At 30.3% G+C, this 72,089-nt stretch overlaps 2 protein-coding genes and 1 non-coding gene across 3 annotated transcripts; 2 read left to right on the top strand and 1 right to left on the bottom strand.

The window, feature by feature from the left end:
* Positions 1 to 661: 661 nt before the first annotated feature.
* On the bottom strand, positions 662 to 16,549 carry LOC107451531 (uncharacterized). Its single transcript, XM_016067663.5, has 4 exons — positions 16,327 to 16,549; positions 5,891 to 6,188; positions 4,257 to 4,556; positions 662 to 2,431 (listed from the first exon to the last, which is right to left on the bottom strand). The coding sequence occupies exons 1-4, from the start codon at positions 16,342 to 16,344 to the stop codon at positions 1,899 to 1,901; spliced, it is 1,149 nt and encodes a 382-aa protein (XP_015923149.3). The 5' UTR covers positions 16,345 to 16,549; the 3' UTR covers positions 662 to 1,898.
* A 2,095-nt stretch (positions 16,550 to 18,644) lies between these two features.
* On the top strand, positions 18,645 to 24,214 carry LOC107450809 (uncharacterized). The gene is made up of 3 exons (XR_015435404.1): positions 18,645 to 18,800; positions 21,037 to 21,180; positions 23,943 to 24,214. It is a non-coding gene; the product is annotated as an uncharacterized LOC107450809 (transcript).
* A 3,263-nt stretch (positions 24,215 to 27,477) lies between these two features.
* Positions 27,478 to 30,777, top strand: LOC107451526 (uncharacterized). The gene is made up of 2 exons (XM_087167500.1): positions 27,478 to 28,033; positions 30,490 to 30,777. The coding sequence occupies exons 1-2, from the start codon at positions 27,493 to 27,495 to the stop codon at positions 30,561 to 30,563; spliced, it is 615 nt and encodes a 204-aa protein (XP_087023626.1). The 5' UTR covers positions 27,478 to 27,492; the 3' UTR covers positions 30,564 to 30,777.
* Positions 30,778 to 72,089: the final 41,312 nt, after the last annotated feature.

The raw sequence follows: 72,089 nt of genomic DNA on the forward strand, positions 1-72,089 counted from the left end.
GTAGTGTTGTTTCAGTTAATTGCTAATTGTTTTTGTTTTCTTCAAACGAAGAATGAGTATTCAGCTAGTATAAAATAAAGAATTAGATAAGTTAGTCTCATTAATTGTCTCGATTCTACGACAATCAAATAAGCAACACTATGAGTGCCTAAACAGAGAATTCTTCTCAGATGTCATCATTTACTTAGTGATGTTAGTTTGTAGTATTGAAGCATTTGTATGCAGAGGCATACAGCATTTTTATTCATACAACTTTTATTATCATATTTTTAACTTTATGCAAAGTTAGAGGAACATCCACAAAAATATAATCGCAATTCTGTTTTTAGAATGTAATCGCAATTCAGTTATAATTTCGTAGTTTCCACTAATAATGTGGGAAGTACAATTCTATCATAGAGTAATAAATTAATTGCTTTATATGCAATGAGTATATGCTTTGTCTTTCATGTTTTTTTGTGGAATAGTAATTATACTTGCTGTTTTAATTCTAGTCTAATGCTTATATGATTTTAAAATGCCAATCATTTAAAAATAAATTTCCTCTAAATTTTAACAAATTGATGAAAATCGATGCTTAACATTCTTATACCAGTTAGAGTTGAAATAATATATAAAATTATTTTTTGAATCTCAACCACACAAAGAAATTCAAAATAACTGCGCACGCACTTTTTTATTAACCTTTTAACAATTTTCATGCATGACATTATGCAAATAAATTACAGAGATCACAGAATAACATATAACAATATATACACAAACACTCACAGTAATGACGTTGAAATGTCCTTTTCAAAAACACTAATGAAATGTTTTTAAGGCGAAATGGATCACAGAGATTTATATTCTTTCTTTCCTATATTTTAATCATAGAGAATGACAGGAAGCATTCTTTGTTCATAAGCTTTTAGAAAAAAGTTCAAATTATATAAAAATATGAATGTTTTGAGTCTATTTTAAGGAATGTTTCTTTTGTTTCAAACTGTTTCGAAATTTATACGAGGAAGTAATAACCTATAAATTCAGTCCCTTGTGACTTTTTAAAAATTGATATCAATATTAAAGACATGCATTGAAATATTTTTAATTTAAATTAAGAAAATTGCTGAACTGCTTAGTTAAATTATACTTTGTGAAAATTAAGGCTCATTTTAAAATTACGCTCAATTATATTCTTAACTCTATATGTTACCATGTTAATGTATATTACCATGACTATAAAAAATTATTGTGAATTCGTAATTTAAAAAAGTATTATTTTTCAATATAATGATTTAAATGATGAACTGCATTATTAAAATATTCATTCAAATTTTATAATTTTTTTTTATAAATCAAATTTTCTCAGACAGTTAAAATTCGTTCAAACAACTGTAAATTTTTAAGTCCTTTCTTCTGAAATTTGGCAACCAAAAAATTTGAAATATTAAAAGCTATTACCGGAATCGAACACATTTAAAAACTCTTGACTGTAAATAGCTTTGATATATAACATAATTTGGCAATTAATATAACTTTGACCATAATTTGGCAATTAAAAGGTAAATTATTTAAATATAATTTTCGTTTGGATTGATTTCTTTTCTTTAAAAAAAATACAATATATTGCCAGAAAGTCAATAAAAATTAATACTTTTCTTAAAAGCATTTTAATCATGAAGAAATAGTTTGATATGGTAAAGTTTAATTATCCTCTGAAGAGGTTTAATATCGTGGAACCATTCTGAGTTGTAGAGAAGGAACAAATGTAACTAATGCATAAAATATATAGGAAGGAGATGCAATGTATAAATAAGAAGTAGCTCGTAGCTGCTTTTGTCCTGTATCAGAGTCATGTGCAACTTAAAGATGAAGTAGGTATGGTCAGAGGGGGTGAAGTGAATTACAGTTTGCTTTTAACCTCTGCGGAAATACACATGTCGACCGTCACCATGATGATCATAGCCAGACGCGTATGCACCTTGACCATCTCCTTGTCCACCATAATAAGCATGACCACCATCATAACCCCCGAGTGCCTTGTGCCCGGTGTGAACGTGGTGATGTCCCTTAGCTGCTTCTCGGTGTTCTTTGTGTTGATGCGCTGCATCATGTTCTCCGTCATGGTAAACTTTGTGTCCTGCTTTGTGGTGTCCTTCAGCGTGAGCTTGTTCGTGGTGCTTTCCTCCATTGTGTTTGAAAGCATCCCCGGCAGCGTGATGATGTCCTCCCTTCTTGTATCCACCTTCGTGGTGACTATCATGACCTGCTTTTCCAAATTTGTGAAAGTCATGGCCGTGTTTGTTTTCGTCAAAATGTCCTTTGTTTGCTTGGTGCTTCAGCTGTTTTCCTCCGTGATGACTGTAGTCCTTGTGCTCATCGTGGTATTTCTTTTTGTGGTCAGTCTCTCGGTGCTCATCATGGAATGTTTTGTGCTCCCCATATTCCTCTGTAGAAATAAATGCAAAATTAAATAAATGTTAAAGAAAATGAAACAATTTAAAATTAGTTTTTAATAAAATACAGATGAATAAAAGGCCTCTGTTCGCTGCTCGTCAATTTTTCCCAAAACTGTGGGAGAGTTGTTAGTTTTCGAAAAAAAAAATATTAAACAATCACCAAGTTTAAATACTTAATATTTCGTATTTCGTCATTCTTTTCATTAGTTTTGATTTCAGAAATTTTCCTTGTGAACAGAGTAGTTCTTTTTACGACGACGAGAATGAATTGCTTGTGAAAGCTAAAATGTCTTATAAAATTGATCCTGAATTTCATTACGCTGTCATAAAGCAGGTCTCGTAAGTTTGAAGAAGTTATAATTATTGTTATTTTTTTTGTTGCGTTTTTAAGAGAATAACTCGATGAACTTAGCTCGTCTTGATAAGAAATGCATTAAAAATGAATTAGATATTTTTAATCCAATGAAAAACGTAATAAAATCAAAGAAGTATAAACAGTGTCAGTAATAATTATTTTAATATCTGCATTGCTTAGTCACTTGAATGTAAAAAAAAAGAAAAATGTTTTGAAAGCAAACAAATGTGGCATAACAGAGAGAGTTGCCTAACTGTGATTCTAAAATTTGTCTTATTTTTTTTTTTTAATCAAATAAGACATTAAGCAATCTACATAATTTATTGCCATAAAGATTTCTTTGTCCAATCAGAGCTGATTCTGTAATAAAAATATTTTTTACTAACTCTGAAATATGTTCTAAACGTCAAATTCTTTCATGGATTCAATTATTCAAATTTTTTTTTTGTTAAAATATGATATAATTTACTTTTATAAAAATGGAATGTTTTAGACATTTTCGCATTCTGTAAGCGTGTTTACCTATTACGTTGAAAAATAACTTTCCAACCTTAATTTACTAGCATCGTCAATTATGCAGCTTTATGCATTAATACAGCCATAAGGAATTTAACCTTTCAATAAAATCTAAACGAATGTAAACAATTAAATTCATTTATGTTTTGAACTTTGTGCGCAACAATTTATTTTAAATAGTTTTATGGTAAATTGTATATTTTCATGTTTAAGCCGAGGTCGTTGTGTCTGTAAGGGGAATGGGTACCGGTGGATCCATCCTGCCAACAAGAAAAATACCGAAAATGTAACAGAAATAATAAAGGTTTTCTGAAAATAAATATTTGAATCCTATTCACAGTACTTGCAGAAAAATGTCAGTAATAGAGGGAATTGTTAGTGAAATTAATTTCGTTTTCGTTTATTGGCACGCGTCTTGCACATTATTTGTAAGAAAGGTCTCCAACCAACACGGATGATTTATAAAACACATTTCTGTGCTTTTCTTTGGCTTAGATAAGAATTTTGAATGTAGTCACGGTTTTAAGTAATGGCTCTTTATCTGAACAATGGTATACATCACAAGTTTTCAGATAGTTAATTAATAATAATATAATTTCTGTTTTCCAAATATTAGTAAATAAATTTTCAAAATTGATAATTGTTTTTTGAATAACATTTTTATATTAAAGTACATTATATGTTCCAAACAAATTACGTACCTTATTTGATTAGTTTTAAAAACTATATAGTAATTTTTTGATTCAGAATTTAGTACGAAATAATATTTAATTCCATTTGTTAAATATAGGAATATTTATGCTGTTTATCGATCAGGCTTATGATATTTGAGGTGATAAGAATTAATGCAATAAACGAATTAGGATTTTTTTAAATAAATAACTTTATAGAGAGAAATGTAATAAAGTTGGTTTTGATACTTTATAATACAAAGAATGTAGTACCTTTATGGTAGACATTTTTAAATCCATGGCTTTTGTGACCTTTGTCTTTTATAAACTCAGTACCAAGCTTTCCCCCTGCTGCACCATGGCTTCCATGCTTGCTGCTTTCCTCTATGCCTTCTACATGCTGACCTTTCTCTAATTTACCTTTGTGATCGCTGCCATGTTTGTCATAAACCTCGCCTTCTTTCTTGAAACTGTGATGACCACCTTCATCTAAGTGGTCTTCATGGTCTTCGTGTCCTTCCTTTTGGTCTGCACCATGGGCTCCATGCTCATCTTTGTATTTTCGATAGCCTCCTATTAAAAAACAACAACTTTTTAATACAGCTTAATAAACTCATTTATACAGGTATATTTTGTAGGAAAAAGAAATAATGAATACAGTGAGACTGATAATGAAAAGTGATAATGCTTACTGATATAATTTAAGTTTACAATACTTTATAAGATTTGGTTCTAATAAATGATAATTTTCATTTACAATTGTTCTTTTATGAATGATAATTTTTAAGACGTTTGCTGACAATGATCTAACACATCACATTGTTATAATAAAGTAAAAGAACTTATTTTTATGTGAGTAAAAGCTGATTGCTCTAAATATTTTAGCACTGAGAAAACAGCAAAATTTATAAAAATTATTTTTGACAGTGACTGAAACTTTCAACATTTTCTGTAATGGTTTTGGCGCTTATTGTTTTTCCTAAATAAGTTCACGAATCCATAGCATTGCAATATATTTTTGGTTACGAATGGCAATTTATCACACGACAACTTACTTGCAGGTAATCACAAGGTTGTGTTTAATCACGTGGTTGTGCATGGCGTGTTAACATTACTGCTTTGAAGCTTAGGTTTATTATCTCACTGAATTATTTTTTGTATTGGATACTTGCAATCTACATCACGCGTGTGCGTCGAACCTGATTCACTGAGTCACGTGCGATGTCGATTGTCGGTATCTAATTTCGGTATCGAAATGGAATATCACCTTATTATACCTTTTGTTTCAAGAGCTAAAACGTTTTCTGTGTTGGAACTTACAGGACCTTCTGTATCGCATTCTGGAGATTACAATTGGCTTTTATAATTGTTTTTTAAACAGGAATATCACCAATAGTTCTTTTTCTTATTTTGCTGAAAAAGCTAAAATATTTGGGAACGTACTGAAAGTTATCACAAGAGTTTCAAAAACTCGAGAACATGTTTGTGTAATATTAAAAGCCTAACTGATACATTATCTAAACAATTGATTGTAGGTACATTAACAGTTTTCATTAAATATGTAATTCTAAAGCTTAATTTTAAAGCTCAAAAATTAAAAATTAAACATCTGGTTTGTGTTTATAGTATTGAAGTAGTAAAAAAGCATATTTCAAGTTATTAGAGGCATTACTTGCAGTAAGAAAAAAAAAATTCATTAAAATGTACTTACTATCTGATATATTTACATGGAATTTTGTTCCACGTCTGAGATGTTGAGAAACAGAATAAGGACAGGGCGACCGTAATAATTTCCCACACATCTTTGGAAAACAAAAGCAACAATAAATGACGTAACAAAACGTGTAGCATCTAGGTGGGTATGTATTTTTATTACTTATCATATGATTACAAATCTAATGTTTTACCTTGATCGTGATGTTCATGATGTCCATGTGCACCGTGAGCCTTATGTGCTTTCTCGTGTCCTGCTTTGCCTTCATACGCATCTGCATGCTCATAGCTGTGCTCATAGTCTTTCCCTTTTCCACCTATGTATCTCCCAAGATGAGCACCACCTTCTGGTACAAGATCTTCTTCTTCAGCATCTAACTCTTCGCCTTCGTCTTCTTCATCTACTTTCTCTACTACTTCTTTTTTTGCCGCTGCTTTCTTTGGTGGGGCAGATGTGGCAAAAGCAATCAGAGCAAGGCAGCATAAGATGACCTACAGATATTTAAAATAAATCTATAAACTTTGAACTTTGTTTCTGTCTTGAATTACTAAAAAGTACATAAAGTAAAAATATAAACGCATAAACTCTAGTCTGACACTCTAGACAAATCTGGTAGTTTCATACGCGCTTTGAAAGATTGAACCCTTCCTTTATAACTATTGAAGAACTATCTATTCCATAGTGAATCTATAATCTGTTGTAGACAAGCTTCTCTTTCACAAAATTTAAACAAAGTAGGAAAGATCGAAGTGGTTTTCTAGATATCACAGCATATCGAGTGGCACTTAAAAATGATGAATTGAATTATTACGCAGTTGATTACTATCACTAACTTCTCCAGTTATGTAATTGTAGTTAAAGGCGAAATTTTTTTGATCAATATGTAACGTATCAGAGTGCTGATATTATTTATAACTATGCAAAGATGCTTATAAGCATCTTTCTTAAGAAATCCTACTTAGCGATATATACCATCATGCACCTAAATTTAGTCGTATCTTTAAATCTAATAATTTAAAAGATTAGCTCACGTTTCTTTAAATCTAATTTTTTTTAAAAATGTGAGTCATAATTATTTTGAAATATAACGAAATGATATCGAAAATGTAAACTTAAATTCCCCAAAACAATTTTTGCTAAATTAATTACATGCATAAATGGTATGAAATATTTGGTTGTGGTAATAAAGCCTTAGTTTAACTATGAAAACATTAAACTGTGATAATTAAAACAGCAAAAAATATATGACAAATGTCAATATTGAAGATAAAATGAATTTTAAGACTGTTTTTTACAACAGCTGCGTTTGTCACGGATATTATTTTATTCGATGTGTACAGCAAGAAAAATTGTGGCAAAATTACCGTACTCGTATGTTAGAGACATGTCCGGTAAAAAAATTCATAATTCTGGGAATTAAACCAAAATGTTCAGTATTGAAACCATTCATTTCTCAGTCACTCAGTCAATTTCGGTAATGGTTTATCGGAATTTCTTGCTTTCAAAATTATAGTTCTAGTTACATTTAATAAAAATACAAAACTGAAAAGTAGCAACCGAATGAATGATTTTCATACCGTGTTCTAAGGTATTACGATAAAATTACCAAATAGACCTTCAGAACTATTATTTATTTTTACCATTGATTTAGATCAGATCGTCGCCATCAGCTCATTCTGCAGCTTTAGCGCAACATAGATAATTTACTATATGCTACTACAAAAGACACACAACACAAGTTTGAGAAAAAAACTGTAAAATATACATGAGTGTTATAGCGGGATTCGATCCCACTACGTTCACACTGCAGAGCAGTTAGCAATACCGCAACCAAGGTTGTGGAGTCTCCATTTTACATAGTTTTTGGTGAAAAGGCAAGACTGCTTGACCATGGAGTCTCCTGCATAAGTGGGTGTATGGTTGTGTAAAAGTAAATAAATGAATATTATTAAATAGATGAATCTAGGGTTGCTGTGGAATTCGAACTCGCTACCTCCATGCTTTCATTGTAGGATGTTAGGACAGTCTAATGTAATTTAAGTTCCTGAATGATTCAGACTTGTCCAGGCATTTGTATAAGAAATGAAAGCAACTAAAAATAAAGTTAACAAGTGTTTATTAAATAAAATAGCACTTACCAAACTGAACATTTTTGTGTTTTCTCAAATTATAATAGCTCCGTTAAAATTACCAAATTTTACCACATTTAATATCAAACAACGTGGCAATAAAACCATATTTTATTTTTAATTTTACCATAAGTCACTACCAAAGCGATTGGGTAAATATTTCCGCACTTTTTGGTGTTCCTGCATGGCCAGAAAACATGGCAAATATAGCAATATTCAGGTAGTTTTGACCATAAATTTTTTCTCAGTGCGTTTCATTGTGAATTTACGCAAAATTGACTTACAGAATTTCTTTTCTTATTTCTTAGAAACGTCAAATTTAATAATATTGCGTTATAAAAATTAAGGAACCCATCTAATTCAATATCAATAATTTGCTAAAATTTATACGAAGGTACTGAAAATGTTATTTTATAAAATTTTTTTTGTTTCAAATAGGTGTTTCATTGTTTGAAGAATATAAATTATTATGTGTTTAAGATAACGATTCTATAAAATAAAAAAAAATAGATCTTAAAGAAAAATTTCAACTTTCACTAAGAACGAAATGCGAAATGTCAAATAAAAATCCTTATTTAAGAATGTGTTAGTTATACTTAAAACGCTAAATGAAAATATAAATTAAAAAAAAAAATCCATAAACCTCAACATCCTTTTCCTTTTGCGACTGCCAACATTATTCTGATAGTTTTAAAGTTTTTTTTTTTTCGAATTCTTTTCCGGCATTTGTGTACATAGAACTAAATGTTGTAATCAACAAATTAGGCTACTGTAACTAATCCCAGCAGTAGATTAGGCGAAAAACGTGACTAGAAAGATGATCAGTTGAGCGAAGACTCGCATTTTTAAAAAATAAAAATAATAAATAACTTTTTAACTTCTATTTTGTTGCAGGAAGTTTTTTTGTTTCCCGAAGTAAGAAAATCGCTTAAAATGATACTATTTATTTAATACGATATTAAAACATCGTAAAAAAAAATATGGATTTGGAATCGGACTTTTGGAATATATATATATATATATATATATATATATATATATATATATATATATATATATATATATATATATATATATATATATATATATATATATATATATATATATATATATATATATATATATATATATATATATATATATATATATATATATATATATATATATATGTATATATATATATATATATATATTTAAATCTAACTATGTGTGTGAGTGTGTGCGTAGAAAATACGGTAAGATAAATAAGGACAAGAAAAAAAACATAGAATGTTAAAAATATAAAAAAACAAACACTAAAAATCAAACAAAATTAAAAAAAAAAAAAAGTAACGAAGCAATATAATCTTGCCACCACCAGCTCACAGGATTATATCCTCAAAAATCGCGTTTTCTAATAACTCTATTATCATGCAGCCATTTTCATGAAATTTTTATTATTTTTCTTTTTACTCTCCTCTTTAAAATTGTTCTAATTTTTTATTCCTTCCCTCATTTTCTTTTCATTTTTATTTTATAATGGGTCCTATTTATTTCCAGGTTATATGCAGTTAATACAACTTATTAAATCTTGAATCTTAAATTTTTATTTAAACTTTCTCTTTTTCTTTGTTTCAGGTTAATAGTAAAGGAATTACTAAATGCAAACACCACCAAATCTTCCCTACCTTTCGGGAAAGGTTCCAATTAAAATTTTATATGTTTAAGGTTTCAGAACATTTCAAATTTTCATGATCAAACGGGTTGGAAATAAGGGGTAAATTCATTATTTGCACCTCGACTTAAGCATGAACTTGTTTCCCGCCACGAGGAATAGTTATAGTTAAATAATTTTCCGTTCTACATTTCTTTCATTAAAATCTTATAATTGACATCAAAATACTTCGGATCGATAAGAAAATGTTAACAGAATTTTCCCAGTCTTCATTTTTATAATGTTGTCTGATCAACAATTGGATCCTAGTAATCAATAGTGTATCGCTTCTTAAAACCTAACGTTTTTGCAAGTACTTGACACAGCATGCACTAAAGCCCTGGAATTCCTAGCTACGTATCCAGGGCTCTACCTCACATTCAGGGCCGGCTTATGCATGTCGCGGCCCCTAGGCAATGCTCGTTTCGCCACCCCCTACCGTCTTCTAACTTCCTAATATATTTTTTCGCAAACACAACACTTTATTCATAATTACGCTGTTTTTTACTACATAGGTATGTTATCACATTATTCAATAAAAATATTGAATCAAACGAAAAGAATATAAGTAATTAATATATGCATTTAAAAAAAAATCATACAATAAGCTTAAATATTAACTCTTCTAACTTTTTTTGTTACAAAATCGTTCAAGACATCCTGAAAGTTAACCTTTTCCAATACATCATTTTCAATTGCCATTATGGCCAATGAATTTAAACGGTTTTGAGACATAGTTGAACGAAGACAGTTTTTAATTAATTTCAATTTGGAAAAGTTTCGTTCACTAGTGGCGTTTGTAATCATTAGACTTCTATATATTTGCAAAGCTGTCATTACATTCGGGAAAGTTGATTGTGCCATGTTACCAATAATCAGTTTGTAAGACTCTTCGGCAGGCACAATTTTTTTTCCGGCGTCTTCTAATTGCAAGATGAAGTATTTATACTGCACCATTTCGTCTATAAACTCAGGCTCAATGTCCTCGAAATAATGTTCCTTAAACTTTGCGCAAGCCTGTCTAATTTCAGCGTCGGATTTTGTCGAGAAATCTGTTAGAAACCCAAACAGATCATTTAACGAGATCATTCAAACAGATCGACGAAAGAACCAGTACTGCCAACCTTATTTTTACATACTTAGCTTGGCCATAGAATATACACGCCATAGAATATATAGAATATATGGTAGGTACCAGAACAGGAAGTGTGCATTCACAACGTAGAATTTTGCGCGTTTTTCAAGCGTGTTGTGTTAAAAAAGCTGCTCTTGCTGTATAGTCATCTGATTAGTCGGCGTTAAAATTACCGCGATAAAATTGCTTGCGATTATATTACTGCGTTATATATGAACTAACTACGATAATATTAATATCTAATTTGGAATGCGTTCAGAAATGTACTAAAATAGCGTCGAAGTAATGTACAGAGCAAGACAATCGTCATTGAAATTTCGAATTAAATTTTTACTGTTTAAGAAACATTGTCAATTTTTTTCTCTGTAGCACAGGGCCCCTGAACATGGCGGGGCCCCTAGGCAGTTGCCTACAGTGCCTAATGGATAAAACGGCCCTGCTCACACTACCAATAAAAATGTGAATAGCCTGAACTTGAATGTATTGAAGGATGAAAAAAGGTTATTCCGACGGATTCATTGTTAATCGGCGACAAAACACGTGTCAGGATTCCTGGTCAGGCAAAGTGAAATTTGATAATACAACGTCCATTGTTGGTGATTGGTTATAATTTTTTTTCGACAACAATAACGTGCAAGTACAACAACAATTCTTTTCGTTCTTGCAGCATTCAAGTCTTCGAGTTTGGTGGTGGCACGTATTGCAGTTCATATTAAAAAACTGCACTCAAAGTTCTCCGTTCACTACCACAGCATTGTCTGCAGGTTCAACGGTGTGAGGTAATAACACGTGAGATAACACGTTATCTCACACCCTTGAACCTTTTGACCACACTAATAGTTAGTCGTGAAAGCAATATTCTAACCAAGTACAATAAATATTTTAAGTACACTGTTTAACTAGAGAACTACCACATCTTTAATATGTAATCATTTTAAGGGATTCCAGTTATATAATGTAAATTTATTATTTTATTAAGAACTTCCACCATTGTTTCGCAATCAATTTTGTTTCTGTAAGCAGATAGTCACTTTTAAAACGGAATATTATTCAATTAAAAGATCAGAATTTTTTCCCCCTTGTATTAATACAGATTTAGTTTTACAGATTAAGCTTCCGATTCGTTTGAGATAAAATTTAATTAAAGCTAATTGGGGGAGGGGGTAAGCATCTGTTTGTTGTATAATGTTCAACAGATGTACAGGGTATTCAGAACTGTAATTTCGAAATTTCTCTTACCAAAAAGGCTTACTATTTTGAATACATGAAACAGTCGATTAGTACTTAATCAGTTTAATTACTCTCACTGCTTATTATATTATATTATAAAGACTCTTTCTCTGTAAGGACATTTAATGCAGGACAATTTGAAAGACACATAAATATTCTCCCTTTTATTATGCACATATAATTTAAAAATAACAAAAGTAACAACAAAGCTAGTGCAAATCTACATATTTAAATGAATATCAAATGATTATTGCTTTATTAACTCATATAGGTTCATAAAGCTACAATCCTTTCATATTCATTCGAATCTTTTGAGTTACTTTTAAATCATTTTCTTTTGATATATTAAATAGTTATAGCTTTATTATCTAATAGCCAATGCTGTATTAATTATGATTTTATTTCCAATACGAAAAACAGTCATTCGTTTATTATAGATTTATGTAGTAATGAAAACAATTAAGTGAACAACTGAATTCATTGAAGGTTGTTAGTGTTTTGAAAATCAATTCATTATTTTTAAAATACATTTTTCTTAAAATAATAAAGAAAAATGTTTCTATTTTAATACTAAATATACTAATTAATTAAATATATACTAATTTCAAATTTATCGCTTAGGTTCGTTTTTCTTTTAATAAGTGCAATATTAATTATACTGTATTAATGTGCTGTATTAATTATGATTTTATTTCCAATACGAAAAACAGTCATTCGTTTATTAGAGATTTATGTAGTAATGAAAACAATTAAGTGAACAACTGAATTCATTGAAGATTGTTAGTGTTTTGAAAATCAATTCATTATTTTTAAAATACATTTTTCTTAAAATAATAAAGAAAAATGTTTCTTAGGTTCTTAGGTTCGTTTTTCTTTTAATAAGTGCAATATTAATTATGCTGTATTAATGTGCTGTATTAATTATGATTTTATTTCCAACACGAAAAACAGTCATTCGTTTATTATAGATTTATGTAGTAATGAAAACAATTAAGTGAACAACTGAATTCATTAAAGGTTGTAAGTGTTTTGAAAATCAATTCATTATTTTTAAAATACATTTTTCTTAAAATAATAAAGAAAAATGTTTCTATTTTAATACTAAATATACTAATTAATTAAATATATACTAATTTTAAATTTATCGCTTAGGTTCGTTTTTCTTTTAATAAGTGCAATAAATTCTACATTAAAAACTTCTTAAAAGGTGACTGACTGAATTAATACGGAAGTAACTAAAAGAGGTACAAGCAGTCGACTTAAAAACGACATAAAGGGAAAGAAAAATCACATGATTTTTCCGTTTGTCTCTTAGACGTACTTCTTTTAAAATTTCTTTTAGGAAAGTATACTATATAATTAGAAATTACCTAGGAAAAAGTTTCCATTAAAAACAAAATGAAAACATCTTAAATGAGTGATTTAAAAATATGTTTAAAATATAATTCATTTATATATTTTTCTCACAAACGGCGATAAAGAAAGTCTTCATTTCTTTCGAGTTGGCAACAAGGAATTGAAATATCAAGCGTGCGATGAGCATATAAGTCTACAAATTTCTGAATAAAAATTCTGATCTGTCATGGATAACGAAAAGACAAAACAAACGGAGTGATAGGTTGTAAAAAAAAAACGAAAGGTTAAAAACAAATAATTCATACCAACAAAAAGCTTCTACATTATGTTTTTATTGCACTTATTCTGATTCAAAAATAATTTTATTCATTGTTATTGTTTTTCATTGAAAAATGAGTGTCAGTCTTGCTGTTACGCTTTAAAAAAAAAGTAAAAAAAAAAAAAAAAAAATTCGTTCTGGAAGAGTAAGAAATCATTGATCATTTATAAAAGATGTATTTAAAAATGTGTAAGAGATGAGCGTCAAAAAATGCTGTTTTTTTTTTAAAGTAAAATTATTGTTTTGTTTCCGCAAATTTTTCTATTGCAAGTCATTTACTTCAATTTAAAATTTTTAATTTTAATTACTTAGTATTGACTACAAATATAAATTTTTTTAAACAGGAATTAATTTTTAAAATTCTAAAAATTTATTTAATTTTGTAATATTTTAGAACAGACTTAAAATAGATTTAACTTGGTAGCGAGCAAAGCGATCAACCTTCGGGGGGGTAGGGGAACGTTAGCTAAAGAGGATGAAAACACTAGTTGATATAAATAGGTTGAATAATGTAATTATAAGACATATTGTTGTGAGTATGAAGATTTAGAGAAGAGTTTGTATGGCGGTTTTATTGTAGAATATTTAGAAATATTTCTTTAGTATAAAAAAGTTATAATTTTATTCCGTGCTTACACCGACATTGATTAGTCATTATAGCGTATTCTTAATGTGAACTACTTCTTAACATTTGGAATTCATAATATAATTTTTTTTTATATATGCTTAGTTATCCTTTCTTTTTAAGCATTTAAAAGATAAAAGACTATTAGTTTACCTGAATTTAGAAGATATTGTGAATAAATAATGTTAAAATTTGTGATGGTATAATTAATAGAAAAGGTATACTTCTTATAAACGTTAAAATAATAAAATCCCCATTACAAATTATGTAATATTTAAAAATTTCTATATGGGAGGTTTTTTTTTAAAATTGTAAGCTTACTATATGAACTTTTTGAAAAAAGCATGTATGTACTATTTTTCGTAAATCTTACATATTTCAAAAAAGAATTTTACTGTCGAAATTCGATTTAAAAATATCTTGTTAATTATTACTATATTCCTAAAAGTAATAAAATCAAATCTTTTAAATATTAAAATATTTTTTAACTGCTGTTTAATTAAAAGGTTATAAATTATAGGTTCTTTTATAAACTGTAAATATTTAAAAAAAAATGAGATTTGGAATTTTTTATTATTCATCCATTTCTAAACAAATGCTTTGTGAAAAAATATTTTAGCAGAGTATTTTTTTTTGTTTAAAAATTTCCACCACTTCTTTGCTGATGTATTAGCTTATTTTTAATAAAAGTAAAATTTTAAGCACGAATTACTAATTTGTAGAAATGTTTAAAATAATAAAAAGCCGCTTTATTGTTTTTGAGTAATTGTAAATTAGAAAGTGTAAGCATATTTTTAGAAATAAGTAACGACGCAGTAATTTTCTTTTTTCAAACTTATTATTATTGCTTAGTACTTAATTCCAAATTATGAATCTTGATTCTCAATTCTCAATAATTATGCCACATGAAATTACTATTGCTTTAGTTTTCAATAAAATATGAAACATAGTAAAATTTTAATTCTCATTATTTTCTATAACTAAAATTTTAAAAAAAAGTTTTTGTTGCTTTAAAATTTAATTAAAATTGTTTCTTTTTTAAATTTAATACTTTAAGACGTTTAACTTCTTCGATAAATCCCCCATTAGTGTGAAACGCATATTATCAAGATAATAACTTTTACATCATTCAAATGTTAGCTAGAAAATAATATTTTTCGTAATGTAGGAAAAAAAAACGTATTCTTTTAATTATAGATTCTTTCATAAGAAATCATTAAAAAGGGTTAAAAGATACTGTTGAAAAAGTACTGCTGTGAGAAATTTATATGTTTATTTATATGAATGAGAAATTTATATGAATTATGATGAGTATTCCTCATTGTTTAATTTCGAATTAAGAGAAAATCAGGTAAAATTAATTTAGTTAAAGAACACCGTGCATTTACTTGCGTTTGTATTTATAGTTATAATAAATAAGTAAACTGAATAAATCTTTCATATTTGGTAAACTTTACAGATAAAATTATTTTTTAAGCTTTATTTTATGATTTTTAGGAGACGCAAGTTAATATTTATAAGAAATACCGTTTTCTTAGAACACTGTGTTTTGAAATTTTCCAATGAATTATGAAACAATTCTATTGTATTATCAAATAGTTATATATGATATATTTCTGTATTCGATTCGAGAAAAGGTATCCAAATGATCTTAAACATAAAATGCTAGAAGCTTTTACATTTTAACTATAACAAAAACACATTTTAGCTTTTATATTTTAACAATGTCAACAACACATTTTTTCAAACAATATTACCGGAAGAAATATTTTTTTAAAATCAAATTATCAACTAAACTATTAAAAAGCCAAACAATGATCTCTTTTCTACTTTTTATTTAAAGGGCAAAAAGATATGAGGATTAAATTGGTCACAGGAATTATTAATTGTGTAAACAATATGATTTAATTTGGAAGTTAAAAGTCGAAACTTACCAACAAAATTTACTGTTTTTGGCATTTTAAACCAAAAACAGAAGTCAGGAAAAAAACTATTACAAAGCACAATTAATGGTCCTATCTTCAAAGTTCTCATAAAATGTCAGAAAGTCAATGGTTATTCTACTAGATGAAATAATTTTACTTGACAAAACAAATTAATAATGACATAATATTAACTTAGCAGTTTAAAGTCGTCACTTACCAGCAGTGTTTTTGCCATTTTTCACTGGAATATAGAAGTCGCGAGCTGTCAAAAAAAGCCCAACAGAAACTGCTGGCTGGAATTATTCTAAAAACTCAACAGAACAAGAGATGAAAACGAAAAAAAAAAGTGTAAAATCCTGAGCTTCGGTTGCTAATTTGATTTCCTTTGTGCTGCTATGGTATGAATACTGGTTGAACCGGTGTCGACCATGCTTAAATAAGCGAACCACTCTTGCGTGAATAAAAACCTGACGACCGACCTTTTCGAGTTCTTTAAAGACCACGTGTTTCCCGATTCAGTAGTCAACTTGATTAAACTAATTTGCGTGTCGCCTGGGTAAAAAGGGAGCGAAACTGGGAATACCCCCAAAAAAAGTGGAACACTTTAATAAAACAACTTTCACTTGAAAAATAAAAATGATCGCGGAAGAGTGAAGCGAGAGTTATTCCTCAAGGTTAATAATTCATAATTTTACTTCCGACAAAACATAGTTTTAGGATTAAAATATAATTGAGATATTTCCCTAATTATTGATAACCACTATCTGTTTGAGTGAAGTATTTCATATTGTAGCTGGTATAATAGTTTTATTCAATTTTTTCTGATGCCAACTTTCAGGCCATATTTTTGTTTTATAATTCCATCTTCAATTTGTTTCATTCATCAGATAAATCCGAAATAGTTATTTTTCAAATAAATTTTAAAATGGGTTATTTTTAATAATTATTAAATTCACAATTTTGAATAAGATAAAAATGTAATAAATGAAAACAAATTTAGGAAAATAACTCTGAGGAAAAACTATATAAATTTCATCAGAAACTTATTTGCACAAATGAAACCAATGCACAAATGCATGTTTTTTTTTCTAACGTACTAGAGCAATAGGAGTTCCCCTTGAATTGACTTATTTATAAAGCAATTTAAAGAAAGATGTTGCTTTATATTTTAGCTAAAACATTTTATTTGAATAAGTGCAGTTTTTTAAATATTTTGGAAAATGAGTGAGTTTCATTGTGGGCCATTTGACACCAGAATCAAAAGTCACGATTTGGCTAATAAAAAATTATTTATTTAGAAATTAAACAAAAGTTCATTTCTTGAAATATTAAGGGTGCATTTTAAATAATTAATGCTTTTTTAAAAAAAAAAATATCTGAAAATTTTAAAGTTTCTTAAAAATATTAATAATTTTCTGTCGAATAAAAAATTTGTGTTTAATTTTTTAAGAATAATTTTATATTTATTGTTTTTATATTGATTATTTTGATATTGATTATTTTTATATTGGTTATTTCCATATTTTATTTTTTCCAAACTAACTTAATCGTTTTTACTTATCTAGGATCAGAAATAAACTATCAAAGTGACATTAATCCTGAAATCTGAAAAAGAATAATCGCAGCCAATCGCTGCTTCAATGGTTCAAGATCATTATTGAAATCTCACTTAATAAAAAGAAAGGCGAAGATTTTACTTTATAATGTATTAATCAAGTCAGTTTTGACTTATGCTTCAGAGACATGGACTTTAACAAAAAGGGAAGAAAAGTTATTAGCAACCTTCGAAAGGAAGGTTCTACGAACCATCTTTGGTGCTATCCTCGATAACAGCAACTATTCCGAGGAAGGCCCGGGCTCACAAAGGGCTGTCGCGCCAATGCTGCTGCTGATGATGAACTTAATCGCAGATAAATCATCTTATCTAAGCGCAAGTTGATTTAAGATTACAGCGTTGTCGTATCTTCATAGTTTTAATTCCAACTCAGAAGGTTCGGAAACTTTTTAATTATTATTCTAGGGAAATCGAAGAAGGCTGCGAACTTCTTATAAAAAAGTAACTCTTATATGAGTTCGAGAAGAAAATCACTGAAATCTCCCATGGTTAACCAATGGGCAAATTCCATTCCTATTTATGATTTAACGTTGCTGATCTTTTGTGTTAAGAAGAGGGCACTGGAAACAGTGAACGACTATAGCTCAATCAATTAACGCCTGTATTCAAGCCTGGATGACTTTGATCAAAATGGAGTACTCCGTCCCCTGAGCTCTCCTTGCCTAATTAAATGATTCAATTAACAAAAAAATTATTATGATGATTTTATCTGGCGGCAGCTGTATGAAACAATTAATAACATACATCACACTAGGCATTTAAAAGGTGTGTTCTTGTAGTTTCGAAAGCATAAAATAAATAATTATTAAATACATTTTAAAATAAAAATCAACTGACTATGAAGAAAGCGCATTAAACACATTCGAAAAGCATACTCACAAATTTTCTGAATCAATATAATACATATTTTGTTTAAGATTGCATTAACTAAGTGATGCAACTGTAACAGGTGTTTGTTACAGATATAAAAGCTAGAAAATATTCTCAAAGGATTAAATTCATTAAACGCATCATGAATCCTCTGCTAAAATTCTTGTTGATGTCTTTGGGCATTTTATCGTGTCTTGCAAACATTGGTAAGAGTTAATTTAGTTTTCTTTTGAATTAGTTAATTTTCAGTTTTTCCTTTTATATAATAATAATATTTATAGCAATAATGTGTATAATAATAGATAATAATAATAATAATAATATATTTAATAATAGCAGTTAGATACAATGAATTGAAAGTAAATAAAGTAACATAAAAAGGACACGTAATATCACTAACAAATAGTTAATTGATAGTTTGTATTGAATGCAGAATTTAATGATGGTATATGTGGGAGAAATGGTCATTACAGAAACTTAAACGATCTTACATTCTCAATGGAACGACATTAATAGTGCTGTAAACTAAGACGTAAAAAATGCGGTGGTTTTTCTCCTAATAGACCTTTATAGGTTTGACTTTGCTTGCAAAAGTAGGAAGTATGTAATTATATAGATTTATTTGCTTTACTGATTAATCGCAAATATATAGAAGTTAATATTTCGTTAATTTCGAATTTACTTAACTCTAATAATTATACATATCTTCATATTTTTGCTTCAACAAAGTTCTTGAATTCGCCAAAATTAGTTTTATTAGGTGTGAGAGCGCCACACTTAAACGATATCACGTTTTCAGAAAAAACTAATAGTGCTAAAAAAAACTGATTGAAAAATGAAAAGATATACAGTGATGGTATTTCCCTGAGAAGAGCTAATCAAATTGGTAATATGCAATTAAGTGAATTAATTAATCAATGGTATGAGATGCAGAATTCATTTCTTCGTTAATTTCGTATTTAAAGTACTCTTGTAATTACATTTTTCTACATATATATGTTTCATCGAAGTTCTTGTACTTGTAATAATGCTCCCGATTTTTTTTTATCGCAGATAATTTTCAGAATTTTTTTGCATGCGTGCATTATACCTTGCGTTTATCGTACGTTTATTCTGTGCGAATTACATAAAGGAATAATATAAATGGAAATTTGACAAGTACATCGAAGTGTCCAAGTAATGCAGTTATTTTTTTAAGCAAAATGATTTAAACGTTGAATTGGGAAACATTTTTAAGTTAATCCTCATTCGTTTTTATACCATACGTTACTTAGCACTTCAAGTTTTCGACCTGTACACTCTTAAATTGTAGCATTGTTCAGTTTATGATTTCATATTTCAGAAGCAATCAATGTTGAAAAGGAATATGTTACAAATCTGCATTTTCGAGAAAAAAAAGTGTGTAAAAATCAAATATTGATATCAAATACCGAGTAATTTTCTAGACTGCCTGAAGAAGAGAATCCAACAATTTGGAAGCAATTAAGACAATCTCTCCACATTTGACACAGTTTTTTTGGTTTTTCCAGAAATCAAAAATTTGTAACATACTCAACATTGACAGCTTTAATTGTAATTTTATTTGTATTTCATAGTTGTTACTTTTTCTTTTGAGTAAACCTTTTTGTTTGATGCTTTTTTAAAGTTTCAATTTTTCGAGAAAAAAAATGTGTATTTATATTTAACGTTATGAAATAAACTGGACAACTATTGGGAAAATCCTAATCGAAATGCTATAATTTTATTTGAAAAAGTTGAAAAATTTGTATACTCTTAAATCACTAATATGTCAAAAAAAGAAGAAAAATCAAAATTTAAATTTATGAAAGATTAAAAAGAAATTTTGTAATTGTTTTTACCAAATACTAACTTGCTGAATACAGCATTTTAATATACGTCATTGCTAAAATATTGTATGCAGTAGACAAAAATAAACACTCCCGGTTTTTTTGACTATTGGTACCTTGAATCATAAAAAATGGCTGCCACCTTACTATATAAGTTGATAAATTGAACATGGTTTTCATTTGAATAAATAACCACATTATCAAGTTTAGGAATAAACTTAAGCATCAAGTAATCAAGTGGAGGTCTGATTTGCACTATAATGTGGATTAATTTGGTACCGCATTAAAGTTGTAGCTAATTCAAACGTTATTATCTGTTTTAGTGTCGGACTTAGCTACAAAAAAGCTACATTTACAAAAATATAGGTATAAAGCGCTCCAAAAAAAAAGAAATTTAATTTTTAAGCAATTAAAGTTGAAAAATAGTTCTTATGAATTTATTTTTCAATTTTACAACTATTTTCAAAAAGGCACTGATGGGTTAAGAATCGTTTCAAAAGTATCAATGCTTAAAGTGACATTTAATTCATCGTATATGGAGGGAAAAAATCAAAGGAACATTTAGGAGTAAATCGTTTTTCTACGTTCATTTCAGGAATGACTTTAGACACTGGTGACTTATTAGGTGGAGTATTGGGAGGTGGAGGATCATCTGGAGTCGGTGGCTTATTGGGTGGATTATTGGGCTGAGGAAATTCAGGAGGAAATAATCCATTTACTGGAAAGAATGTAAAATGCGGTAAGTATGATTTCTGTAGAGAAAATATAGTCTTAATCTGGTGATTAAGGAAAAAATGGGCAACGTTAACAATTTTCCAAAAATTTAACAAATAAAAGATAATCAGTAAACGTGCCTAAATGGTAGTATGTGCATTTGTTTTGAATTGTACACGAAGAAATTTAAATTATGTAGCAAACAAACAGAGACATAAAGATATTAAGGAAGGTCTACAATTTGCTCGTTTCACCCATACTATTTAGAACTTAGCTAAGATTTAGAAGATGGGTACCCTCACGGTTAAAGGTAAACTGTTCAAAATCTAGGACCCCAGCACACCATTCATGGGCGTTAAATTGGTGTTAGTTCCACTTTTTTTTAATCCTACTGTTATTTGAATTCGCGATCGCAACACTCGAATACGCCATCTGGGAAGAGACCGGTTTCATGCCTTTAGCCCTTCTCCCTTCCCTCTCTTCCTCTTTTCAGTTGTATAGGAATGTACTACGATAATTTCCCTTTTCTTAATATTTTTCCTTTTTATTTAATAAAAATATTTTTTTAAATTTCTATGATACTTTTCTTAAGAACTATGTTTAATGTAGTTTTCAGTTCCATACAGTTTTTCAAGTTAAAAGATTTTAATCTATGTGAAAATCAAGAGAGAAACTAACGTGCTTCCTTCCTCTAGGACTTTCCACACGCTAATGGGGAAAGCATGTGAAGTGTTGCCATAGGAAAAGAGTTCTGCTCTACGCCACCTGCAGCCCATTTCGATCGCCAATATAAGTAAATATTTCCTCCAATAACCTTTTTACGGAGAATTTTAAGTAGTTCTCCACTTTTATTCATATACCGATGTGCCATGTAGTAATTGATTTATGGTATGGAATCAGTAAAAATGTGAGATTTATGCAGTAGAAAATCGGAGGATTTAAAAGGGGTTTTATAAAGCCTCTTAAATGTTTAAGGCTGATTTGTGATTTTAGGGTAAGTGTTAATAAGTATGACTATTAACTAATTAGAGATGCATGCACTTCATTTAGTCTCACTAAGGGCTCAGAATATACGCAAATTGTCTCACTCCCTTTCTCTTTTATAGGTATAATTTCCTTTAATATTTCCTTCGACTCAAAACTGTGAGCCCTTTGATTACTTTTAGGCTGAGCGCTAGCAACTTTTCTTTATTGCAACGTGACCTAGCACATTTTGCACTAGCTTTTGACCACAAACAAATTGCGCTTATTAACTTTCTACATTCCAATTGCCACGTGAATCTTCAAAGATCTCAGCGTTAGCGGGATTGTCTCTTATCACGTGGTGATTAGTAATAGAAAGCTAGAACTCGCAATTTGTGTGTGGTAAAAAACAGGGGCAATACGTAACGCGCAAGATAAAAGTTCCTAGCGCGCAGCCTTATTGTATTTGACTGTCTTCAATAACAATATTTCTTCCTCACTCCATATATCCACATCCGGGATGATATAATAAGAGCAGCCTTTCTAATCTAGATGATTCCAACGAAGAGAACTAATCAAGCACTTATTGACTTATCAGCAGACCTCTGTTTTGTTCTCACACACAAGCAACCTCTACACACGAGATTCGCACTCTTTGATTCAAAGAGCAAATTGAAAGATAAGGCGTTCCACATAATAAATTGCCATAAATCCATCAAATTTTTCCTTCCTTTCCCTCTATCGTCTGCGTGTTTTTCTCCCTCCATCTTTTGGTATCCACTCCACCAAGCCGTTTTATACTTAAAATCAAAATTAATAACACCTATTAAATACTGCCGGAAAAAAATCTGGTGGTATTCGTCAGATGCCTTTAAGGTTGCCCACACGCAAGCTCTTTGTTCCTCAGTGAAACAACATACCCCACCAAAACAAATTGGAAGAAATGTTATATTCCAGGAAAACAAATTGAAAGAAAAGGCTTTCTACATTCTAATTCTTCATAAATTTATCAATTCTTATCTTCCTCTCTGCGGACCCTACGGTTGTTATCCACATCGTCTGAGCTCTTATCTCTGAGAAACCTTTTCTTTCAATTTGTTCCCCTGGAATATAACATTTCTTTCAATTTGTTTTTGTGGGGTATGTTGTTTCACTGAGGAATGAAAAACTTGTGAGCGGGATATCTCAGATTTGTGAGTGAGCAGCCTAATAACGCTAGGAACTTTTCTCCATTTATTAATTAGAGGTAAGATTAGTTGAAGTTTGTAACTACAAGTTGGTTGTGGTTGCCCCCTTTTTACATGGTAAGCGTTACAATGTAAGCAATATGAACTGACAGGTTGCTGAAAAATTAGAAATCAAGAAGCCTTATATTTCAAATTGTTTTCATGATGGCGATATTCAGGCATCAGGCTCATCGCACTGATCAGTATGACTGAAAAGTTAGTTATGATTCAGAATGACGAACAGTTTACAGCACAACGTGCCACTTAGTTCTCACTTTTTTCATGAACTTGAACTTTCATTAATCAACTTGAAGGTTCGTTGAAGTTAGAAGTCTTCTATGCGCAATACTTTAACTACTATTTTAAACAATTACATTGAATTATAAGCCAATATTCTTACTAATAGCTCTGTGATTTTGACTGTAAAGAAGATATTAATACCACTGGTTTTTATCTTGGACAATATTGATTATAATAAGTGGGTTGTAAAACATAACAAAACTGTGAAAAATTTATATCTTAAGCAACATTTATTTACCACATATATTTAAATAATCTTTATGCAAACTTAATTATGTTTGAATACTTTTCATTACAGGTTCAGTAAACGATGGAAGATTAATAGGTGATGTAGTCGTTCTAGGAAAATCTAGAAGATATAGATGTGGATAAATTTGGACTTCAACAAATTACACCATCCAATTAATAAAGCTGTTAAAAAAACTTTTTAATGTATTAATCTTCTTCCAATGTTACATTTCCAATGTTCCAATGTTACATAAACAAATATTGGAAGTTAAACAAATATTTGTTTAACTTCCATTTCAACAACTTTCATTTCTGATATTCTCGAAACCGATTAAACGATTGTTTTGTCCACAATGGAATCTTTGATTTTTTGGATTACTGAAAAGTTAGCAGTAGATTTTATTTTCTATTGATAAGATAGTTATTGATACTCTACTAGGTACACGTGTGTTCAATTAGAATATTTGTGAAGTTATGTTGTCTTCAAAGCGTCATAAATAAGTGAAGTTTGAAGATATTGTTTAAGTGCTTTGGTAGTTGGTTGGATGAAGGAAAAAAAGAGCTTGAGGTGTCTATCCTTTGGCTGGTTCGGAATGATTCCAGTGAATCTAGTGAAATAGTGAGAGATCATCATTTCATGGTATTACACTTACCATTCATTTAAGTTTCAAAGAGGCATGTTAGTAACTGCTTCATTTGCATAAAATTTTTTGTTGATAGTGATATTTATTTTGCAGAAATAATGAGCTCCAATAAATTCTAAAAATTTAAAAATGGATACTAAAAATCAATAAAATCGTGAAAAAAGGTAAATATGTAGGAAAATAAGGTGCGTAGTAAAAATATCATTAAGAAAATGGATCATCTTGAATAATTTTTGATCTAATTATCTTCTCCTTCTAGGACTCACTCTTAAGGGTTTGAGAGGGTGACCTCAAATATGCAGTTTAATAAGTGCAGACGATATATTAAGCTAACGAAATCAGACACAAAAACGTATTTTCTTTAATTAAACATACCTTTTTTTTGATGGATTAGGATTTCTGAGCGCCATAGGAATTCAGTCTCCATGGTTAGGCCAGGAGAGTGATTCTAAGTTTGGACCTCTTTATATTAATTTCACTTTTTGCGTATTTCGCCATATCTCAAAAATTTTTCAAGTGAATTGTAAAAAAAAGTTCTCGACATATAGCGAATTACACAGAAAGTAAATAAGTGGTTTAAGCTTTGCATTGCTTTTCGGACCAATCTATAAAGACCATATTTTACTAATTCAGGTTACCCTCTATATTTTGGGGTTTAGAAATCAGAATTCGTTAAAAAAACGGTAGGTTTATTCAGAGAAAGTATGTTTCTGTGTCTGATTTCATAACTTAAAATATCCTCTGTACTAATTAATTAACATATTTGAAGTCATTCTCTCGAACTCTCAAGAGTGAGTCCTAAATCGTGAAGATCCGATATTTAGATGAAAAGTTATTCAGGGTGGTGCGTTTATTTCTTGTGCGTTGCCCACTATAAAAGCAGGCCACACACTGAGGAGGCAAGCGGCTAGTAAGAGACATACGAGAGGTAGATTACCATATTTTTGCATAAGCAGGCGCACATCATCTTTGCGCATCCAAATGCAAAAGTATAGGAATTCGCTATTTTAATGTCTCTTTCTTTTCGCTTGTCTTTTCAGCGTGTCACCCCAGAATAGCATTAGAGAGAGGAGAGGAGATTACTCAGAGCTTTCCTGTTGAATTTTATTACAATGATCTCTGAATTTTGATCACATTTAACATATATATATTGCAACGTATTGCTGATATTTATTTTGTTCGACTATCTTAATTAGTAATTAAAGAAATGCTGAATAAATAGTTATACGTTGCAATACAGTATAGGAAAAAATTAGGAAACTTCTCCACTGACCAGTGGCTAGTTTTACATTTTTAACAGAGGTTACTTTAGCAAAATTTGAAAGTTTTAAATGGTTAAAAAAATCTGTTGATATTAATAATGAAAAAAATTTCTTTTGAAGCATTTCTCATAATATGGTAGTGTAAGGGTAGTTTTTAAAATAAACTTTTTTATGAAACAATCGTGAAACAAAGTTATTTTTCGAATATAACAAAAGATTCCTAATAATTTCTTATTTATTAAAAAATAAATACTAATAAAATGCTCAATGGAGTGCATTTTTGAAGGGAAAAGAGCTGATAGATGGAGATGGGAAGACAAATTTGTAATTTCCATGTGTTATATTTTGTCAATCTGTGGCAGATGGTGGTCGTTAATTTAATCCAATATTTAACAGATGAGAAAATATTATTCAAGAAAAAAAATTTAAGTACTGAATGATCCAATTATCTTAGTGAATTTAAACCTTATATGTTGACTGTCAGATACTATGCTTCGCCTTTATTTATAGTTCACAAACTTCCAATTATCAAAATCTATAATTACATAACATTTGTTTAAGCTGCTAAGCTTATGTTAAGCATTCATGGCATTCGAATTCCTGTCATTGTACTCTTTTGCCAAAAGATACGTTTTCGTTCCTCGTCAACTTTTCATTGCCAAATGAGCCTTAGATGTTGCCTCAGACACTAAAAGACTGCCACTTGGATCCTTTATCCAAAGAGATTTTAGAAATTAAAAAACTTAGTTAAATAAATAGATGGCGTATACTCATGAGATTTAAGAACGTTTATGTCTAAATCTCCTTTTTTTAGAATATCACTTTTTTTTTAATTCACTCATCTCTTCAATTAATCAAGTTTTTCAGCAAGTTGTGACTTTTTATCGGACTATGTCATGTTTTAAGCAGAAATCTTAAAGAAAATCGTTCATAGAAACACTTGACTTTTCAATATTTAAAAATAAGTGATCCTTCTTACAGTTTGGAACCAATTTCCCAAAATAGCTTATTAAAGTAATGAAACAAACAAATTATCTTATAAGCATTTCACAAAACCATTTAATTTATTAATAATAATGATGAGATAGTAAACATTAGCATAATTAATAACAGAAAAATACTGTAAACAAAACTTTTTCGAGATTAAACAATCTTTTTGCTGGATATATTTTGCCAAAAATGTGTTTGAAATGTATTACAATATTATAAAAAACTTATATTTTGGAAAAGATGTACGCTTATTTGTTAAATAATTTCATTAGATAGAGGGCAGTATTATTAATAAACTTGGAAGAAATAAGTTAAAGAACGGATATGAGCTGAAACTTGTTCGAAAATAACGCGGGATGAAACAAAATTTTAAAAATTAAATGCATAACAAATAAGAAGTATAAAAATCATGTATCTAGTCTTTAAGAGATAAGGTTAATACTTAAAAAAAGCGAAATATATTTCAAGTTAAAAACACTATATTGTATAGTTATTACAATAACAATTTCTATCAAAAAAATTTACGCTATTTTATTCTTAAAAATTTTTTATGATTGTTTAACAAATGGTACACTTTTACATAAAGAACAAACCAACTTAAATCGGGCAAAAACTATTTTTAACGATACACAGGAATCAGTTGTGACCTCCATTTTTCAAAATATGACTATATATTGATAAAGAAGGGTATTTTGGTAATAGTATTTGCATTTTTATTCTAGGAATGGCCGGAGAATTAGATAATTGGCTGAATGGATTGTTGGGTGGTCTCTTAGGTGGAGGTTGGGGAGGCGGTGGAGGGGTGAGTGGTGGTGATTTAAAGGAACTCTTAAGTGAATTAGATAAATCATGCGATGCGACTGGCGATGATAGTTCCAATGAAATGATGAATCTGGGTGACATGATGAGTAAAGAAGATTCTAAAAAGGAAAAGGGCAAAGGTGGATCAGGAAAGAAGAAAGGTGGAAGTGACTCAGGGAAAGAAAAAATGGGTGGAGATGACGGGGGGAAAAAGAAAATGAAAAAGGATGACTCGGGACAAAAGAAAATGAAAAAGGATGACTCGGAAAAAAAGAAAATGGGTAAAGATGACTCAGGAAAAAAGAAAATGAGTGGAGATGACTCAGGAAAAAAGAAAATGGGTGGAGGAGACTCAGGAATGATGATGGGTGGAGGAGACTCAGGAATGATGATGGGTGGAGGAGACTCAGGAATGATGATGGGTGGAGGAGACTCAGGTAGTTCTGGTGGAACAATTAACTGTGGTAAGACATATCAGAAGCATATTATTCATTTTTATAGAATGCTATTATGATCATTAATGGAAATGGCACTTTGTAATTGGAAATTAAAATTCGGTCCATAATATGTATTGTAATAACGTAAAATTGACTAAATGATGCTGAATCTACCATATTCATATATAGTGAAAATTCATTTGTGAAGAAATTTTTTCGTCATTTGAGTCTGCTCAATTATCTTAACGAGCAGTTGCAACTTTCAATAAAACTATAAATATAGAATCTGTGCTTACCCTAAACCTGATTTTGGAGTAGGATCTGGTTATTTTCCTAAACAGCAAAGTGAAGGTCTTTTGTCATTGAATGTTCTTTTTGATTGAAAAAAAATAAGATTTCTGTCTACATCTATTCGATTGACAAGCAGTTAGAAATCATTAACAACTAAAATTATTTAAGCATCATTGTCCTTAATAATAAGAGGATTTTTTAAGTTTTTTTTTTCTAGTGGAAAAAACACTTTTCTTCTTTTAATTTAGCATTTTGGTACCAAATTTATTTTTTCACTTCAATTTGTGCCTATAACCAAATTTAGTCAAGCGTCAATGGTGTGAATAACGATATGGCAATTTCTTACGGTTTATGTAAACAACTAAGTAACTTTTCTTTATTAACTTATCATTTTAATAAATTTTTTTTTGATATTTCAATTTGTACCTATTACCATCGTTTGTAACTTTCAAAAATAATTAGTAACTACACGAATATTTTTTTAGTCATTTTTTGAAAGAACGAACTAATAACGGTGCTTATTTTGGAAGTACTATTATTGACTATTACTATTATAGTACTATCGCCATACTATTATTGACGCCAGTAATCTATACATAATAATAAACGCGGCTGTGTGTGTGTGTGTCTGTAATCACAATATATCGCCCCAGAAGCCTCGCCCGGGCACGAAACTCGGCCCATAATTGTGTTTTCACATAATGAAGAAGTGTTTTTTTTCTTTTTCAAAAATTTTGATTAGTTATTTAGTTATCAGTCATTTTGTAAGTCTATGCTTTTCGTCTGCTGTTTCGTCTTCAAAGAGCCATATTCAATAAATTATTAAAAAATGCATATACTTTTCCCCACTCTTATAAATGTATGCTAATGCGAACCTCACAATTGAAATATTAATTTTCGACAACTTAAACCAATAATATACGAAGGAATTAATAATTTAATTGTAAAGTTCGCATTAGTTTACATTTATTAAAGTGGAGAAAAGTTTAACTTTCGTATTAAAAATGTGGCAACATATTCGATACGTAAATAGAACGCTTCGCTTTGATATATTTGTCGCTGTTCATAATTGTTATAATAAGTTTTTCTTCTTCTTTCCACGCTCTATTTTTTTTTCTGAAGCGAAGACGATAATTTTTATAGCGATATTGTAGTACTTTGTACAACTAAAAATTCTTTTCACAACACTTTAAAAATATTTACTTTATTTTCTTTATATATACAGAGAACAGTCGGCAAAGAATTCGATTAGGTTGAAAAACATTTCGCTAAAAAGGAACGAATTCCAAAAGAAAAAATAAACAACTTAAAGAATAAAAATGCTGATGCCAGCCAATTTTTTGAAAGTTAACTTAGAAATAACAAACCAAACAATGTTAAATAACAAACCAAACTATATTAACAAAATGACGTAGAAAGCGCAACTAGATCAAAATTATACAAGCACAACTAGATCAAATTATAATACCTGAGTGCTTGACGTAACAGATATAGAAATAGAATTTGATACCATAAAAAATTATATAGAAATAGAAATTGATACCATAAAAAATTTATTCGTTTTCGTGTTCTTTTCATGTATTTAGCATTTTAGTTTTTTTTTTCTTAAGCGTTGTAGCTATATAATTTCAAACATCCTCAAGAGCTATAATACATTTGCAGCAGAACTGGATATGAAGACAAAATTGCTGGACAGGAACACTTTAATTGTCCACTAATCTTCAGATTTCCTGCTATGTTTTAAAAAACTTTATTTGTGAAAACCTTCAGCGTGGCGGACAGCTGGCCGCCTTAGGCGGCTAGTATTTAAATAAATGTGGCATTTAATACTTTCTGGTATTGACGGTATAAGTACTGTGGTAATGAAAACCTATTATACCAAGATGCATAATATTGCAGTAGAAGTACTAACGTAGCCAAATGAAATATAATTGACAGAAACTGATTGTAACCAAAATTGTAGAAACTGATTGAATAAGTAACATTTTCTCAGTTATTGCCCTATACATTATAGCTCTTAAATTACTTTATTTTCAAATTGCCGCGCATAAGACTGTGGCAAAAGTTTATGGTAAATATCCATATTTTTTAGAGATAACTTTAAATTTTTTAGTGGTTTATTTAATATATTTTAATTTAATCCCGTTGTATATTAATTTTTTTTAATAAATATATATTTTTTATATTTTCAGGCGATTCAAACAGAGGAGGTTTACTTGGTAATATTGTCATTCTTGGAAGTGATAGCTCACAAGATTGTGGATAAACTTAAAATTGAAAAACTTCACTCTTGAATTGAAAAACAAAAGAAATATTTATTAATAAAATTGAAAAAAAAATTATTTATTCATGTATTAGAGAAATACACGCATTTTATCATGTATTATATAACGAACAAGTATTGCATTTTGTATTAGATTATATATAAACATATTTTGTATTAGATGATATATAAACATAGCACACAATTATTATTATCATTATTTACTTATTTATTTATTTTTGAGTGGATATATTTTTTAGAGACAGGTAAATTTGAACTTAGTATACGCATTTTAGTGAAAGGTAAAATTCATTCAAAATATTTTTATAAAAAAATTTTTTTTTGGGTTACAGAATGATTTATTACTGAAAGAAAAAAAATTTACATTTCATCATTGTTTTATAGTTTTGTATCAAAGTAATATTATTAGAAAAACTATTACGAGAAGCACTTTAAATAATGCTGGCTGAATTAAAAACTTTAATATTACATAAATTAACAAAATATCTGAAGAGAAATTCTGAAAACTCTGAGGAGAAAAAAAAAATACTTCCAATCTTAATACTTAATACTAGATTTAAAGAAATATGTTTTTCTTTATTTTCTCCATAGCAGAGAAAGATTAATTTAATGCAATAAAACTATTACTATCTGCAATGTCAGTAAATAAAAATAATTCACTAATATTATTATAATAATTGATTTTTTGATAAAAGTTATTCGCGCTTTTTTTTTGAAGTACTTTGTACCGGCCCCAAAAATGTACTGGTACATTGTATAAATTGCAAAAATAAAAGCTTAGAAATGAAAGTTAGAGAATGTAAATTGGAAATCAAAAAGGTGTTCCAATCTAACTTGAATACATAATGATGAAACATTTGATAAAAGAAATGTCAAAATTTAATATACATTAGGTGTCGTAGATGAATTTTTAAGTAGGACAGGAATGTTATCAACATTAGACTAATCGTAATTGATTAAGGCGAGTCAAAAATTCGAGCAAAAGTAGTTTAAATCTTTTTTTAATAATCTTTCTTCAACTGACACAATTTCCTCGAGTGAACATAAAAGGTTTTGTTGTCTTAAATCATGCTTTCTTTGCAAAATGTTTGTCAGGTTTCGACAACGTTTATCTCTTTGCCAAGTTTGTATATTATTTTACGAATTATTTTGTATATTATTTTACTGATGTGCACATTATCTTACTTCACTAGGATGCTTCAACTCTTGCTATTCAACTCACCAATCCCCGTGGTTGCCTCTCAAGCATAACTACTGTTTTTATTTCTTAAAAATTGAATTTTTTTAAAAATATTTTTTTGTTTATAATTTATGTAAAATATAATTATTATTAAAGATATATAAAAACAAGATATATAAAGATAAATAAGATTATAAGTTTTTTTTTAATATAACTAAAATTAAACTATCATTACAACAAAAGAAAGGGAACTATTACTTAGATTTAAAGAACAATCAACTGAACTTGAAAAATCTGTGACATAATAATAAATAATAAATGAGAAGTAATGTTACTTGTGTTAGAAATATGTATCGATATATAACTTGTTAACAATATATATCGATGCATAACTTGTTAACAATATATATCGATATGTAACTTGTTAATAATATATATCGATACATAACTTGTTAACAATATATTACTTGAGCAAAAAAAAAAAAAAAAAAAAAAAAAAAAACGTGAATAAAGCACAAATCTAAGTACATAAATTTACATATTTTGTTTTAGTCTACTTAGCACTAAGTATTACCTCTTTCGTTTGTTGAATATATAATTTGTTACCAATATGTAGCAGTTTAAATTGGAAATAGTTTTTGTATTTTTTTAATCCTTTTATTTATAAAACTTTTATTATAATTGTTAAGATTGCCTTTAATCTTATTTTTTAAAATTTAATTTATTCATTTTGTTTTGTTTTGACATCAAGTGAAGTACGAGTTTGTTAATTGGAGATCATGGGGCAGAGAAGTTTTACTATAACAATAAAAACAAATTATTTTAGTAATAAAAGCAATTATATGAAGCAAAGTAGTGAACAATGCACTTAAAATTTCAATGGCTTTCGAATAAATTCGTATTTTGAAGGAGAAAAAAACTCGTGATAAGTTAATAATATAAAATGGCCTTTTTCAAAATGTCAAATTTCAACTAGTTGCATTAAAGCGGACAACTTGTCAGCAAAATTGATACTTTTTACAAACAAATTTTATCAGTTGGTCATTCTCGAACTAATAATCGAATCTTAGTTTTTTTTATTCCATTGTACTCCTGGTATATTTTTCTCCACGTCTTTGTAACTTTAAGCCTATAGAGTTTGCGCAAAACAAAATGTAACATAAAGCAACAAAAAGCTACCTAATAACTCGCTAAAAAGCAAGTGAAATTGCAATATCTTTCGAACGAATTAAAATTTCTTATAAATAATTAAATAAATAAATAAAAAAAAGCTTTTATTAAATTCATAAACAAAACTGACCCTTTTATCACGCTAAATTAATATCAACTCTATAGTTGCATTCCTGTGGCCTGTAGATCGCATCACATGGTATTTTTTTGTAACAATTTTAACAGGCCGAAGAAGGGTGGTAATAAGGCAGAGGGATTCTTGTGGCTCTCTCGCTGTTAAAAAAGTGCTCCTGGGAATCCTGCCATGAGTGGCAACATATGTGGCTGAAGGAAGTCACGAACATATTTCCGGGCTGTCATGGGGATAACATTAGGAATAATCGTATGTCCCATGCGATGTCACCCCATACCATCACACCAGCTGTTGAAGTAGTGTGCTACTGTTCAGTGTAGGCAGGATTGAGGCGTTCAGAGGGCTTCCACACTCGAACACGATTTTCATCGCTGTCCAAATTAAATATGGAATAATCAATGAAGATGATCTAATTCTATTCGGTTGCAGTTCAATCCCTTCTAGAGCAACAACACTCTAAACCGGGACTATGGGTGGGTGTCAATCCTGCCCACCCAGTACAGCATCATATACATACAGCTTCGACAAATGTGTGATAGCAGGTGCCATTGCATACGACACACGATCACCTCTAGTATTGATCAACTGCACTACGACAGTCTAGCGGCTTGCTTGCTATATCATTCAGCCACATCATTGCCACTCATGGCAAGGCTCCTAGGAGCCACTTTTCAACAAAATAATGCTCGACCGAACACAGCAAGGATGTTACAGGAATGCCCCTGCCGCATTACCACCTTTTCCTGGCATGCTCGTTCCCCAGATTCGTAACCAAGCGTGCATATCTGAGACGATTTGGGAAGCAAGTTGGACAACCTCCGAGTTTTGTCGATTAGCTGTGCTCTTACAGTAACTGTGGAACGAGATGCCTTACTATATCATCAGGGAATTCTATGCTTCCATGTCCGACCGTATCGCACAGTGCCTTCGTGCTAGAGGTGACCGCAAGAAGGTATTGAAACCTCCATTCATTTGCAATTTTTCCAACATTAAATGATGATTTTGCTTTGATTTTTAAATACTTGCTCCTATCAACATTACTTACGGATGTAAAATTTCATTTCATTGTGACAATTTTTTTTAGATGCGATAATTTTTATGGCATAGTGTGTGTATATATTGATTTTAAAAACGCTTCATTCCTGTATTTAGAAACGATGCATTTTAGATATTTTTTGAATTTTTTTATTTATTGAAACTAATTATTATTAATTGGACATTTTAAATTAGGACATTTTCAAGGTTTCATACAATGCTCGGAATATTTTGGTCGAAAATTGTCTCTAGCCTGAAATTTTATGCAACTGTTACCTGTACAATTGAAAGACTCCATATTTTTACAGTTTTAAGTTGCTAAAAAAATAGCATTCAATTTATTTTTAAATTAGCGACCCGTTCAAAAGGGGTATTTTAGAGTCTGAAATAAAATATGTAAACTGATTTTTTAATGATAAATAATGATAATATTTTAACAATAACTTGGAGGTTATAATTATGTCTTAGTGCTTGGATAACTAATTATATCTTAGTGCTTAAAATCTAGAATCACTGTTAAGATTCACTATAATTTCTGTCTATTATTTATTATAATGCTCAATAGCAGCTAATAAAGTGAGGAATCACGAAATAAGAAGCTCATAATGGCGCTCAAGCTGGTCGCCAAATGTGGCTACTTTTAAATTGAAAATTGTTATTAGGTTGTTGATTAATTTATATTATATTACCAATCAGTACAATTATAACTGATTTATAATTTTTTTAAAATTTGAGTTCAGAGTTATTCAGATTTAATTTCATTTCCCTTCCTTGGTCAAATTATCGAGCTGATGTTGCTGCGGAAGATTGCACAAATTCTACTCCCATGGCATCCTTAAATAAACGTACAGATTGTTCCAGAATGATGTTCCAATAAATTTGGCCTGCCATGGTTCTGATTTAGACATGCAAATATGTTCTGGAGCCCAGTATAATTACCTCCCCCCCAAACAAGCAATCCTGCACCACTGCAACGGTGTCGTTCCAAGATATCATCTAAGTCAATAATGATATCATATGATTATCCGACATGAATCAAACTACAATCTTAACCTGGACACGTCGGAAAATATAACACAAGTCCATTGTGATGATGTCCACATTGCATGGTCTCTTTAGCAGGTAAATCGTTATCGATAGTGAGTTGTCTGGAGCTGTACAGGCCTGTGAGCATCTAGACCATTATTTCCCAAACATATGTGCACGGTTTGCCTTGTAACTGTGGTACTTATGGCTGCAGATAGCTCCAATACCGGTCTCCAATCTGGCGTTATAACTGGAAAGCAACCTGTACTGTATCATTTGCTGATATTGCCATCATCATGGAATGGTTGTAAAAGTCAAGTGATGAAGTTTTGGCAATTTTAAGTTCCTCAGATACTTCTCTCTGAGTGTGTTCACATTACAAGCCGCCGATAATTCTATCACCTAAAAAATCAACCACATGCGTCAGCTGTGTCATAATTATTCGATTATGGCACTCAGCGACTTGCAAAGCGCGAGTGAGCAATTTTACTTCGCTGCCGTGATTCATTATATACCCCACTACTACACTTTCGTCGGACATACTATCGACGCCATCTGGTAGCTTCCAGTAATTCGTTTATAATTTTTGAAGATGTGTGTGTGTTCTACAAATGAAATTTTACGAATTTTGAGTTCGATTTCCTTATGATTCTGAATTTTCCTTAAATTATGGATAAAAGTGTAGAATGATACAAAAGAGGATTAATGTTTACAGCCATGGTTTGTAATAGTTGTTAACGTATGCTAGTTTAGGCAGAGGGGGTGCGATTGTTCTTGTTTTCCAGTGACGCCATCTATGGCCAAGAATTCGATTTCTGCCACACCATACGTCACACCCGATTTAGGGAGGACCCACTCATTCATCCACAGATCGTAATTTTGACCTGAATCAGAGAACGATCGATCTCCAATCCAGTGTCCCCATAGGTTTTGATTTGTTATGGGAACATGGTGGACTTTTGCGACTCGACAGATTTAACGTGCATCAGTCACTTTTACTACACGGGGAGTACAATAGGACACCAATGTCATGTGATTTAAGTCGCAGAACGTTTTTTTTTCTTTTCTCCTTTTAGATCTAGTTTTTATGACCACATACCTGCAACCACTTACCCCTTTATTAAGCATGTACATTGAATCAACAGTTTCCGTCACATGTAAACAAAATGATCAGAAAAAATTTTGGCAAAAGAATGCGTATTATGTCTGAAAAACTGAGAGGGCCCTACACTCTATTTTATGAACCAATGTAAAGTTCATAATTTATTTTCTAACCTATACTTGCTTGAACACTTTCCTCAAACTTAAGACAGACATAATACTGACTGATTTTGAGACATCCGCATGTATAACAAAATAAACACAGGTGTAGTTTTATTCTAAAAAAAATTAAAATGTTTTGAGTCCCCAAGACTTGACATGCATCACAATAATCTTAACATGGTTTCTTAATTTCTAAATTTGAAAATTGTTAACTCAATTAAAAAAAACAACAACATGAAAGTAAAGTTTACAATTTAAAAAAAAACAATCTCGAAAGCCTATAATGAAATATTAGACACAAATTTTCATCTAGTTATAAATTATTGATTAAATTTATAAAATATCTAAAAAAAATCTATCTAAATATAAAAAGATGTATTATTATGTGCCTTAAATATAATTTTTATGATTTCAAAATCCTTAAATAATTGAAAACGAATTATTCAAACTTTTTTTTAATTTTATGTTTATTCTTGATTAATTTCCCTACGCGTTACAAAATTAGTATTAAACAATAGCGGCAATAAAAATACTTAAATATTACACCAAACCTTGTTGATTATTAAGCAAATTCAAGTGATAAAATTTTGATGAATTTTAAGATGAAGACAGTTTAAGATTTTTATTCACACTGGATGACCAGTATATAATGACGGCCTTCGAATAATCTGACACAGGTTCAAGCCTCAGCGGAGACTGGTCATACGAATCCTGCTTTCTGCTCTACCCCACGCAATGCTGACATATTTACTTAATAGAGTATTTTAGAGCAGTGTTTCCCAAAGTGTGGTTCGCGTACCCCCAAGAGTACGGGAACAATTTCGCGTTCCTATGCGAAAAATCTTGGAACAAACGAAATTTAAAATTTTTTTTATTTAAAAGCAAAGCTAGTCATCAAAATTGCGATTACGCATTTTTCTATTGGGTATTTTTTTGCAGAGTTAACAAATAATAATTAGTGGTGTCAACAGCCAGTTGTGATTTTTAACTTTTGTGCAATTTTTTTGAAGTAAAAAATACATTATTTTTTCTTTATTAGTTGTACACAACATTACGAAAAATTCAGAAAGAAGTCATAAGTTTGGGAAAAGCTGTTTTAGAGTATAGAGTAGTTTTTTTATTTATTTTTATTAAAATAACAGAGTTCGCTTGTTAAAATAACGGATTTAGTTAACATAACAGTACTTACGAGGTTAAAAAACAGGTTTCCGTTTTTAAATAACAATATTTTTCTGTGAAATAAAGGATTTTATTGGCACACCACCCGATAGTTTTTTTTCTGTAAATTCTTTTTATATTGCGGTATTTTTTAATGAACATTTTTTTTATCACTTTTTTCTCTGTATGCCCATGAAATGAAGTTTATCTTCATTGTTTTCGAATTATTTCTCACGAATATTGCTTGCATTAGTGCTAAAGAATAATGAATTAAGGTTGAATGTTTAATTTGTTTTAGTAGTTTTATCAAATGAAAGTTAAATACAAAGGATTGAAGATTGACCCATTTGCGACTTCAAATTGAATCACAAAAACGGTAAGGTCATTGGAACAATACTTTTATCGTAATTACAGTCAAGTGATTTTATTAAATGGTTTTTTTTAGAGTTAATTTATTTAAACTATTGCTATTGTTTAAAAACCAGTTTACTAGAACAATTAAAATTCTAATCTACATATCTCTGGAGTTGTTGAAAAATGTAGGAAAATATTATTTATATGTAAAATTGACTGTTTGTTTGAAGCATATTTTTAATGCAAAACGAACCTTTATGATTAGTATCAAGTTAATCTTCAGAAAAAATTGGTTCAACTTTTAATCTTTGCACAAATTTTATTTTACCTTAATGAGCTGTTAAAATGAGCAATGTTTTTAAATTAATTCATTGTAAAAAATCAAATTTAATAAGAATTAACCTGCACGATAAACTGATTTAAATTGGCACCGCTATAAGAGTAATGCATTTTAACATGATAATATGGTTTGAAAAATTCCGAAATTAAGGTATTGAAAATTCCTTACGGACAAATACAAATTAAACTTTGAATATCAATTATTTCTTTTAAAAATTCCATTTATCTATGATCTTTCGAATAATTTTTTAATTACATTAAATTCGGGTTTAAACACCCGAATTTATGTATAAATTAATGAAGCGAAATTTTCTCCGATGTCTTTTTTTATTGCGTTTTTTTTTTCTTTTTCGTGATTTGTTTTGAGTATAATGAATACTATAAATAATAATATATTGTCTGATTTTTCAGATACTACGGTTAATTTTACTACTGATATTTTTCTGAAAGTGTAAAATTCATTAAATAAAAGAAATATCTTAAAAGTTTATCTCCTACCTCTTGGAACCCATGGTGTAAACACCCTAAATAGTTTCGAATTTCTTTTTTAAAATTTACTTTATCTGTACTTAATATATAATTTAATATAATTCTGTAAGCATGCACCCACTAACTTTTTCCGTAAATGTGTTCTAGTTATTATGTTCAAATTTATGTACAAAACTTAACACTTCTAGTTGCCATCTTTAACTTATAGGTTTGCATATTGTTAATGATTTTTTATGAGTATATTTCTTTACCTGTTTTTTTAAACCTTATTATATTTTCTAATCACTGACATGAATTCAGAAACTCTGAAGGGGCTAGTTCACTTTATTATTTATTTGTGATTTATTTTTTTGCAATATTAGCTGCATTGAAAAGTATTTTCTTCACAAAATGACAATAAAAATTCATATTTAAACAAATATAAATAAATATAGAAAAGACTCAAATATGAAAACCATTTCGTCATTAACACCCAGAATGCTCTTTAGTTTCTAAACTTAAATTTCAATTCAGACCGTGTGAAAATAGAATATGTAAGACTTTCTCGAAAATCAATTTGCTTTAAAGTATCTCACGTGAGGTGACATGATGAAATTCTATTTCCAAACCTTTTCAATAAAAAAGCGGTAATGACCCTGAGCTGTTTCATTAAAAGAAAACATTTAGGAAAAAAAGAGATAAGTATGCACGTTGTTGACAACAATATTCTCACAAAATAGATATTCAGTTTTTTTTAATGATATTTGTGAACCAGAGCACGAAGTTCACTCACTAAACAAACGCGCTCGTTTAATATTTTCATTATTTGTTTCTAAAACTGTTGTTAAACAACCCGTGAATAAGTAACACTTGTGGTCTTGTAAAAAAGTAATTATATTACATCATTTTTGTTTAACATTTCCGATAGATACTATCTAAAACAGTTTTAGGCATTGGATAAACTAAATTGTTTCGATGTTTTCATAATTTATTTAATTAACCTACAATGAGAGTTTTCGAGTTATTTTATTTGTAAGTTTTAGACATAAGGTATGTGGAAAAAAAAACTACGTGGTATCTTCAAAAAATGTTAAAGCCTTACCTTTCTAAATCACGTTACTCATTTGTAGAAATAATTTCTTTGTTTACCATGTTCTCTAATTTCCCCCTCCACAGAGATAATATTGGGACTACTTCGCTTATCTAATAAAATAACTATAACCGTAACGCCTAACTTACAAAAACTAACAAACAACTTTTCCAATCAAACTTATGAGTTAAAATTTTCCTGGAGTAAAATCCTTGGAATAGAAACTTATTCGATGCTTTATAGATAAAACCAAATAAACTAAGCATATTAAAAACATGTGTTAAGCAATGTTCTAAAAATGTGTCGGATAAAATTTTACCGTAATTCGAAAGATTATATTTATAGGAAAAATAATGACGATTTAAATCTTAAAAAAAAAAAAAATAGAACTACAGATGTTATAAGCAATGTTATGGAATTATAATGTAATGGATGTAATAAACAATGCAATGGTTCCTTTAACATCTAATAAATAGCAGTATGAATGTGGGAATATGAACTAAGTTCATATAAAAGCTCCAAAAACTTATAATTCATATATTTAAAAAAAGTAGTTTTTTAAAATTTTTTTTTTAAACATTCAATTAGCATCGGAACTGCTCAAAATAAATAAATGCTTGTATATTTGCGTAAGCAAAAGAGACATTCCTAAACATTTGCTACAAGTTATTTTAAATGAATAAAATTAATATTTAAATCACGGTGATGATTTTACAGACTTATTAGGAATGTAAATCATGAGTTCTAGATTATGGTGAAGGCATGACGTAACAAAAAAGATTCTTTTTTTTTCTAATATTGTTTGCTTCTGCAAACACATACATGACTTGAATGAAAGTCATTATTATGCTTAACAGATAATCACGTAATTGATGCATCATTTATTACGTAAGTGTTACGTAAAGCTCTTTTCAACTTCAGTGTTTGTGTTCTTTATTGCTTAATGTAATTTATATAATCCTTTTCCACAATCCTTTACTTGTCATAAAAGTAAAAAACATAAAAAGATGTGAGTTCTCAATTTTCAAAAATAGATATTAAAATTATTTTTTAAACAAAAATAGCATTAACTAACATATTGATAAAAAATCAATAGCTTTTTTTCCGATGATCACTTTAATGAAAAATTAGAGTTTTCCTGAAAAAGTATAATACAATTTCTTTTAAATTTAATTATGTCATGTTACGTGATGTAGAAAACATTTGTTTGATGTAGAAAACAAAACATAAAGTCTATTGACTTTATGTTGTGTTTTCTACATCAAACAAATATGAAAACATAAATTTTTTTTTTGGTTAGTAAATATTACAGCTTCACCTTAAACAGGGCACCAGAGAGAAAAGGATGAAGAGGAAGCCCATAACTAGCGTGGTTCAAAATGATGAAAAGAGGGAGGAATGACGGACGAATTTTCAGGAAGCATGAGAAGCTATAGCTGTCAGGGGGGAGTGAAAAGCCTTATGTACCATTGGGCATGAAAAGAGATGGTGATGAGGATGAAGTATTAGCTAAACTTTTTTAAACTATTTAATTTTATTTTAAAACAAATGGGTTAGAGTTGGATATTTTAAAATATTAAAATTAACAAAACATGTTTGAATAAAATTTTCAATGTATGGAAAGTAGTAAGTAAATAATCCTAAGAAACTTAAGCGGTAAGATATTACCTGATTAAAAACTTCAAGCACTTCGAAACAAAAATAAATAAATAAAACAAAAAGTATTTTTTGAAGAGTTTGAAACATGACGACTGTTATTTCTTATTTGTTTATTTTTGAAGCGAATGAAGTTTTCGATGAGATAATATGGAATATAAGTTTCAAGATTCTCAACTGTTGTAAAAATACGTTACCTATTAAGAGGAAAAAAAAAAGATTTTTCTCCATAGAGTGTCTAAAACCCCTATAGGGATTCAGCAAACTGCAAAAGAAATTTTAATTTTTTTCCTATATGTTCTTACTTGTTCTAGTGGTTAGTTCTCGTTTTCGAACGCAAATGTAAACATAGCCACAACATCTGTGCAGTCTAACTTTTATGTGCCTAAAAATTTATAAAGTAATATTTACCTTTCTCAAATTTAAAATTAAAGATAAACAACATCATTAACTTAAAATTTTCATTAGGTTATTTTAATATTAGTTATAGTCATTAATATTTAGGTTTTATTTGGTTTTAGGTTTTATTTGAATAAAAGTGCACCAATTTAAATATTTTTGAAAATAATAGAAATATTAGGTAGAGAATTTGGGAAGCAACCATAATTTTTTTACTTACATTTAGAATACAGATTTATTTAACATAATGAATATATTTTATTTTATATTAGATATACAGCCGACCAAATTTTTGAGTTTACGACTTCTAATGTTCAACTCTGTAGCCTGGTAATTTTGAACCCAATCCAGAAGACAAGGGAACTCCTGGATCAAGTATTGGGAAAAATTTGGCCTTGTGGAGGACTTTTCGAGAGAACTAACCAGCATTTGCATTACAAGGAGAGGAAGACTTCGAGAACCTACATACATATATATATATATATATATATATATATATATATATGAAAAAATAAAAATCAATGAAATTTTATTTAAAAAACCGAAAAAAAAGCCGGAAAAAAAAGATATAATCTTTTCTTCAGCCCACACGATTACATTCGCAAAACAGAGTGCTTTCTGATATTGTATCAATGAAGCCAAAACAAAATATATTAATACAATAGTGTGAGGAGCACTCAAAAATTTTTTTAATAAAAATAACAATAAATAAAAAAAAAAGAATGAAACTTATTGTTTTTCTTAACTTTCTTCGTGTTTTCTTGTATTTATTTATGTATATATATATATATATATATATATATATATATATATATATATATATATATACATATATATAATACTGCATATAGGCTGCAAATATCTAGAACTCATAAAATAAGTTAAAAATATAGAGAAAACATAGAAAATAGGAAGATGAATGAAATAATGTTAAAATAAAATATTCAAAAAAAATATTAAAAAAAATAAAATAAAAATATGTTTAGATTAAAAAGCTGGAAAACAAAAAAATGAAAATATATGATCTCCTCATCAGCTCACACGATTATATCCGCAAAAAGGAGTGCTTTCTAATATTGTATCAATATAGCCAAAGCAAAATATATCAATACAATAGCATGAGGAGCACTAAAAATATTGAAACGAAAATAGACCACATTAAGTAAAAAAAAAATATCACGCAAAAAACATATTAAGTAACACACTCCTTTTTGCGGTTATAATTGTGTGAGCTGATGAAAAGATTATATATTTTAATTTATTTTCTTTTCCGAATTTTTAATATATATATTTTTTTATTTTTTTAAAATATTTTTAAAAAATATTTTATTTTAATAATTTTTCTTCTTCTCTTTTCATTTATCTCTTTATTTCTATGTTTTCTCTATATTTTTAACTAGCTAGGTTACTCCTATCTTATATGAAGGCTTATGCCAGATGTAAATCAAAGTTTCAATCGTTTTCTGGTGTCTTCCAGTGCATTTTATTGCCATACTATTGCTAAAAGAATTTTGAAATCAATCCAAATTTCGAACATTTCCCGACTATTTAAGAGTACATAATTGATCTTCTACTAAGCGTAAGATGATAATATGAATTTCAATCATTTACAGACAAAATTTAAATTGTCACTTTTTGAACAAAAGGTTTATCATCAATATGAACTTTAAAAGCTTTCTAATTAGCTAGAGTACCCCAGAAAATAAGTTTGGGTACTAAACTCTGTCAACTTGGATACATCAGTTTTCTAAACGGTTCATACGAAATGCATCGAAAAGCCGGAATTGTTATTGTTAGTCAAAAAATGAAAAACATATAGTGCATCATTTTCATGACAAACTTCCATCACGACTAAAAATTCCTCTCCTCCCACCCACATTCTTCAAAATTGATGTGCCCGACATTTGACATTTTACGTCCGACAAAAATAAAAATGCTTTCAGTGTACTTAAAAACGTAGTTTTTTTTAAGTTTTTATTTTCTGTGAAGTGTAATTATTTCAAGTATCCCATGAAATTAATCGGAAAAAGTATTAAGAATTTTCATAAAAGTATAGGACCTTATGTATCTCGAAAGTGCTTAATTATTAAAACTTTTGCGATTGTTAGTACTTTGTACATATTTGCAACAATAATTGAATTTTCTCATTACGTTAAAATTACAATTTATTTCATTGAAAAATCTAAATTTTTTTTTTTTTCCTTCAGATATTTTTAATTAATTTGATCAGCCGTGTGATGAAACCTCTTGATTTTGTAAATTGAATCTTATAATTAAGATAAACCTAAGACCTGAAATAACAAGTAATAGGTCTTAGAATCTCCTTACCTTCTAAATACTGTGTCACTTTTTCACAAAAGTAAACATTTATTTCGTAACAACCAAAGAGACTGTTTTTTGACTCGTTAACTTTCATTAAACAGTGCCCAAAGCTCTTTATAACAGGTTTCGCGCTTTCACATGCATTGCAACAATACAAAGTAATTTTTTTTCTCTCATTGATAAGTTTTGTATGCTTTAAAGAGCAATTATGAATATTTAGATCTCGTGTACTTAGTTGCTCCCTTTTGATTGCCCAGTAAACGAGTTAGATAATTGTGTGTACACGATATGTATTTAATTGTTTATAAAGCGTAAACTTCAACTATGTTCTTTAGAAATAATAAATTCGCTGTTGCGTTGGTTTTTACTAAAAAAAATAAAAACATAGGAGGTGAGAACGAAAAGACCTGTCGGCAAATTAAGGTACGCAATTGTAATGATTTTAATGATGCATAATAAGAAAAAAAACAATTGCGTTGCTGTATTAAATAAAGTAGTTCAATAATGCATAATATACATGCTTAAACTACATTATCTATTACTTTAACGCTATTTTTGTGTTCTTATTTTTTTTTTCACGTTGCCTCCATTTTTTAGCTCATATGTGTTGCAATATTATCATAAAATATAATATTCAAATATACTGGAATAAGGTTAAATCATAATATTATTATAAAAATAAAACTTACTGGGATGCATAATTAACTGGATTAATTTTACTGATGGATTTTTCAGCATTAAATTTACTGAATTTTAACAACCGAAAAGTTAAAAATAAATAATGTTGTAAAAAATCTACCATACAAAAAATACAATGTAAAAAGTTCCATAACTATTTTTTTCCAAGATACTGTAGTACGAATAAAAACTTGTAAAAAAACTTTAGTAATCATTTTTTGTAAAAAACAATCATAGAAAAGAACTATCATAATTACCATTGCGATGAAAAATTGATTGAACATTATGTAAGAGAGTAGTTTATAGCATAAATTCAACTGATAAAATAAAATACACAACAACATCATGCAACTGCGGCCCGAATAAACAGAAAAGTTATTTTCTCTTAATAAAATATTACCGTTTTTATATATCTAGATTATAAACTCTTTTCAAAATTTTTAAAAGTGCGGATAAGAAGTAATTAATGAGATATATTTTTTTAGTATAAAATCTGACTATTAACTTCTAAATCATAGAAATGATTGAAAACATAAAAATTTTCCAATAAAAATATTATGATTGATATATAATGCAAAATTATGAAATTAGTGCAGTAATTATTTATAATTAATCAAACTATCATTAACACATGAAGCAATGAATGTTGCTTGAAAGGAAATGATTTTTATTAAGTACAGTATTTAAAATAGTGCTATTGTTTTTGTGTTAACTGTTAGGAATCCTTTTTTCCTATTCATTAAAAAAAGTAAGAAAAAACGAATTAATAACTGATGATCTATAATTAATTGAATAAATAATAGGTATTTAAGGAAAGTAATTACCTACGATAGAAATAATTTTTTTAATGTGTATCTCTGAGGAAAAAATTATATCTGCCTAAATTTACAAAATTCATAAAAAAATAAACTTGTGTTATTTCCTAATTTTATTATGACTCAAATTTTAAGCTTTAAATTAATTCTTCTTCAAACAACGTACTAAGATTATTGTAATATTTTCAATTAATTTTTATTGTATGTTTAAGATAAATAAGGATAAGTTAAATGGAGGATCATTACGTCTCAGATATTTGGATATCTATTAAAATAAGATTCATTCCGTCTAAAAAGTTCACGAATTAATTACTAATCTTCTTAAAAGTAACAAAAATAAATCTTAGACGCTACCTATTTCTTTTACTTAAAATATATTAGTTTTCTAATTCCTTTTAATGTTATTTACGCTCGGGAGAATGCGAGAATTTCGATATTGTTGACTTTAAGCACATGGTATTTCCTTCTTAAATCTTAATCTGTAATGTTTTTACACTTATTCTTTTCATGAAGGTGTTAATAAGGACTAAATTAATTTAAAATGTTTCCTGTATTATACAGTATCCCTTTCAAACAAACAGAGCGATAATGTATTAGAATTAACTATACAGCTTTTAAAAAATTCAAGTATGATAGTAATTTCCTAATTAATTTTTAAAATTATGTTATAATTTCAAACAGATAATTCTTGCAAATGTTCTAGCAAAGAACTTATATCACGAATTACTCTATATATATCAAGCAACAGATATATATTTTTTAATGATCATTAATAAAAATTCGCGGTTTAAAAGAAAAAAGAAATGCATAAAAAGAAAAACATATTTACTAAAAATGTATAAATTTAAAAACAATTAAAAATGCAGGGAAAAAAGGAATAAAATATAAAATAGCAAAAAGAGATGAATGATTTCAAAATGATAAAGAGGTCAGTATTTCCTATAAACCCTTTAAAAAAATCAGAACTTTTATTGTATAAATGTATTTTTTATCTCAAGAATAGTTTTTCAGTGATGGGGAAAACAATATCATTAATAGTAAAATAAAAATCAAGCAATCATGTATTTTGAAAATTTCCTCATTACATAAAAATATTACGCCATATTTGTCAGATTGCTTATTTACATTATTTGTTTGATTGTTTTTAAAAGTTGTGGTAGTCAAAAAAATTTTCAACCAAATATTAAAGCATACGTTTTGCTACTTTTTTTATGTAATTGTAAAAATGTGTAATTTGCAGCTATGGGTTAATATATTATATTGCTTTCTTACAAAATTCTACTAATTTCATTCAAAAATTAAATATAGTGTCAGCAAAAAAAATCCTGGTTAGATCAATTCTATCCTACATGAAAGAATTTTTTTTTATAGCGTTTTGTACTTTTGCAAATACTAAATATACACAACGAATATTTTATAAACTCATACTAATCTATAAAATAAAAATGTTAACTTTAATCATGTTTTTTTTTTGGAAAAACTTATAAATTTAATAGACGTTGCAGAAAATGTTGATTTTGTTCCTGTGTTCAGTTTAGTTGTACGCATCTCTAAAAAAATGAAAGTTAGTTTTAATAGTAGTTTGAACAACAATTTCATTTATACAAGAAACTTAATTCAAAACTTTTTTTATGCAGAGAAAAAAAAGCTATTAAAATAAAAGCATGGCTTCATTGGCTGGGGGTAGTGGGGAAAGTAATATATCTATACTAAATCAATATTACTTTTATTGTTTGATTACGGTATGTTGTTCCATGTGAAAAAGCAAATTGAAATCGTGTTTGAAATAAACAATTCAATAAAATATAATTTATTCAGTTTCAAAATTAATCCTCTTAAAGAAATGCAGAAATTTGATCCATAATTGCCTTCAGGGAGAACTCTTCCTGTTATTTCAAGGAAGTTCCAAGCATAAAAGAGCAAATGATAGTCGAAAAACACATCGTAATTTGCTTTTTATCAATTTTACTCTGCTATTAAGTAATATATGCTACTTTTCAAATTGTTTGGTTTACTTTTTATTTTGACATGTGTATTCTATTTGAAGTCACGTTTTACTTTTTAATATTGCTTATGAAATGCAAATTGAGGTGAATGTATTGCCTTTGTGTGCAAAAAGTATTGTTATATACTTTCTTGCACTTAACGAATTTAAAACTTTTATACTTCTACACTAAGAAAAAAGGTAGGATCAAAAGTAATAGAATGAGGAAAATTGAGATCGTGTTTCTGTCTCTATAAGAGCGTCACTGTAGTTTGATGTCTCTCAGTTTAGCATCTTTAAAACAGTTTAATTAAACAATGTGAGGTCACCATTCATGTCCTTTTACCCTTTTGTTATAATTCAAAGTTAATATTAGAATAAGAAATTATTAATGGCCATCTAACTCCAATTAACTATTTAAAAAAACCACCATTTTAAATAAACCATAGTGTAACTGAGTATCATTATTTTGTTTGGTAAAGTGCATGGACGTCAAACAGTTAAATTTACCAAATAAGAGGAATTATAATTTTGAAAGTCGGAATTTCCGGTAAAACGTTACTATAGCGAACTATAAACTTACCCAATGATTGATATAAATACCGTATATTTCGATTTAATTACCAGAAACAGTTTTTTTTTCCATAAGTGTTTAGGTATGGTAATTTTGTCATAATTTTTTTCTCTCTGTGTATCGTTTGCTTGAAAATACATTTAAATCTATACCTCACTTGTCTGGATAGCAATATCAGACACATAAATATGTATGAGTCCGAATTTGCCCTTATCCTGTTTAACTATTTGTTAATTAAACTTAATTAACTTCTTAACTATTAGATATATAGATCTGGGTGTAATTTCCATCGATTCAGCGTGAAAGATTATATTGGAAACATTACCTTTCTTGTCTAGACAGCAAAACGTAAGTTTTGCCTTCTCCTTCTCCATAAGTTCTAGACACTACAGTTCACCTCGGTGGGTGTTAACTTCAGATTTTCGTATTGGGTTTATATTACATTTTTTGAAACAATTTATAACTTAGCTATATCTGTATTCAAATAATCAGGTAATTGCCCAATGTTTAGGGCCATATCATATAAAAGTTGAATCAGTAACCATAATTCTGAATAGCGATTTTGTTTCTGCTACATTTAAGGCTTATTTTCCGGCGAATTTCATACTGGTCTAGTTTTGGTGAAAGCAGTTAATGTTAACAACCATCTAGCTTTTAATTAACTTCTTCTAACTTACTTATAGCCTTCGTACTGTAGTTTTATACTTCACTTTCTTGCCAATTTAAGGTCAATTATCAGGTAAATATCGAGTCAAAAAAATTCTATGCTCTTTCCTTAGTCCTCTTTCAATAATTATTATCTAGTATTTAGCACCTGCGGAAATGCTACCAAAATTATTCGATGGATTTAACAAAATCATAAAGGTTAATAAAAAAGTGATTCTCTGTGACGACATCGTAACACTTTTCTTACAGTTTCTTTTCGACCAATGGGCCATAATATGCGCTAGCAACACTAAAAGGAAACTGTCGTTAGTTGATTCCGTATGTTTGAATAATTACGCTCTACAGTTTATAATTTAGTATCGCCGCAATATTTTTATTTCCTTCTGTACTATCATATTGAATGATTATATTACACGAACGACTACATGATGTACGATAACATTACGTGTACAAATAAAACACTTCTCTGTAGTTAATATTTCTATGTTGAGTTTTTTTCGACTTTATTTAAAAAAAAATATTTTTGAATTAAAATTAGGTTGAATTTTTAAATTAAGATGGGTTGCGTAAATATATGTTGGTGTTATTAGATATTTTTTCTCTTCATATCATCGGTGCATAAACTTAACATTTCTAAAAGATAGCCAAAATTTTTATTTATAACTAACTCTAGGTCTTTTATTTGAAAATAATGTTTCCGACATATTCGCTCCTGTTTAATGTATTGCTCCACTACCTGCTCGCTTACGCTCCCCAACACCAGAAGATTGCCCATATGGTTTGCTTTGCTTTGCAAACCATGTTCGCCTCGCTCGCTAAGTTAAATATTTAGAACATTTGAGCATTAGAGTATTTGAGATATGTTCATGAATTTGAAATAATTGTTAAAATCTTAAAAACCAAAACCTCGTTAAAAATTAAAATATTTAGTTGATAATAAGTTTTTGAAATAAAAAAATTAATTGACATAAATTACTTGCAATAGAAAAATTTGCAAAAGCAAAGCAGGAACTGTTCTTTTAAAAACAGCATTTAAGACGGAACGTCTCTTTATCATTTTTCCAGTGTTACGTCTTACATAACTGACATCAACGCTTTATTCTGTTCCTCGAGCATGCTTTTTATTATTATAAGCACCCTGTAAGATCAATACTCATTGTTTAATTCATTACAATAGCAATGAATATTATTATTAAATAATAAGCATAAATATAATTAAAACATAATACAGAATATTTTGTTGCTATGAATTAACCGCTTTTAAACTTTTAATTCTTTCTAACTTACAGCTCAGTTTGCTTCAGCTTTTCGTTGTCCATGAGAAAACAGAATTTTCATTCAGAAATTTGTAACCATGTACGTTCAGCTCACACACTTGATATTTCAATGCTTTGTTGCCAACGCTAAGAAGAAATGAGGACTTTCTTAGTCTCTATTTAAGAAAATATAGATTACGCTATTGAATAAAAACACTTATCATCCGTAGTGGAATATTTTCTTACAAGAACTTTACTATTATTGTATCTTAAGGAGATTAGTTCTACTATTTAACTGTATAGAAGTATGGTAACTATATAGAAGTATTAGCTAGTGCATGCAGGGGAATTTAGTCACTAGATGGCGCAATGTGTACTGACATTTTATTTTTATTTTTTAATTTTATTTTTTAATTTTAATTATTGCTTTCACTTTCGGTCGCTGTACCAGGACGTGCTGACAAGAAGCACTACAACAGAAATAAAATGTTAAGTTTTTCAAGTTTCTGTTCGTTATTATTTATGACATGATTCCGATTTTGATATTAGCATCATCTTATTTATTTCCTATTTAAGAAAAAAGATATGATTTAAAGAAACATCACCCAGCCAGTTTATTGAATTTACTGAACTGTGACATTCAATTATTTAATTACGAGTTTCAGAATCGCAATGTATAAGATGAAAAACATTTAATTAATCTAAGATAATTTACTATGCTGAAAAAATTTATTAACTAAAAGTTCAATATTTTCTCAAATTTTTTAGTTTGACCCATAATGTTATTCGATAATAACAAACTTTATTATTATTATTTATTAGAAAATAATAAATATTAAACAGCAGCTTTTGCAATTAAAAATGTTGTTAGTTAATTATTAGTTAGATGTACTAAAGATTAGTAAAAAATGTAACGTTATTACTATATAAAAGTACTACACATGATAAATGATTTTAAATTAAAAGAAAAACTTTTCGATTTTAATAGAGATGGCAGCACTATCGACAGTTAAAATCCATGGAAAGCGAAAGAAAATAAATTTTTAATGAGCTTCGAAAAATCTAAAAATGATATTAATTTAAGGAAAAATGCTGAAGTTTTTATTAAAAATTAAATCAAGCTTAAAAATTCAATACAAAATTAATGACAAAAGAAATCGGTAATAATGTTCCAAAATGAAAGTATTCTTTTTCCGAGCATGTGATAAACATACCTGCACTAAACTCTTCATAAATTCATACATTTTTAATTCATTACATAAGTATTCAATATTTAACTATTCTATTAAAAAAGTTGACTAAATTTTTTGCACAGTCTTGAAATAAATATTAAAACTAGGATTTTTATAGAAAAAAATAAAATAAAGAACCAATCAATAATTGTTATATTTTCATTATTTGGAAATTTTCAAATGAGTTATGTTTATGTAAACGATTAACAATTGTCAACTGGCGTTTTTTCTATTTATTTCTTTTTTCCATTTCTTTTCCTTTTTCGTAAATAAAGGTTTTCTTATTTTTTTTGCTAATAAATTTTTCAGCTATAAAAATTGTGCTCTCAATATGCTGTTGTAAAAGACGGATTACGGTCAAGGCACTAGCTGCATTACCAATCTTTCGCAAGTTGCTGAAATAACATATTAGTTGCACAAGAACAGGTTAAATATTTTCTTTGGCAGAATATTTTCTTTGTACCTCTACACTGTAAAAAAATTTAGAAACTAAATTCGACTCTACAAAAAAATTTCTAAAATCTTATAGAACATTTTTTTTCAAATGTAGGAAACTGAATCGCAGAGTTTCAGAGTGTATTGTAGCTACCACTATGGCTATTCAATACCAGTTTACTAGTATATAGCACACATTAAATCGGTTGGCATTGTTGGTAGCATAACTCCCAAGAGGTTTCAGAAGACTCATCAAAATATGAAAAAAAATTCTTAAACTGCAAGAAATGATTCAAAATTCATCTGAAGTACTGCGAAATGTTTCTGAATGTTACAGAAAGAGAATTTCGAAACATTCAGAAACATTATAGAAAAATATATGCACCGTACCTGCCGTATATTCAGAAACATTGCTGGATTTTTTTGCAGCGTAATAAAGTGCCGGTAAAAATATGTTAGTAATACAACCACGAGTGTAATTTTTTTTTGTCATCACAAATTTCGTACAAGGTTTATGCTAGAGTTAATATATGGACTTGCAAGTAAGAATGTAAAAATTATTTCTGCCTGCACTAATAAGCCTTTTACACCAAACTAGACAACAGATACTGTATACCTATAAGAACAGCTTTTTTACATATAAAAACCGTTTGCAACTTGTACTGATCAAATACAAATGTACACTGTGACCTTAAATTTAACAATAATCAGCAGTGCCCCCAAAGTTTATAAAAACAAGGAATATTTATACTACTGTTAGGTATTTCTCAAAGTACTATGTACTAAAAATGTGCAAGGTTGACAAAACTAAATAAATTAATAAATAAATACATAAACATGAAAAATGCGGAATTGTTTGCGATTGTAATTATCGAACTGCACTGAAAAAAAAAACATTTTATGAGTGGAAGTACAATTAAACTCGTATAATTAAAATTTCAAATGTAATTAACTAATCAGCGTTAATTCACAACTAATGTCTACATACTAGAAAACGCAATAAAAGATAACCTGATTTCTTATGCAGAGTGGGAAGCATAAAAGTAGACAAAAAATGTAAGTTGTAAGTAAAATGTAGTAAAATGTAAATGTAAGTAAAATGTAAGTTATAGATGCAGAGCCCGGGCAAGGGATTTCAAATTCTTGGCTAGTAAATTAGCCAAATATCAAAAGTCTTCGCCAAATACAAATATAAACAATTTTATACATATTTTTCTTTCAGTGTAAAAAATCATTCGTCAAAGCACAATTTTATTTGCCAAATTTATGTTTTTATCGCATTTGGCGAAGTGGCGAATGCTTAACGAGGGCCCGGTAGATGTTTAACTGGCTGCTTTAATTTTAATCACTCTATAGTTTCTACCTTACTGCTTTGTATGACCGACCCAAAAATGAAAAAATAAAAATCGCGTAATTGTTGCTTCCTTTTAGACTTAGACACTTAAGTTAAAAATATGAAAATCCTAATTTTTAATCAGCAGTTCAAAGATCACAGCAGTTGTCATCAAAACAATAAACAAGCACACTAATCGAAATAAAAAAAAAAGTTTGATTTGATTCTGCTTAATTTACAGGACTTAAGTTTGGCGCGATAAAACATTCAAAATTCATAAAAGATTTTAAACATATTAATTTAAGAGAAAATGTAATTCATATTTTTTAAGATTATTAATTATGCTTAGTAATTAACATGAGCCATAGACAAGTGTCTGGAAATGGAACCGGAAACACCTCATCAATTTCCTCGGATGATGAAACACTCAGTTCATCAAGTCAGAAAAAAATCCCGCCGATTAAAGCCCCCGTAGGTCTTGCTCCTCCACCTGATATAAAGAATGTAAAAGCAAAAGTAGATACTCTCGCCAATATTAAGCATAAACCTGGTGGTGGTGATAAAAAGATATTTCAAGAAACTCCAAGATATGAATATCTTCATCTAAGAAATCACTCAAAAGACAAATCCTCAACTAAAGTACCATCAGGAACTGAAAAGCGATTTTCAAGTCCGAAGTTGCCAACAAGATTAAAAGAAGTTAAATCAAAAGTTGGATCTTTGGCCAATATAGGTCATCAACCAGGCGGCGGTAAGATAAAAATATTCTCCGAGAAACTTAATTTTCGAGAAAATGCTCAGGCTAAAGTTGGCTCTCTCGACAATGCTGATCATGTTCCTGGTGGTGGAAATGTAGAAATAATTGACGAGAAATATTATTACAGTAAAAAAACTGATCAATAAAAGAAATCGAAATGATATACAGTTCTTGCTTTATTTTAAACTGATTAATTCTCATTTCAAGAATTCCGTACCAATGGTTATGCCCTATCAAATTGTTATAATTAGAACCGATGTCTGTTATTTAAGGCGTAACACGCAATATCTAATGCATACAGGTAGCACACACGTAATTTAGAGTGACATTAAAACTGATTTATTGAATATGATGTTTGAATTTTGTTGCAGAAGTTGTATGGACATTTTTAAATTCTTTTTTTTTTCTTCTTTTTTTTTTTGGAAAAAAATTTAATTGCTACAAATGTTGTTTTTTTCCTTCCTTTGCACAAATTTGTGAAAGTGAAAAAGAAAAAGAACATTATATCTTTAGGTGTTAACAAAAAGGGCATGACAATACAAATAAGGCGCTAAATAAATTACATAAAAGGGAAAAAAGCAGCAAGAAATGAAAAAATGTCTGTTTTTTTTAATGTTAAAAATAATATTATTACTTTTATTGAAGTGCTGAAAAAATTATCTTCCAACCATAATTTTATTTCTTTTTTTTTCCAGTAATACTTCAAAAGATGTTTTATTAAACTTTAAAGGTTTTTTTCACCCTATTTTTTTTTTAAATTTTTCCAAATTTAAAAAAAATAAACGTGTCTCTGAAACACTGAAAGAATAATTAAAACTCGGAAATATCTGCATCTGTGTCATATTAGTGTCTGCAAATCCTGAAGGTCTCTAAAAAATCTTAACTATAGCTCAGAATTTTATTAAAATTTAAACTTTCTGTTTTAATTGCGGTGGAAGTATAATTTATGGGAAAAAAAGATTTCTTCGAAAACTTATTTTGATTTCTCCATTTACAGCAGGTATTACTGCATGTGATATTTATTTTTAACTGAGAATTTATGAATGTTTGCTTCACCTTTCTTAATATTAAAGGGAGTTACTCGGTGAGCCGTGTGCGTAGCTCCGGAGTCGAAATTTACACGTTTCTTAGCTATTATTCTCGCTTTCCCAAAGAAGAATAGTTATTTTTATGTATAGAGGACTTTATTCATGTTGAAATACCGAAAAATAAATTAAAAAAAATAGAATAAATAGAAAAAAAACTAGAAATTAACCAGTAACCAGGACCGAACCACCACCGGGTCTATAAACTTCTTTATCCGTGGCTCTAACAACCACACCACGGCTCACATGTTGCTCCCACGAATATATATAATCATGAACTTCCTTCCGGTTAATTAAAAAGATCTATTTTGGCTCATGATGAACCCCTAATTAGTGTATAAAAAATTCCTTTGGTACGATTGTTTGGTATATAAAACACTAATTTCTGGCCAAGTTTGAAAATTATAAGTTAATATTTAAAGGAGTTACGAAGTGAGTCATGTGTGCAGCACCGGAGTCATTTATCCGTTTCTTAGCTGTTATTCGCTCGTTCCCAAAAGAAGAATAGTTATTTTTATGTATAGAGGACTTTATTCATGTTGAAATGCCGAAAAATAAATTTAAAAAAATAAAATAAATTAAATAGAAAAAAAATTAGAAATTATCCAGTGACCAGGACCGATCCCCTGACCACCGGGTATATAAACTTCTTTATCCGTGGCTCAAACAACCACGCCACGGCTCACACGTTGCTTCCACGAATATATAGCCTGATGAACTTCCTTCTGGTTAATTAACAAGAACTATTTTGGCTCATTATGTGCCCCCTAATTAGTGTATAAAAATTCCTTTTGGTACGATTGTTTGGTATATAAAACACTAATTTCGGGACAAGATTGAAAATTATAAGTTAATATTTAAGGGATGTACGGAGTGAGTCGTGTGCGCAGCTCCGGAGTCGAAATTTATCCGTTTCTCAGCTGTTATTCGCTCATTCCCAAAAGAAGAATAGTTATTTTTATGTATAGAAGACTTTATTTATGTTGAAATGCAGAAAAATTAATTTAAAAAAATTAAATAGAATAAATAGAAAAAAAAAATTAGAAATTAACAAGCGACCAGGGCCGAACCCCTGACCTCCTGTACTGCAAACTTCTTTACCCGTAGCTCTAACAACCACACCACGGCTCACACGTTGCTTCCACGAATATATAGCCTGATGAACTTCCTTCCGGTTAATTAACAAGATCTATTTTGGCTAATGATGTGCCCCCTAATTAGTGTATAAAAATTCCCTTTGGTACGATTCTTTGGTATATAAAACACTAATATCAGGCAAAGTTTGAAAATTATAAGTTAATATTTAAGGGAGTTACGGAGAGAGTCGTGTGTGCTGCTCCGGAGTCGAAATTTATCCGTTTCTTAGCTGTTATTCGCTCGTTCCCAAAAGAAGAATAGTTATTTTTATGTATAGAAGACTTTATTCATGTTGAAATGACGAAAAATAAATTTAAAAAAATTAAATAAAATCAATAGAAAAAAAAATAAGAAATTAGCCAGAGACCAGGACCGAACCCCTGATCTCCTGTACTACAAACTTCTTTACCCGTAGCTCTAACAACCACACCACGGCTCACACGTTGCTTCCACGAATATATAGCCTGATGAACTTCCTTCCGGTTAATTAACAAGATCTATTTTGGCTCATTATGTGCCCCCTAATTAGTGTATAAAAATTCTCTTTGGTACGGTTGTTTGGTATATAAAACACTAATTTCTGGAAAAGTTTGAAAATTATAAGTTAATATTTAAGGGAGTTATGGATTGAGTCGTGTGTGCTGCTCCGGAGTCGAAATTTATCCGCTTTTTAGCTGTTACTCACTCGCTCCCAAAGGAAGAATAGTTATTTTTATGTATAGAGGACTTTATTCATGTTGAAATGCCGAAAAAATTTTTTAAAAAAATAAAATAAATTAAATAGAAAAAAAATTGGAAATTAACCAGTGACCAGGACCGAACCCCTGACCGCCGATACTACAAACTTCTTTACCCGTAGCTCTAACAACCTCACCAGGACTCACACGTTGCTTCCACGAATACATAGCCTGATGAACTTTCTTCCGGTTAATTAACAAGATCTATTTTAGCACATTATGCGCCCCCTAATTAGCGTATAAAAATTCCCTTTAGTACGATTTTTCGGTATATAAAACACTAATTTCTTGCAAAGTGTGAAAAGTATAATTTAATATTTAAGGGAGTTACGGAGTGAGTCGTGTGTGCTGCTCCGGACTCGAAATTTATCCGTTTCTTAGCTGTTATTCGCTCGTTCCCAAAAGAAGAATAGTTATTTTTATGTATAGAAGACTTTATTCATGTTGAAATGCCGAAAAATAAATTTAAAAAAATTAAATAAAATCAATAGAAAAAAAAATTAGAAATTAGCCAGTGACCAGGACCGAACTCCTGACCTCTTGTACAAGAAACTTCTTTTCCCGTAGCTCTAACAACCACACCACGGCTCAGACGTTGCTTCCACGAATATTTAGCCTGATGAACTTCCTTCCGGTTAATTAACAAGATCTATTTTGGTTCATTATGTTCCCCCTAATTAGTGTATAAAAACTCCCTTTGGTACGATTGTTTGGCATATAAAACACTAATTTTTGGCCAAGTTTGGAAATTATAAGTTAATATTTAAGGGAGTTACGGAGTGAGTCGTGTTTGCAGCTCCGGAGTCGAAATTTATCCGCTTTTTAGCTGTTATTCACTCGTTCCCAAAAGAAGAATAGTTATTTTTATGTATAGAGGACTTTATTCATGTTGAAATGCCGAAAAATAAATTTAAAAAAATAAAATAAATTAAATAGAAAAAAAATCAGAAATTAACCAGTGACCAGGACCGAACCCCTGACAACCGGGACTACAAACTTCTTTACCCGTAGCTCTAACAACCACACCACGGCTCACACGTTGCTTCCGCGAATATACAGCCTGATGAACATCCTTCCGGTTAATTAACAAGATCTATTTTGGCTCATTATGTGCCTCCTAATTAGTGTATTAAATTCTCTTTGGTACGGTTGTTTGGTATATAAAACACTAATTTCTGGAAAAGTTTGATAATTATAAGTTAATATTTAAGGGAGTTATGGATTGAGTCGAGTGTGCTGCTCCGGAGTCGAAATTTATCCGCTTTTTAGTTGTTACTCACTCGCTCCCAAAGGAAGAATAGTTATTTTTATGTATAGATGACTTTATTCATGTTGAAATGCCGAAAAAAAATTTAAAAAAATAAAATAAAATAAATAGAAAAAAAATTAGAAATTAACCAGTGACCAGGACCGAACCTCTGACCGCCGGTACGACAAACTTCTTTACCCGTAGCTCTAACAACCTCTCCAGGACTCACACATTGCTTCCACGAATACTTAGCCTGATGAACTTTCTTCCGGTTAACTAACAAGATCTATTTTAGCACATTATGCGCCCCCTAATTAGCGTATAAAAATTTCCTTTAGTACGATTTTTTGGTATATAAAACACTAATTTCTTGCAAAGAGTGAAAAGTATAATTTAATATTTAAGGGAGTTACGGAGTGAGTCGTGTGCGCAGCTCCGGAGTCGAAATTTATCCGTTTCTCAGCTGTTATTCGCTCATTCCCAAAAGAAGAATAGTTATTTTTATGTATAGAGGACTTTATTCATGTTGAAATGCCGAAAAATAAATTTAAAAAAATAAAAGAAATTAAATAGAAAAAAAATTAGAAATTAACCAGTGACCAGGGCCGAACCCCTGACCACCGAGCCTACAAACGAATTTACCCTTAGCTTTAACAACCACACCACGGCTCACACGTTGCTTCCACGAATATATAGCCTGATGAACTTCCTTCCGGTTAATTAACAAGATCTATTTTGGCTCATTATGTGCCCCCTTATTAGTGTATAAAAATTCCCTTTGGTACGATTCTTTGGTATATAAAACACTAATTTCTGGCAAAGGTTGAAAATTATAATTTAATATTTAAGGGAGTAACGGAATGAGTCGTGTGTGCTGCTCCGGAGTCGAAATTTATCCGTTTCTTAGATGTTATTCGCTCGTTCCCAAAAGAAGAATAGTTATTTTTATGTATAGAAGACTTTATTCATGTTGAAATGCCGAAAAAAAAATTTAAAAAAATTAAATAAAATCAATAGAAAATAAAATTAGAAATTAATCACTGACCAGGACCGAACCCCTGACCCCTGGGACTACAAACTTCTTTACCCGTAGCTCTAACAACCACACCACGGCTCACTCGTTGCATCCTCGAATATATAGCCTGATGAACTTCCTTCCGGTTAATTAACAAGATTTTTTTTGGCTCATTATGTGCCCCCTTATTAGTGTATAAAAATTCCCTTTGGTACGATTCTTTGGTATATAAAACACTAATTTCTGGCAAAGGTTGAAAATTATAATTTAATATTTAAGGGAGTTACGGAATGAGTCGTGTGTGCTGCTCCGGAGTCGAAATTTATCCGTTTCTTAGATGTTATTTGCTCGTTCCCAAAAGAAGAATAGTTATTTTTATGTAAAGAGGACTTTATTCATGTTGAAATTCCGAAAAATAAATTTAAAAAAATAAAATGAATTAAAAAGAAAAATAATTAGATATTAACCAGTTACCAGAACCGATCCCCTGACCGCCAGTACTACAAACGTCTTTGCCCGTAGCTCTAACAACCACACCTCAGCTCACACGTTGCTTTCACGAATATATAGCCTGATGAACTTCCTTCCGGTTAATTAACAAGATCTATTTTGGCTAATTATGTGCCCCCTAAGTAGTGCATAAAAATTCCCTTTGGTACGATTGTTTGGTATATAAAACACTAATTTTTGGCAAAGTTTGATATTTATAAGTTAATATTTAAGGGAGTTACGGAGTGAGTCGTGTGTGCTGCTCCGGAGTCGAAATTTATCCGTTTCTTAGCTGTTATTCGCTCGTTTCCAAAAGAAGAATAGTTATTTTTATGTATAGAAGACTTTATTCATGTTGAAATGCCGAAAAATAAATTTAAAAAACTTAAATAAAATCAATAGAAAAAAAAATTAGAACTCAACCAGTGACCAGGACCGAACCCCTGACCACCGGGACTGCAAACTTCTTCACCCGTAGCTCTAACAACCACACCACGGCTCACTCGTTGCTTCCTCGAATATATAGTCTGATGAACTTCCTTCCGGTTAATTAACAAGATTTTTTTTGGCTCATTATGTGCCCCCTAATTGGTGCATAAAAATTCTCTTTGGTACGATTGTTTGGTATATAAAACACTAATTTCTGGCCAAGTTTGAAAATTATAAGTTAATATTTAAGGGAGTTACGGAGTGAGTCGTGTGTGCTGCTCCGGAGTCGAAATTTATCCGTTTCTTAGCTGTTATTCGCTCGTTTCCAAAAGAAGAATAGTTATTTTTATGTATAGAAGACTTTATTCATGTTGAAATGCCGAAAAAAAAATTTAAAAAAATTAAATAAAATCAATAGAAAATAAAATTAGAAATTAATCACTGACCAGGACCGAACCCCTGACCCCTGGGACTACAAACTTCTTTACCCGTAGCTCTAACAACCACACCACGGCTCACTCGTTGCATCCTCGAATATATAGCCTGATGAACTTCCTTCCGTTTAATTAACAAGATCTATTATGACTCATTATTCGCCCCCTAATTAGTGTATAAAAATTCCCTTTGGTGCGATTGTTTGGTATATAAAACACTAATTTCTGGCCAAGTTTGAAAATTATAAGTTAATATTTAAGGGAGTTACGGAGTGAGTCGTGTGTGCAGCTCCGGACTCAAAATTTACCCGTTTCTAAGCTGTTATTCGCTCGTTCCCAAAAGAAGAATAGTTATTTTTATGTATAGAGGAATTTATTCATGTTGAAATGCCGAAAAATAAATTTAAAAAAATAAAAGAAATTAAATAGAAAAAAAATTAGAAATTAACCAGTGACCAGGGCCGAACCCCTGACCACCGAGCCTACAAACGAATTTACCCTTAGCTTTAACAACCACACCACGGCTCACACGTTGCTTCCACGAATATATAGCCTGATGAACTTCCTTCCGGTTAATTAACAAGATCTATTTTGGCTCATTATGTGCCCCCTTATTAGTGTATAAAAATTCCCTTTGGTACGATTCTTTGGTATATAAAACACTAATTTCTGGCAAAGGTTGAAAATTATAATTTAATATTTAAGGGAGTTACGGAATGAGTCGTGTGTGCTGCTCCGGAGTCGAAATTTATCCGTTTCTTAGATGTTATTTGCTCGTTCCCAAAAGAAGAATAGTTATTTTTATGTATAGAAGACTTTATTCATGTTGAAATGCCGAAAAAAAAATTTAAAAAAATTAAATAAAATCAATAGAAAATAAAATTAGAAATTAATCACTGACCAGGACCGAACCCCTGACCCCTGGGACTACAAACCTCTTTACCCGTAGCACTAACAACCACACCACGGCTCACTCGTTCCATCCTCGAATATATAGCCTGATGAACTTCCTTCCGTTTAATTAACTAGATCTATTATGGCTCATTATGCGCCCCCTAATTAGTGTATAAAAATTCCTTTTGGTACGATTGTTTGGTATATAAAACACTAATTTCTGGACAAGTTTTAAAATTATAAGTTAATATTTAAGGGAGTTACGGAGTGAGTCGTGTGTGCAGCTTCGGACTCAAAATTTAACCGTTTCTTAGCTGTTATTCGCTCGTTCCCAATAGAAGAATAGTTATTTTTATGTATAGAGGACTTTATTCATGTTGAAATTCCGAAAAATAAATTTAAAAAAATAAAATGAATTAAAAAGAAAAATAATTAAATATTAACCAGATACCAGAACCGATCCCTTGACCGCCAGTACTACAAACGTCTTTACCCGTAGCTCTAACAACCACACCTCAGCTCACACGTTGCTTTCACGAATATATAGCCTGATAAACTTCCTTCCGGTTAATTAACAAGATCTATTTTGGCTAATTATGTGCCCCCTAATTAGTGTATAAAAATTCCCTTTGGTACGATTCTTTGGTATATAAAACACTAATTTTTGGCAAAGTTTGATATTTATAAGTTAATATTTAAGGGAGTTACGGAGTGAGTCGTGTGTGCTGCTCCGGAGTCGAAATTTATCCGTTTCTTAGCTGTTATTCGCTCGTTCCCAAAAGAAGAATAGTTATTTTTATGTATAGAAGACTTTATTCATGTTGAAATGCCGAAAAATAAATTTAAAAAACTTAAATAAAATCAATAGAAAAAAAAATTAGAACTCAACCAGTGACCAGGACCGAACCCCTGACCACCGGGACTGCAAACTTCTTCACCCGTAGCTCTAACAACCACACCACGGCTCACTCGTTGCTTCCTCGAATATATAGCCTGATGAACTTCCTTCCGGTTAATTAACAAGATTTTTTTTGGCTCATTATGTGCCCCCTAATTGGTGTATAAAAATTCTCTTTGGTACGATTGTTTGGTATATAAAACACTAATTTCTGGCCAAGTTTGAAAATTATAAGTTAATATTTGAGGGAGTTATGGATTGAGTCGTGTGTGCAGCTCCGGAGTCGAAATTTATCCGTTTCTTAGCTGTTATTCGCTCGTTCCCAAAAGAGGAATAGTTATTTTTATGTATAGAAGACTTTATTCATGTTGAAATGACGAAAAATAAATTTAAAAAAATTAAATAAAATCAATAGAAAAAAAATAGAAATTAACCAGTTACCAGGACCGAACCCCTGACCCCTGGGACTACAAACTTCTTTACCCGTAGCTCTAACAACCACACCATGGCTCACTCGTTGCTTCCTCGAATATATAGCCTGATGAACTTCCTTCCGTTTAATTAACAAGATCTATTATGGCTCATTATGCGCCCCCTAATTAGTGTATAAAAATTCCCTTTGGTGCGATTGTTTGGTATATAAAACACTAATTTCTGGCCAAGTTTGAAAATTATAACTTAATATTTAAGGGAGTTACGGATTGAGTCGTGTGTTTTGCTCCGGAGTCGAAATTCATCCGCTTTTTGATTGCTATTCACTCGTTCCCAAAAGAAGAATAGTTATTTTTATGTAAAGAGGACTTTATTCATGTTGAAATTCTGAAAAATAAATTTAAAAAAATAAAATGAATTAAAAAGAAAAATAATTAAATATTAACCAGATACCAGAACCGATCCCTTGACCGCCAGTACTACAAACGTCTTTACCTGTAGCTCTAACAACCACACCTCAGCTCACACGTTGCTTTCACGAATATATAGCCTGATGAACTTCCTTCCGGTTAATTAACAAGATCTATTTTGGCTAATTATGTGCCCCCTAATTAGTGTATAAAAATTCCCTTTGGTACGATTCTTTGGTATATAAAACACTAATTTTTGGCAAAGTTTGATATTTATAAGTTAATATTTAAGGGAGTTACGGAGTGAGTCGTGTGTGCTGCTCCGGAGTCGAAATTTATCCGTTTCTTAGCTGTTATTCGCTCGTTCCCAAAAGAAGAATAGTTATTTTTATGTATAGAAGACTTTATTCATGTTGAAATGCCGAAAAATAAATTTGAAAAACTTAAATAAAATCAATAGAAAAAAAAATTAGAACTCAACCAGTGACCAGGACCGAACCCCTGACCACCGGGACTGCAAACTTCTTCACCCGTAGCTCTAACAACCACACCACGGCTCACTCGTTGCTTCCTCGAATATATAGCCTGATGAACTTCCTTCCGGTTAATTAACAAGATTTTTTTTGGCTCATTATGTGCCCCCTAATTGGTGCATAAAAATTCTCTTTGGTACGATTGTTTGGTATATAAAACACTAATTTCTGGCCAAGTTTGAAAATTATAAGTTAATATTTAAGGGAGTTACGGAATGAGTCGTGTGTGCTGCTCCGGAGTCGAAATTTATCCGTTTCTTAGATGTTATTCGCTCGTTCCCAAAAGAAGAATAGTTATTTTTATGTATAGAGGAATTTATTCATGTTGAAATGCCGAAAAATAAATTTAAAAATATAAAATAAATTAAATAGATAAAAAATTAGAAATTAACCAGTGACCAGGACCGAACCGCTGACCACCGGGACTACAAACTTCTTCACCCGTAACTCTAACAACCACACCACGGCTCACACGTTGCTTCCACGAATATATAGCCTGATGAACATCCTTCCGGTTAATTAACAAGATTTTTTTTGGCTCATTATGTGCCCCCTTATTAGTGTATAAAAATTCCCTTTGGTACGATTCTTTGGTATATAAAACACTAATTTCTGGCAAAGGTTGAAAATTATAATTTAATATTTAAGGGAGTTACGGAATGAGTCGTGTGTGCTGCTCCGGAGTCGAAATTTATCCGTTTCTTAGATGTTATTCGCTCGTTCCCAAAAGAAGAATAGTTATTTTTATGTATAGAAGACTTTATTCATGTTGAAATGCCGAAAAAAAATTTAAAAAAATTAAATAAAATCAATAGAAAATAAAATTAGAAATTAACCACTGACCAGGACCTAACCCCTGACCCCTGGGACTACAAACTTCTTTACCCGTAGCTCTAACAACCACACCACGGCTCACTCGTTGCATCCTCGAATATATAGCCTGATGAACTTCCTTCCGTTTAATTAACTAGATCTATTATGGCTCATTATGCGCCCCCTAATTAGTGTATAAAAATTCCTTTTGGTACGATTGTTTGGTATATAAAACACTAATTTCTAGCCAAGTTTTAAAATTATAAGTTAATATTTTAGGGAGTTACGGAGTGAGTCGTGTGTGCAGCTCCGGACTCAAAATTTACCCGTTTCTTAGCTGTTATTCGCTCGTTCCCAAAAGAAGAATAGTTATTTTTATGTATAGAGGAATTTATTCATGTTGAAATTCCGAAAAATAAATTTAAAAAAATTAAATAAAATAAATAGAAAAAAAAAATTAGAAATGAACCAGTGGCCAGGACCGAACCCCTGACCACCGGGACTTCACACTTCTTTACCCGTAGCTCTAACAACCATACCATGGCTCACACGTTGCTTCCACGAATATATAGCCTGATGAACTTCCTTCCGGTTAATTAACAAGATCTATTTTGGCTCATTATGTGCCCCCTTATTAGTGTATAAAAATTCCCTTTGGTACGATTCTTTGGAATATAAAACACTAATTTCTGGCAAAGGTTGAAAATTATAATTTAATATTTAAGGGAGTTACGGAATGAGTCGTGTGTGCTGCTCCGGAGTCGAAATTTATCCGTTTCTTAGATGTTATTCGCTCGTTCCCAAAAGAAGAATAGTTATTTTTATGTATAGAAGACTTTATTCATGTTGAAATGCCGAAAAAAAAATTTAAAAAAATTAAATAAAATCAATAGAAAATAAAATTAGAAATTAATCACTGACCAGGACCGAACCCCTGACCCCTGGGACTACAAACCTCTTTACCCGTAGCTCTAACAACCACACCACGGCTCACTCGTTCCATCCTCGAATATATAGCCTGATGAACTTCCTTCCGTTTAATTAACTAGATCTATTATGGCTCATTATGCGCCCCCTAATTAGTGTATAAAAATTCCTTTTGGTACGATTGTTTGGTATATAAAACACTAATTTCTGGACAAGTTTTAAAATTATAAGTTAATATTTAAGGGAGTTACGGAGTGAGTCGTGTGTGCAGCTTCGGACTCAAAATTTACCCGTTTCTTAGCTGTTATTCGCTCGTTCCCAATAGAAGAATAGTTATTTTTATGTATAGAGGAATTTATTCATGTTGAAATTCCGAAAAATAAATTTAAAAAAATTAAATAAAATAAATAGAAACAAAAATTAGAAATGAACCAGTGGCCAGGACCGAACCCCTGACCACCGGGACTTCACACTTCTTTACCCGTAGCTCTAACAACCACACCACGGCTCACTCGTTGCTTCCTCGAATATAAAGCCTGATGAACTTCCTTCCGTTTAATTAACTAGATCTATTATGGCTCATTATGCGCCCCCTAATTAGTGTATAAAAATTCCCTTTGGTACGATTGTTTGGTATATAAAACACTAATTTCTGGCCAAGTTTGAAAATTATAAGTTAATATTTGAGGGAGTTATGGATTGAGTCGTGTGTGCAGCTCCGGAGTCGAAATTTATCCGTTTCTTAGCTGTTATTCGCTCGTTCCCAAAAGAGGAATAGTTATTTTTATGTATAGAAGACTTTATTCATGTTGAAATGCCGAAAAATAAATTTAAAAAAATTAAATAAAATCAATAGAAAAAAAATAGAAATTAACCAGTTACCAGGACCGAACCCCTGACCCCTGGGACTACAAACTTCTTTATCCGTAGCTCTAACAACCACACCATGGCTCACTCGTTGCTTCCTCGAATATATAGCCTGATGAACTTCCTTCCGTTTAATTAACAAGATCTATTATGGCTCATTATGCGCCCCCTAATTAGTGTATAAAAATTCCCTTTGGTGCGATTGTTTGGTATATAAAACACTAATTTCTGGCCAAGTTTGAAAATTATAACTTAATATTTAAGGGAGTTACGGATTGAGTCGTGTGTTTTGCTCCGGAGTCGAAATTCATCCGCTTTTTGATTGCTATTCACTCGTTCCCAAAAGAAGAATAGTTATTTTTATGTAAAGAGGACTTTATTCATGTTGAAATTCCGAAAAATAAATTTAAAAAAATAAAATGAATTAAAAAGAAAAATAATTAAATATTAACCAGATACCAGAACCGATCCCTTGACCGCCAGTACTACAAACGTCTTTACCTGTAGCTCTAACAACCACACCTCAGCTCACACGTTGCTTTCACGAATATATAGCCTGATGAACTTCCTTCCGGTTAATTAACAAGATCTATTTTGGCTAATTATGTGCCCCCTAATTAGTGTATAAAAATTCCCTTTGGTACGATTCTTTGGTATATAAAACACTAATTTCTGGCAAAGGTTGAAAATTATAATTTAATATTTAAGGGAGTTACGGAATGAGTCGTGTGTGCTGCTCCGGAGTCGAAATTTATCCGTTTCTTAGATGTTATTCGCTCGTTCCCAAAAGAAGAATAGTTATTTTTATGTATAGAAGACTTTATTCATGTTGAAATGCCGAAAAAAAATTTAAAAAAATTAAATAAAATCAATAGAAAATAAAATTAGAAATTAACCACTGACCAGGACCTAACCCCTGACCCCTGGGACTACAAACTTCTTTACCCGTAGCTCTAACAACCACACCACGGCTCACTCGTTGCATCCTCGAATATATAGCCTGATGAACTTCCTTCCGTTTAATTAACTAGATCTATTATGGCTCATTATGCGCCCCCTAATTAGTGTATAAAAATTCCTTTTGGTACGATTGTTTGGTATATAAAACACTAATTTCTAGCCAAGTTTTAAAATTATAAGTTAATATTTTAGGGAGTTACGGAGTGAGTCGTGTGTGCAGCTCCGGACTCAAAATTTACCCGTTTCTTAGCTGTTATTCGCTCGTTCCCAAAAGAAGAATAGTTATTTTTATGTATAGAGGAATTTATTCATGTTGAAATTCCGAAAAATAAATTTAAAAAAATTAAATAAAATAAATAGAAAAAAAAATTAGAAATGAACCAGTGGCCAGGACCGAACCCCTGACCACCGGGACTTCACACTTCTTTACCCGTAGCTCTAACAACCACACCACGGCTCACTCGTTGCTTCCTCGAATATAAAGCCTGATGAACTTCCTTCCGTTTAATTAACTAGATCTATTATGGCTCATTATGCGCCCCCTAATTAGTGTATAAAAATTCCCTTTGGTACGATTGTTTGGTATATAAAACACTAATTTCTGGCCAAGTTTGAAAATTATAAGTTAATATTTGAGGGAGTTATGGATTGAGTCGTGTGTGCAGCTCCGGAGTCGAAATTTATCCGTTTCTTAGCTGTTATTCGCTCGTTCCCAAAAGAGGAATAGTTATTTTTATGTATAGAAGACTTTATTCATGTTGAAATGCCGAAAAATAAACTTAAAAAAATTAAATAAAATCAATAGAAAAAAAATAGAAATTAACCAGTTACCAGGACCGAACCCCTGACCCCTGGGACTACAAACTTCTTTACCCGTAGCTCTAACAACCACACCATGGCTCACTCGTTGCTTCCTCGAATATATAGCCTGATGAACTTCCTTCCGTTTAATTAACAAGATCTATTATGGCTCATTATGCGCCCCCTAATTAGTGTATAAAAATTCCCTTTGGTGCGATTGTTTGATATATAAAACACTAATTTCTGGCCAAGTTTGAAAATTATAACTTAATATTTAAGGGAGTTACGGATTGAGTCGTGTGTTTTGCTCCGGAGTCGAAATTCATCCGCTTTTTGATTGCTATTCACTCGTTCCCAAAAGAAGAATAGTTATTTTTATGTAAAGAGGACTTTATTCATGTTGAAATTCCGAAAAATAAATTTAAAAAAATAAAATGAATTAAAAAGAAAAATAATTAAATATTAACCAGATACCAGAACCGATCCCTTGACCGCCAGTACTACAAACGTCTTTACCTGTAGCTCTAACAACCACACCTCAGCTCACACGTTGCTTTCACGAATATATAGCCTGATGAACTTCCTTCCGGTTAATTAACAAGATCTATTTTGGCTAATTATGTGCCCCCTAATTAGTGTATAAAAATTCCCTTTGGTACGATTCTTTGGTATATAAAACACTAATTTTTGGCAAAGTTTGATATTTATAAGTTAATATTTAAGGGAGTTACGGAGTGAGTCGTGTGTGCTGCTCCGGAGTCGAAATTTATCCGTTTCTTAGCTGTTATTCGCTCGTTCCCAAAAGAAGAATAGTTATTTTTATGTATAGAAGACTTTATTCATGTTGAAATGCCGAAAAATAAATTTAAAAAACTTAAATAAAATCAATAGAAAAAAAAATTAGAACTCAACCAGTGACCAGGACCGAACCCCTGACCACCGGGACTGCAAACTTCTTCACCCGTAGCTCTAACAACCACACCACGGCTCACTCGTTGCTTCCTCGAATATATAGCCTGATGAACTTCCTTCCGGTTAATTAACAAGGTTTTTTTTTGGCTCATTATGTGCCCCCTAATTGGTGCATAAAAATTCTCTTTGGTACGATTGTTTGGTATATAAAACACTAATTTCTGGCCAAGTTTGAAAATTATAAGTTAATATTTGAGGGAGTTATGGATTGAGTCGTGTGTGCAGCTCCGGAGTCGAAATTTATCCGTTTCTTAGCTGTTATTCGCTCGTTCCCAAAAGAGGAATAGTTATTTTTATGTATAGAAGACTTTATTCATGTTGAAATGCCGAAAAATAAATTTAAAAAAATTAAATAAAATCAATAGAAAAAAAATAGAAATTAACCAGTAACCAGGACCTAACCCCTGACCCCTGGGACTACAAACTTCTTTACCCGTAGCTCTAACAACCACACCATGGCTCACTCGTTGCTTCCTCGAATATATAGCCTGATGAACTTCCTTCCGTTTAATTAACAAGATCTATTATGGCTCATTATGCGCCCCCTAATTAGTGTATAAAAATTCCCTTTGGTGCGATTTTTTGGTATATGAAACACTAATTTCTGGCCAAGTTTGAAAATTATAAGTTAATATTTAAGGGAGTTACGGAATGAGTCGTGTGTGCTGCTCCGGAGTCGAAATTTATCCGTTTCTTAGATGTTATTCGCTCGTTCCCAAAAGAAGAATAGTTATTTTTATGTATAGAGGAATTTATTCATGTTGAAATGCCGAAAAATAAATTTAAAAATATAAAATAAATTAAATAGATAAAAAATTAGAAATTAACCAGTGACCAGGACCGAACCGCTGACCACCGGGACTACAAACTTCTTCACCCGTAACTCTAACAACCACACCACGGCTCACACGTTGCTTCCACGAATATATAGCCTGATGAACATCCTTCCGGTTAATTAACAAGATTTTTTTTGGCTCATTATGTGCCCCCTTATTAGTGTATAAAAATTCCCTTTGGTACGATTCTTTGGTATATAAAACACTAATTTCTGGCAAAGGTTGAAAATTATAATTTAATATTTAAGGGAGTTACGGAATGAGTCGTGTGTGCTGCTCCGGAGTCGAAATTTATCCGTTTCTTAGATGTTATTCGCTCGTTCCCAAAAGAAGAATAGTTATTTTTATGTATAGAAGACTTTATTCATGTTGAAATGCCGAAAAAAAATTTAAAAAAATTAAATAAAATCAATAGAAAATAAAATTAGAAATTAACCACTGACCAGGACCTAACCCCTGACCCCTGGGACTACAAACTTCTTTACCCGTAGCTCTAACAACCACACCACGGCTCACTCGTTGCATCCTCGAATATATAGCCTGATGAACTTCCTTCCGTTTAATTAACTAGATCTATTATGGCTCATTATGCGCCCCCTAATTAGTGTATAAAAATTCCTTTTGGTACGATTGTTTGGTATATAAAACACTAATTTCTAGCCAAGTTTTAAATTTATAAGTTAATATTTTAGGGAGTTACGGAGTGAGTCGTGTGTGCAGCTCCGGACTCAAAATTTACCCGTTTCTTAGCTGTTATTCGCTCGTTCCCAAAAGAAGAATAGTTATTTTTATGTATAGAGGAATTTATTCATGTTGAAATTCCGAAAAATAAATTAAAAAAAATTAAATAAAATAAATAGAAAAAAAAATTAGAAATGAACCAGTGGCCAGGACCGAACCCCTGACCACCGGGACTTCACACTTCTTTACCCGTAGCTCTAACAACCATACCATGGCTCACACGTTGCTTCCACGAATATATAGCCTGATGAACTTCCATCCGGTTAATCAACAAGATCTATTTTGGCTCATTATGTTCCCCCTAATTAGTGTATATAAATTCCCTTTGGTACGATTGTTTAGCATATAAAACACCAATTTCTGGCCAAGTTTGGAAATTATAAGTTAATATTTAAGGGAGTTATGGATTGAGTCGTGTGTTTTGCTCCGGAGTCGAAATTCATCCGCTTTTTAATTGCTATTCACTCGTTCCCAAAAGAAGAATAGTTATTTTTATGTAAAGAGGACTTTATTCATGTTGAAATTCTGAAAAATAAATTTAAAAAAATAAAATGAATTAAAAAGAAAAATAATTAGATATTAACCAGTTACCAGAACCGATCCCCTGACCGCCAGTATTACAAACGTCTTTACCCGTAGCTCTAACAACCACACCTCAGCTCACACGTTGCTTCCACGAATATATAGCCTGATGAACGTCCTTCCGGTTAATTAACAAGATCTATTTTGGCTAATTATGCGCCCCCTAATTAGAGTATAAAAATTCCTTTTGGTACGATTGTTTGGTATATAAAACACTAATTTCTGGCCAAGTTTTAAAATTATAAGTTAATATTTTAGGGAGTTACGGAGTGAGTCGTGTGTGCTGCTCCGGAGTCGAAATTTATCCGTTTCTTAGCTGTTATTCGCTCGTTCCAGAAAGAAGAATAGTTATTTTTATGTATAGAAGACTTTATTCATGCTGAAATGCCGAAAAATAAATTTAAAGAAATAAAATAAATTAAATAGAAAAAAAATTAGAAATTAGCCAGTGACCAGGACGGAACTCCTGACCACCGGGACTACAAACTTCTTTACCCGGAGCTCTAACAACCACACCACGGCTCACACGTTGCTTCCACGAATATATAGCCTGATGAACTTCCTTCCGGTTAAATAACAAGATCTATTTTGGCTAATTATGTGCCCCCTAATTAGTGTATAAAAATTCCCTTTGGTACGATTGTTTGGCATATAAAACACTAATTTCTGGCCAAGTTTGGAAATTATAAGTTAAGATTTAAGGGAGTTATGGATTGAGTCGTGTGTTTTGCTCCGGAGTCGAACTTTATCCGCTTTTTAGCTGTTATTCACTCGTTCCCAAAAGAAGAATAGTTATTTTTATGTATAAAGGACTTTATTCATGTTGAAATGCCGAAAAATAAATTTAAAAAAATAAAATAAATTAAATAGAAAAATTACAAATTAACCAGTGATCAGGACCGAACCCCTGACCACCGGGACTACAAACTTCTTTTCCCGTAGCT

Source organism: Parasteatoda tepidariorum, chromosome 7 (assembly GCF_982258835.1).
Source record: "Parasteatoda tepidariorum strain Cologne lab strain chromosome 7, Ptep-v5.0, whole genome shotgun sequence".
NCBI lineage: Eukaryota > Metazoa > Arthropoda > Arachnida > Araneae > Theridiidae > Parasteatoda > Parasteatoda tepidariorum.

What these genes read in the sequence shown, in the direction of transcription:
- LOC107451531 (XM_016067663.5), bottom strand. An exon ending in TCATGAACATCACGATCAAG is followed by an intron (nt 4,557 to 5,890) that starts GTAAAACATTAG and finishes GTTTTTTAATAG; the next exon opens with GAGGCTATCGAAAATACAAA. An exon ending in TAAAAATGTCTACCATAAAG is followed by an intron (nt 2,432 to 4,256) that starts GTACTACATTCT and finishes TTATTTCTACAG; the next exon opens with AGGAATATGGGGAGCACAAA.
- LOC107451526 (XM_087167500.1), top strand. Translation starts at nt 27,493, where the DNA reads ATGGCCGGAGAATTAGATAATTGGCTGAATGGATTGTTGGGTGGTCTC. An exon ending in TGGTGGAACAATTAACTGTG is followed by an intron (nt 28,034 to 30,489) that starts GTAAGACATATC and finishes TTATATTTTCAG; the next exon opens with GCGATTCAAACAGAGGAGGT.